The 72,089-nt window shown below is 40.9% G+C and overlaps 1 protein-coding gene across 1 annotated transcript; it reads right to left on the bottom strand.

Moving 5' to 3' along the window:
* Window positions 1–17,028: 17,028 nt before the first annotated feature.
* On the bottom strand, window positions 17,029–58,639 carry LOC140186826 (protein LKAAEAR1-like). Its single transcript, XM_072241440.1, has 5 exons — window positions 58,622–58,639; window positions 58,387–58,454; window positions 42,454–42,758; window positions 28,737–28,859; window positions 17,029–18,500 (listed from the first exon to the last, which is right to left on the bottom strand). Exons 3-5 carry the CDS (start codon window positions 42,730–42,732, stop codon window positions 18,438–18,440), a joined length of 465 nt encoding a protein of 154 aa, XP_072097541.1. The 5' UTR covers window positions 42,733–42,758; window positions 58,387–58,454; window positions 58,622–58,639; the 3' UTR covers window positions 17,029–18,437.
* Window positions 58,640–72,089: the final 13,450 nt, after the last annotated feature.

Below are 72,089 nucleotides of genomic sequence, written 5' to 3'. Positions count from 1 at the left end.
GATGCTGGAAATTCAAGCAACACACATAAAAGTTGCTGGTGAACGCAGCAGGCCAGGCAGCATCTCTAGGAAGATGTGCAGTTGATATTTCAGGCCGAGACCCTTCATCAGGACTAACGAAGGGACTCGGCCTGAAATGTTGACTGCACCTCTTCCTAGAGATGCTGCCTGGCCTGCTGCATTCACCAGCAACTTTTATGTGTGTTACTGTCTGTTTTCTGCCTTTTTTCAACTCAAGTCTCTTTCCCCCTTTGTACAAAAATGTACTGTGCTTCTTTTGAACTCAAATGTCTCTTTTTTTTCCCTTGAAAAAACTGTGCTGTGCTTCAACAGGTATGTAGTCATCTAGGGTTTGTAATAAAACTCCTTTGATGCTACTGTTATGTTTTTTTACTCCAGAAACTAATGGAAAGAAAAGCACAGGACCAGGGATAAGAGTCTACTTACTTTTCTTTTAGTGAGGTGCTCATTTATGACATGGTGGCCTAATGGCATATGCCATTCATGTACTTCTCACATATAACCCATAATGAAATATGTAAACAAACAAAGAATGCTTAATCAAGCAATACATTTACAATATTGTTCAAATATTACTTAAATATTAAATATACTAATCATAAATTAGATGCTAAATCATTCAGAACACAGACTTACAGGAGTTTTCAGTAAAATTACTGTAAATATTTTATAACAACGACCATATTTGTTAAGTTGAATCATTAGAAAGTTTATTTCACAGTTCCTTGTTCTTCAAAGTGAAAGCAATACTTCCAGCTTTAAGTTGATGCAATGACTCAAGAAACTGTGGCATGTATCACCATGAGTTTGCTAAAACAAACATCCATTTACAGACAGACACTGGGAGAGAAAACAAACTGCTAGAGAGCTCAAATTGTTGAACAGCATCTCTGGAGGTAGAAGCATTTTTGACAAGCCCTCTCCCTCACAGTTGCTGATTGTCCCACTGAGTTCCTCTAGAGTTGCTTTTCGTTCCAGCTTCTGCATTTTCTTCTATCTGCAGACAGATTTACCTATAACACCTTACAATTTCTGCTCTTTGAAGGAGTCGCTCCTGCACTTAGCAGCTGAAAAAATTGACATTAATAAAATCTTCTGGATGAATGACTTTTCCATACTTAGTAAAACTCTCCATACTTGACATTAGAGAATTTTATAGACGGTCTTCTTCTTACGTATGGATTGTAGAAGCTACTAATAATTAATTTCTAGGTTAAGTGACAAACGATTTGTCCTTTATTTTTTCAGCAAAACAGTGGAGGTGATATGATTGTTTTGTGTAGGGAACACCAACAATAACATTTCAGATTGATGAACTTTGATCTAAAGAAATTCAATTCTGACAATACTCTTCAAACAAAAATGCTAACCATTCTTCTCCTTCCACAGCTGCTGTCTGAGCTCATGAATGCTTCCAACATTTTGTTTTGTTTCAGATTTTCATATCTGTAGATTTTTTTTCTTATGCTCCATTATATGTGTGTTCATCCAACGTCAACGTCGATGAGGACCTTGACACCATTATGATGGTGTCGAGACTAGCGCATGATTTGGATTTAAGTGAGGGAGAGTTGTGCAGCGTCAGCCTCACTCTCTCTTCCCAATTCCCATCTGGATCCAGTGGCGAGACAGAGTCGAGATGGCTGGAGATGGGACTAGGTGCAGTGGATGACCAGGACGTCTTCTGTGTCTTGTCCTGCTGTACGCGTTCCACGACGCTTGCAGAGACCACCTTCTTGACAGTTGGCAGACATCCCACTCTGCAAAAACTCATTTCAGGGAGGTAATCCCACTCCCACAACCCCATATCCCACCTCCTCCCCCCCCCCCCCGCCGTCGACCTCCGAGGGTGTACGTAATACTTTGTTTAGTGATTTTGTCTAATCCGTAAACCAAGTTGGGTATATGCAGAAAACGTGACACTAAAATATGTACTTATATTATATTATATTATCATGTTTATCCTATCACAACTTGAAGCAAGGGAGTTTGGCCTCATCATGTAGGACATCAATATCGTGGCTCCTTAGCAGCCAGCCAGCTAGTTTAAATAACGTTAGCTATGCTAATGAATGAATGACACCTGTTAAACTCACCTCAACATGACTTTTACATTTTAACCCACCATGGGCAATAGAAAAGTCACTGTTGCAAACAGTGCAGCGAGCAACACTGTCATTATTGTTGAGGTCGACTGTAAAGCCCGTCCACAGAGAAAACTGATAGGTCTACTTAGCAGGGGTCCCCAACCTTTTTTGCACCACGGACCGGTTTAATATTGACAATATTCTTGCGGACCGGCCGACCGGGGGCGGGGGTGCTAATCACAACCGGAATATAGGTGATAAGTCAACTATAAGTCAATATCATCATAACATTTTAAGTAATGCTTGGATATTAAACACAGCACATATTTTCCTCGTATGAACATATAAAATCATTGCAACACACCAATATCGCTGTATCAGTGGGAGCCCTGGGCTTGTTTCCCTGCAACAAGACGGTCCCATCGAGGGGTGATGGGAGACAGTGATACTCGAAGGGGGTTCCTTATGTCCAGTCTATTCTGAAATTTGGTTTTCGTTGCATTCATTGCAGAGGTATGTTGGAAATGGAAGCAACGTTTTCAGTGCTTTCGTGGCTACCTCAGGATATTCAGCCTTGACTTTGATCCAGAATGCTGGCAGAGATGTTATAAACATACTTTTCAGCCCGCTGTCATTTGCAAGCTTGAGGAGTTGATTTTCCCTACTGACATGGGTGGTGTGTGTGTAATGACCTCCCGTGCGTTCAAGTTCAACAGTGCGTGACAGGGAATGAGGAAAGGTGCAGCTGTCTCATATAGTTTCATACCACAAAATCATTTCATTTCCTTGTGTCCCGGTGGTTGGGGACCACGCTTAGCAGGAAGAGAGACCAATCAGGATGCTCACTCTCCCTCTCCCTCTCCCTCTCAAAAAATCGATTTCCAGGATATCGTATATAATTTCTGGGCGTCAGGGAGCCACTATCAATATGTGGGAGACTCCCGGAACTTCCGGGAGAGGTGGGATGTCTGCGTTGGACCTTCCATTGGTCTCGTCCGCTCAATCTGTCGGAGTCTGTCTTCTCATGCTGGGATAGAGAACTCCCTATCTCACCGAGGGTTTGAGACCCGTCAGCTACCTTCACCTGGTTCAGCCGGCTTGTCGAAGCCGTTGCCTGAGGTGTGGCCGCTGTCGCATGCAAACAGCTACGGGGAGCCACATGTCTGAGCTGAGTACAAAGTGGGGACCAAAGGTGGACTAACTGCCTTGAAAAGGACGTGACATGTTCCCCCACCAGAGGTGCTACCCCTCTCTGACGGGTCAAAAACCTGGTGGTTTCTCAGTGGGATAAAAGATATATGCTTTTAGTGGTGAAGACAATCCTTAAGGTTTACCTTTTTGAATTGGGATGTGACGATTCTGATCTAACTCCATATATGGTTGATGGGCTTTAGCGTTGTCTTTGGAGGCTGGAATAGAGCCTCATGTCCTTACATAAGGGAATCTTCATGTTTGTTTAGATCTGGTTGAGGAAGTGCATTTAATTTGTATGCAAATACTGCAACCTCACACCATTCAGGCATGACTGTAATGAGCAGCAGCCAATATATTATTAGAATTAAATTAATGACTGAATAGCAATTCAATATCTTTTTATATTTGCATTAATTGCACATTTGTCCCTCACATGATATTCCAATTACTCATAAATAATACTGAGTAGAATTTGATTCACTGTTTTACAGGCAATGAAATCGAATCCTGGAACTTCTAACCCATTTATTATGCTGTAGTATAACTCATGCTGCTTGTGAAAATGACTCCTATGCAATTCAAGGTAAATACTTAATATTACTTGATCAATTATTTAGGTAGCAAATTATTTTAGTTGATTATATATATTGACAACAGACAAAATCTATTCTTGGATTCAAAGTTTAGTAATACTTTTTTTTAAAACAGTGACGACAAAGCAATTGAGATATTTAGGAGTCTGCAAAATAAGGCACATCCATTTAATGATCATTTGCATGAATGGAGTATGAATTCTCTCGCCAGAGGAAAGTATGCATGTTACTTAATCAATCTAAATTAAGGTTTATAAGGACAATATGTATAGGATATCATTTAGTATTTAACTAAAATAGTGTAGTGTACTGATACAGAAAACTCCACCTATTTGTTCACATACTTACCTTCTTATTAGGAATTTCTTTGTACAGTTACTGAAGGTGAGTTTAAGAATCTGTCTTGCATTGATAGACAATACCATTCCAGTTCTACCATTGTTTTAGAATTCCCATTAATCACAATCACAATCAGTGCCTAGTTCAGGTATCTGATTTGCAAGTTCAAATTTGAACGTCAACTTGGTTTCCACTCCATCTTCAAATTTCTGGGTGTCAACATCTCTCGCGATCATCCTTGGGCCCAACCTATTGTGGAATTACAAAGAAGCCATGACAGCAGGTATATTTCATCAGGGGTGGGAGGAAATTTAATATGCCACCAAAGACTCAGGTAAATTTATACAGATATACCGTGGAAAGCCTTCTAATTAGGTGCATCACTGTTTGGTATGGAGGTACCAATGCACAGGACTGGAAATAGCTGAAGAGGGTTATAAACCAATCACAAGAGAAAATATGCAAATGTTGGAAATCCAAGCAACACACACACACACACACACACACACACACACACACACACACACATAAAATGCTGCAGGAACTCAGCAGGCCAGGCAGCATCTATGGAAAAGAGTACAGACTGTTTCAGGTCAAGACCCTTTGGCAGGACTGTAAACTGAGCAGGCCCCATCATGGGAACTAACCTCCCCATCATTGTGAACATCTTCAAAAGGTGATGCCTTAAAAAGGCTGCATTCAACATTAAGGATCACCACCATCCAGTACATGCTCTCTTTTGATTACTACCATCAGGGAGGAGATACAGGAGTCTGAAGGCATACACTCAACATTTTAGAAACAGCTTCTTCCCTTCCATCCTCTGACTTCTGAATGGTCCATGAATGAACCCATGAATACAGCTTCACTTTTGCTCTCTTTTTGCACTTTTTTATATTTCTAATTGCAATTACAGTAATATTTTGTGTATTCCACTGATTTGCTGCTGCAAACCAACAAATTTGATGACGTATGTCAGCGATAATAAATCTGATTCTAATTCTGGTTCTGACTCCATTCGTTTCCCTTTACTCCTCTCACTCTTTCAGCAATAATCTGCTGCCTACTATTTTTTTTTACCTTGTTCCAAGTAAAAGCATTTTATTTGCATTGACTTGATTGAGGATACTGATGATGTTTATACAGTTTTTCAGGTGCTTTAACTGATCTCTCACTAAGGACATGCCACAAAACCAGACCTGCCATGGAAATTCAATACACACAAAATGCTGGAGGAACTCAGCAGGATAGGCAGCATCCATGGAAATGAACAAACAGTCGACATTTTGGGCTGACGCCCTTCTTCAGGATTGTAAAGCACGGGAAGAAACCACCATAAAAGGGATGGGGAGGGGAAGGAGGATAGCTAGAGGTGATAGGTGAAGCCAGGCGGGTGGAAGAGGTAAAGGACTTGAGAATAGAGAATTTGATAGGAGTGAAGAGTGGACTATAGGAGAAAGGAAAGGAGAAGGGGCACCAGGGGGAGGTGATAGGCAGGAAAGAAGAGGTAAGAGGCCAGATTTGAGAATAGAGGAAGGATGAAGGAGGAGGGAATTTTTTCTTAACAGAAAGAGAAATCGATATTTATGCCATCAGGATGGAGGCTACGCAGATGGAAAATAATGTGTTGCTCCTCCACCCTGAGGATGGTCTTGTATGGCACAAGAGGAGGATTTCCCCTCCCAGCAGAATTATTTTCCCACACCCTCCCCTTCTTCTGTTCCCCACTCTGGCAACTTACCTCTCCTCACCTGCCTATCACCTCACCCTGTTCCCCCTCCTCTTCGCCTTTCTCCTATAGTCCACTCTCCTCTCCTATCAAATTCCTTCCTCACCAGCCCTTTTCCTTACCCACTCGCCAGTCTTCATCATCCTTTCCTCCCACATTTTTATTCTGGCATCTTTCCCCTTCCTTTCCACTCCTGAAGTAGGTTGTCTGCCTGACATGTCAATTGTTTGTTCATTTCCATGGGGATGCTGCCTGACTTGCTGAGTTGCTCCAGCATTTTGTGTGTGTTGCTTTGGATTTTCAGCATCTGCAGAACTTTTTTGTGTTACAGAAATTCAAGTCCAAATTTCTGCAATTCCACACTTTCTGCAAATGTATTAAAGTGCAAATATACCACACAGAATATTTATTTCATGGGTTAACAGGTCTACAATTATTTTCAAGTTAGGTGGGATTGTAAGTACAGAAAAGGACATTAAAAGATTTCAAAGGGCTATGAATAAACTAAGTGAATGGATAAGAACATGGTGGATGAAGTGCATTTGGAAGAAATGTGAGGTAATCCACTTTGGTTTAAGAAATAGAGAAGTGGACTATTTATTATACAGGAACAGATTGGGTTTTGCTGATATTCCAAGGAAGTAGTGTGTGCTTGTCACAAGTCGCAGAAGACCAACAGAGACGTTCCAACTGGGATATTGGGCCATAACAAAAACATGGCTGAGAGAAAGGCTTAGGTAAGAATGGAGGGCTCTTTTGGATAAGGTAGGACAGAACAGTGGTACTGAGGGAGGATATTCTTGAGGGATCATCTAGTGAGGTCACTTGGATAGAATAGAATTAAATTGACCTTATTTCTTAATTTAGAAGTAAGAAGAGGATGGTCACCTTGGCATTGCTATAATATAAATCCACTAATTGTAAGTGGGAACACGGGAGGCAGACTGTAATGGACAACACTCAGTAGACGCACACCTTACGTGCACAAGCATTGCCTTGTCATTCTGCAGTCGTTGTGCTGAATGTTCGTACTTCAATATCCTCCCCTGTATGTTCTCATAACGGGTCCTAGTCCAAGCTGATGCACTCAGGTTGGCTTTATCATGCTTTCCCGCCATACATGGTAGAATATTCCACTTCTTCAGTGATGGGGACTTGTAAACGTGTATATGTTGTTTGTATACTGTGTTTAAGGTAGATACTCCTGTTTATGTTGTAATATGATTGTAACTACCTTGTGGGGTGCATCATGTCCTAATTCATGTGCAGTTAACTTTGTTGGTAATTAAAGATGGTATGTCCTAGTGCCAAATAAAAAGGAGCTCGTCACCCTCAGTGAGAGTTAGAGGGTGCTAGGAGTTCACACTGACAAGAGTACTATAGAGCGGGTGTTCACAACCTGAGGTACACGACCCCTCGGTTAATGGTATAAAAATGGGTGGGAACCCCTGGTATAGAGCTATTATTGTGTTTTCTGGTAGATGTCTTCTGTAAATTTTGGTGGTTTTCTTTTCACTATTTCAGGGGGGAAAAATATCCTTGCAGGTAGGTTTGCTAGTATGGTTCGGGAGGGTTTAAACTAATTTGCAAGGGGGATGGGACCCGGAGCGATAGAGCAGTGAAAAAAGTGCATGGAGTAAAGCCAGATCTAACATATAGAGAGGCTTTGAGGAAAGAGAAGCAGAATAAAGGGTGTAAAGGTAGTAAAGGTGGTAAGGTAGAAGGGCTAAAGTGCGTGTACTTCAAAGCAAGAAGCATCAGGAACAAAAGTGATGAACTGAGAGCTTGGATACATACATGGAATTATGATATAGTGGCCATTCCAGAGACTTGGCTGGCACCAGGGCAGGAATGGATTCTCAATATTCCTGGACTTCAGTGCTTTAAAAGGGATAGAGAGGGGGAAAAAGGGGAGGAGGGGTGGCATTACTGGTCAGGGATACTATTACAGCTACGGAAAGGGTGGGTAATGTAGCAGGATCCTCTTTTGAGTCAGTGTGGGTGGAAGTCAGGAAAAGGAAGGAAGCAGTTACTCTATTGGGAGTATTCTATAGGTCCCCTGGTAGCAGCAGAGATACTGAGGAGCAGATTGGGAGGCAGATTTTGGAAGGTTGCACAAATAACAGGTTGTTATCATGGGTGACTTTAACTTCCCTAATATTGATTGGCACCTGATTAGTTCCAATGGTTTGGACGGTGCAGAGTTTGTTAATTGTATGCTGACAGGCTGACTAGGGGGAATGCCATACTAGTATTAGATCTAGTATTAGGTAACGAACCAGGTCAGGTCACAGATCTCTCAGTGGGTGAGCATCTGGGGAAAAGAGACCACCGCTCTCTGGCCTTAACATTATCATGGAAAAGAATAGAATCAGAGAGGACAGGAAAATTTTTAATTGGGGAAGGGCAAATTATGAGGCTTTAAGACTAGAACTTGCGGTTGTGAGTTGGGACGATGTTTTTACAGGGAAATGTATTATGGACATGTGGACGATGTTTCGGGATTTCTTGCAGGATGTGAGGGATAAATTTGTCCCGGTGAGGAAGATGAAGAATGGTAGGTTGAAGGAACCATGGGTGACAAGTGAGGTGGAAAATCTAGTCAGGTGGAAGAAGGCAGCATACATGAGGTTTAGGAAGCAAGGATCAGATGTGTCTATTGAGGAATATAGGGTAGCAAGAAAGGAGCTTAAGAAAGGGCTGAGAAGAGCAAGAAAGGGGCATGAGAAGGCCTTGGGGAGTAGGGTAAAGAAAAACCCCAAGGCATTCTTCAGTTATGTGAAGAACAAAAGGATGACAGGAGTGAAGGTAGGACCGATTAGAGATAAAGGTGGGAAGATGTGTCTGGAGGCTGTGGAAGTGAGCGAGGTCCTCAATCAATACTTCCCTTCAGTATTCACCAATGAGAGGGGATATTATATATATAATATAATATATATATATATAATATCCAATGATATTATGATATTACACTGGAATTTAGAAGGATGAGAGGGGATCAGATTGAAACATATAAGATTTTTGAGGGATTGGACACACTAGGGGCAGGAAACATGTTCCCGATTTTTGGGGGGTCCAGAATCAGAGGCCACAGTTTAAGAATAAGGGGTAGACAATTTAGAACGGAGTTGAGGAAAAACTTTTTCACACAGAGGGTTGTGGTTCTGTGGAATGCTCTGCCTCAGAAGGCAGTGGAGGCCAATTCTCTGGATTCTTTCTAAAAAGAGTTAGATACTGCTCTTAAAGATAGCGGAGTGAAGGGATATGGGGAGAAGGCAGGAAAAGGGTACTGATTGTGGATGATCAGCCATGATCACAGTGAATGGTGGTGCTGGCTCGAAGGGCTGAATGGCCTACTCCTGCACCTATTGTCTATTGTCTATTGAGAGGGAACTTGATGACGGTGAGGACAATATGAGTGAGGTTGATGTTCTGGAGCATATTGATATTAAGGGAGAGGTGGTGTTGGAGTTGTTAAAATACATTAGGATGGATAAGTCCCCGGGGCCTGATGGAATATTCCCCAGGCTGCTCCTCGAGGTGAGGGAGGAGATCGCTGAGCCTCTGGCTAGGATCTTTATGTCCCCGTTGTCTACGAGAATGGTACCGGAGGATTGGAGGGAGGCGAATGTTGTCCCCTTGTTCAAAGAAGGTAGTAGGGATAGTCTGGGTAATTATAGGCTAGTGAGCCTTACATCTGTGGTGGGAAAGCTGTTGGAAAAGATTCTTAGAGCTAGGATCTATGGACATTTAGAGAATTATGGTCTGATCAGGGACAGTCAGCATGGCTTTGTGAAGGGCAGATCGTGTCTAACAAGACTGATAGAGTTCTTTGAGGAGGTGACCAGGCATATAGATGAGGGTAGTGCAGTGGATGTGATCTATATGGATTTTAGTAAGGCATTTGACAAGGTTCCACACGGTAGGCTTATTCAGAAAGTCAGAAGGCATGGGATCCAGGGAAGTTTGATAGATAGATAGATAGATTCAACTTTATTGTCATTGTGCTGAGTACAGATACAAAACCAATGAAATGCATTTAGCATCTGACCAGAAGTGCAAAGAATAGTGTTATTTACAAAATAACTGCGAATAAAAAAAGTGCTACAGCACACAAATATAAAAGTACTGAGACAGTACAATATGGATGCAATACTGCTTAGCGCTGTGATTATGAGGTTCAGCAGTGTCACAGCCTCAGGGAAGAAGCTCTTCCTGTGCCTGCTGGTGCAGGACCGGAGGCTCCTGTAGCGACTACTGGATGGGAGGAGAGTAAAAAGTCCATGGTTAGGGTGAGATGCATCCCTGCTAATGCTTTTCACGCTGCCCAGGCAGCGTTTATGGTAGATGTTCTCAATGGTGGGCAATTGGGTGCTGATAATCCACTGGGCAGTTTTTACCACACGCCGGAGTGCTTTGCGGTCTGATATGGGACAATTGCCATACCACACTGAGATGCAGTTGGTGAGTATGCTCTCAATGCTAGGCCCGGTAGATTCAGAATTGGCTTGCCTGCAGAAGGTAGAGGGTTGTGGTGGAGGGAGTACATTCGGATTTGAGGGCTGTCACTAGTGGTGTCCCACAAGGATCGGTTCTGGGACCTCTACTTTTCGTGATTTTTATTAACGACCTGGATGTGGGGGTAGAAGGGTGGGTTGGCAAGTTTGCAGACAACAAAAAGGTTGGTGGTGTTGTGGATAGTGTAGAGGATTGTCAAAGGTTGCAGAGAGACATTGATAGGATGCAGTTTGTTCTTCCAAAGTGTACCACCTCACACTTCACCTCACCCGGAGAAGTGTGAGGTGGTGCACTTTGGAAGGACAAACTCCAAGGCAGAGTACAAAGTAAATGACAGGATACTTGGTAGTGTGGAGGAGCAGAGGGATCTGGGGGTATATGTCCACAGATCCCTGAAAGTTGCCTCACAGGTAGACAGGGTAGTTAAGAAAACTTATGGGGTGTTAGCTTTCATAAGTCGAGGGATAGAGTTTAAGAGTCACGATGTAATGATGCAGCTCTATAAAACTCTGGTTAGGCCACACTTGGAGTACTGTGTCCAGTTCTGGTCACCTCACTATAGGAAGGATGTGGAAGCATTGGAAAGGGTACAGAGGAGATTTACCAGGATGCTCCCTGTTTTAGAGAGTATGCATTATGATCAGAGATTAAGGGAGTTTGGGCTTTACTCTCTGGAGAGAAGGAGGAAGAGAGGAGACGTGATAGAGGTATACAAGGTATTAAGAGGAATTGATAGAGTGGATAGCCAGCGCCCCTTCCCCAGTACACCACTGCTCAATACAAGAGCATATGGCTTTAAGGTAAGGGGTGGGAAGTTCAAGGGGGATAGTAGAGGAAGATTTTTTACTCAGAGAGTGATTGGTGCGTGGAATGCACTGCCTGAGTCAGTGGTGGAGGCAGATACACTAGTGAAATTTAAGAGACTACTAGACAGGTATATGGAGGAATTTAAGGTGGGGGGTTATATGGGAGGCAGGGTTTGAGGGTCAGCACAACATTGTGGGCCGAAGGGCCTGTACTGTGCTGTACTATTCTATGTTATATTTTTGCTAATATTTTTGAAGTTTGATTTTGATGCACCTAATAAGCACACTTGCACTAAAGTGCTCAATGATTCCAGCCATTTTTTCCTTTGGTCATAACCACATTTCTAACACAAACCAGTCAGGAAATTGCATGTAGTTGTGAGAATAGTAGGGTAGTGCTTGTGTGAGGTTTAAATTTTCCTGGTTATCGGCTGAGCCACCCAGATTACAACTGACCTGGAAGAGGTGGAAAATCTCCAAGGCCTCACCTCCAGGGAGGTAGGGAAAAAATTGCAGATGCATTTGTAGAGATATTTGCTTTGTTGGTAGCTACTGGGTGAAATTCCAGAAGTCTGGAGGTTGGCTAATCTTGTTGCTTTGTTCAAGAAGGGTAACAAGGACAAGTGGGGGAACTGCAGGAGAGTGAGCCTGACTTCAAATGGAGGGCATTCTGAGGAACAGGATCTACCACTACATGGATAAACAAGGTTTAATCAGGAATAGTCAGAATGATTTTGTGCATGGGCGCTGGGAGTGGACCCAAATGCAAGACACAGACACTGAAGAACAAGGAACAGGACTAGGACTAGAGTTAAGCAAGAGAAGTGGGGAAGAAAAGACGCTGGACATGACACAGGCCCTGGATGAGGCAAGGATACAGGGCCTGGGCTAGGACTTGACTAGGGTCGCGGAACCAGGACATGGAACTCGGAACTAGGAGCCTGGGCTTGGACTGTTCTGTCATAAGGGGGCGCTGGGAGCGGACCCAAATGCAAGACACAGACACTGAAGTACTAGGAACTGGACTAGAGTTAGGGACAGGACTGGATGCAGACTAGGAGCTGGGGCAAGGACTTGACTAGGAAAGCAGGACCTGAACGAGGAGCTAGGAACTTGGAACCTGGACAAGGACTCCAAGCCAGAGACTGGACAAGGACCCGAAACCTGGGTCTTGACTTGGGCTCAGACATGAAGGGGCTTGTGTTCCCCGAGGCGAGGACGTGACGGGGCTTGGGTTCCCCGAGGCGAAGACGTGACGGGGCTTGGGTTCCCCGAGGCGAGGACGTGACGGGGAACGGGTTCCCCGAGGCGAGGACGTGACGGGGAACGGGTTCCCCGAGGCGAGGACGTGACGGGGAACGGGTTCCCCGAGGCGAGGACGTGACGGGGAACGGGTTCCCCGAGGCCAGGACGTGACGGGGAACGGGTTCCCCGAGGCCAGGACGTGACGGGGAACGGGTTCCCCGAGGCCAGGACGTGACGGGGAACGGGTTCCCCGAGGCCAGGACGTGACGGGGAACGGGTTCCCCGAGGCCAGGACGTGACGGGGAACGGGTTCCCCGAGGCCAGGACGTGACGGGGAACGGGTTCCCCGAGGCGAGGACGTGATGGGGAACGGGTTCCCTGAGGCAAGGACAAGACGGGGCTTGGGTTCCCCGAGGTTTGGGTATGGACTCCGAGCCAGAGACTGGGCAAGGACCCAGAACCTGGGACTTGACTCGGGCTTGGACTCCAGAACTAGGCTTGGACAAGACATGGCTACAGGACGAGGAGTGGCAACAGGACTGGATGTGAGACTCCTGGACAGGACAAGGAAAGCCCAGCACAGGACAAGGGAACCCCAGCACTGGGCTGAGCAAGGTACTCCTGGGCTGGGTGATACATATGGACAAGAACACAAAGCCTTGGCTAGGACAGGACAAGGTTATTGGACGTGGGTGGTACTGGACAAGACTCCGAAGTCTTGACTTGGTCAAGGGACAGACAGGAGCACAGAGCCTTGGTCGAGGGAGAGAGAGGAAAATGGAACACAGAGCCAGGACCCCTCCTTGGGAACAGGATGTAGAGCCGGGACTCATTACACAGAATGCAGAATACGACAACATGGTTCCCAACACAAGGTAGCAGCAGACAGTCAGACCTACCTAACGAAGGCGTGGACACAGACTGTTCCCAGCACTAGGTAGCAACAAACAGCCAGACCTACCTAGCAAAGGCAAGGACACAAAGACAGATCCAAACACTAGGTAGCGGCAAACGGCCAGACCTACCTAGCGAAGGTGTGGACACAGAGACAGTTCAAAGCAATGATAGACAGTTCCTTATCTTGCTCCGGCAGTTGAACTTGACAGTGGTGCAGGCAAGAGTTACAGGTGAGGCAAGGCTTCAGGAGGAAGGGGCAGAGAAGGGATTCAGACAGGGGGTTTTGGACAGGAACAATCCAGCAGCCAGAGGCTGAATCCTGAAGCTATTTATGAGGCCAGCCATAATGAGAATCAGCTGCCTCAACAGAAACTGGGGGAAAACGGAAAACCTGGAATAAGGAGCATGGACCGGACCGCGAACCAGAATGCGGATTTCATGGACCAGACCATGACAATGGGAATTCATGCCTGATGAATGTATTGGAGTTTTTGAGGGAAGTAACTAAGAGGATAGATGAATATGGTGCAGTGGATGTTGTCCATATGGACAAAGTCCTGCATGACAGGCTGAACTGGAAGATTAGGTCATATGGGATTCAGGGCAAGCTAGCAAGGTGCATTCAGAATTGTTTGATGATAGGAAGCAGAGGGTAATGGCTGAAGGTTGATCTCCCATTTAGAGGCCTGCAACTGCCCCAGAGTCAATGTTGAGGCCTCTGTTATTCATTATTTATGCAAATGACTTGGATGTAAATGTACATGACACAACTATCAAGTGTGCTAATGATACTAAATGAGAGGGTCTTAAGCAGGTTACAATGAATTGCAAAGAGATCTTGATCAGGTCGGGAGATGGGCTAAGGAATGGCAAATTGATTTCAACTTAGATACAGTGGTTCTAGAAAGTTTGTGAACCATATAGAATTTTCTCTGTTTCTGCATAAGTATGACCTAAAATGTGATCAGATCTTCACGTCTCCTAAAACTAGATAAAGAGAACCCAATTAAATAAATAACAAAAATAAAACATTATACATGTTGAAGGAACAACATCGTCAAGCTAGAGGGGGTGCAAAGGAGATTTCCAAAAATTCTGCTGAACTAGGAAGTCCTGAATTATAGAGAGAGGTTGGCCATGCTGGATTTTCATTTCCTGGAGCACAAGGAATGAGACATGATCTCATATAAGATTATAAAATCATGAGGGGTTTGTAAATGATCATAGTCTTTTTCCCAGCCTGGAGAAGTCCAAAATTAGAGACACAGATGCAAGAGAGGAGAGATTTAAAAGAGGCATGGGAGGTATTCTCTTTACACAGATGGGAGTGAGTACTGGAATTAACTTCCAGAGGAAGTGGTCAAAGCATGGACAATTGCAACATTTAAGAGGCATTTGAATAGGTACATGGAGTGGAAGGGTTTAGGGGATTATGGGCCAAATTATGGCAACTAGGACCAGCAGAGAGGATGCTGTGGTCAGCATTGACCCATTGGACCGAAAGACCTGTGATTCTTATTCCAAGTAGGTAGAGTAAATAATTAAGAGGGTAAGTCATCTGGACATAGACATATTTTATTGATCCCGAGGGAAATTGAGTTTTGTTACAGCTGCACCACCCAAGAATAGAGCATAAATATAGAAATACAAAAACCACAAACAATCAAACAACAATATGCAAACTATGCCAGATGGAAATAAGTCCAGGACCAGCCTATTGGCTCAGGGTGTCTGACCCTCCACGGGAGGAGCTGCAAAGTTCAATGGCCACAGGCAAGAACAACCTCCGATGACGCCCAGTGTTGTATCTTAATGGAATATGGCCGGAATCCAACAGCAGAAAGTTCAATATCTGGGCTACAAACACTTTCATCGATTGTATTACGACCAGGATTGCACCATCCGTTGTTAACCAGAACAGCAAGCCCCCAACTCCTTTACGCTTACTGCTCTCAGTGCACTTCCGGTCAATCTGTTGGTTGTTTTGTTACCAGAGAACTTGAACTTAGGAGTAAGGAATTCTCATTACAATTAAACAAGGTCTTGATAAGATTGCACTTAGATTATTGTATGCCATTTTAGTGTCCTTTTGTACTTGATCTAGAGGGACTGTGGTGAAGATTCACTGGACCAATCCAAAGGATGTGGGCTTTATCATAAATAGAAAGATTGAGTAGCACGGTACTAAATTCTCTTAGTTTGAAAGAATAAGAGATCTTACCTCAACATACAAAAAGCTTCACCTTTTTGTTAGTTAATCAGACATATTCTCTGATCCTTTTCAAACTCACGCAAGAGACACCTCAGCCTGCTGTACAGAGATGCTGGAGAATATTGCTGTATCAGTAAGTACAGCAATAGCTAGTCTTACTGCAATCAGGACTTTGCATCACCAACAAGAAATATAATTTGCTGATTGCAGAAGCAGAAATTGACAAGTTTCTGCTAAATACCAAGGGAAGTACAATAACAAAAAAAGTCTGAGATATTATATTATAATCTATAGAGAAATGTGATAAACTGGGATTGAAGAATCTGTTATCGTCTAAGATATCTACATTTGTCCATCACTTCTGAGCAATACTTTACATAACACCAACCAACTAAAAATACTGTTTGAAAGTGACCCTATGACCCATTCAGGCAGTGAGTTCCGGACCTCATCATCCTCTGAGTGAGTTGCTTTCTTCTCATCTCTCCTTTAATCCCTCTATTTATTGGTTTAAGTCTATTCTCAGTTGCTTTAATACCTCATTATTTATTCTGAATAGCAATATTAATTTTCTATGCCTCATTAAAGTCTATTCTAAGTCTTACACCACAGTTCTCATTTGCACCTTGTAGATGATGCAAAGGCTATGGGTGTCAGATTACCTGTGATTTGCTACAATATACATAACCTCTGATCTATTTTTCTAGCCACAGGATTAATATAATTAGTCCATTAAATTGCTTGATCAATAATGATTTCCAAGTTGTTAATGTTCAGTTTATTGGAGCGCTGATCATCTCTGTCCAAAAAATGCAGTTGCCACTGGTAAAAATATAATATTGTTTTAGCTAGATAGGATTTGAAAGGTACTTCTAACCGTTCTTGCTCCCTACATTCTGTTCTGTTCTGTCATTGAAATTGTAATACCAGGGTTAAGAATACTCTAGGTGACAAGGTTATTGATGGTGGAAGAATTTAATTCTTTTTGCACTCATGGCTCATTGCAGTTCAAGGCTTTCTACTACTTTCATGCTAGATCTGTTCTGAGTCTTACCCATTTAATGTAGTTGTAATGGCACAGAACTCAATTGAGACCATTCCTAGCCATGCAAAGGTAGGTTTTATTCTACATAAGAAGAGTGCAGGACCAAAACAATACTTCCTTGGGTAGATGTTTCTATGATAAATGAATTGATAAACCTTCCTATGAATTGCCTGCCTGTATAAAAAATGGTCTTGATGTCAGAGCCAAGTGAGAATTTGAGGAAACCTGTATCATGATCTATGCTTGAAGTACAACATAATGGTAAAATCAAAAACACAATAATCTTGCAGTATTAACAATATGTTTAATATTGTTTTACTTCTTCATTACAGAAAAGTACAGAAATAAATTATAAAATTACAGTTGGGTAACAGATATATCCTGAATGAAAGATTTGAAATACTTTGCAGAAATCTCAAGTTAGTTTTGTAAAAAAAACAACTTACTATAATCTTCCATTTCATATTAGACTGAGTATTTGAAATGAATACCCAAGCAACACTGAGTTACCATCACTTGAATAATAAATGTATTAATTAAGGGGAGAAAAACTTTGGAAATGAGGTTTTGGATGCTGGTGGTGTTGGAGTAGGCAAGAGGGGAACAAGCATTATGAGATGCTACAGAATTTAACCATATAAGAGGTATGCTAATTCTTGTTGTTATTAGGAGGAAGCGAAAGATTCAGACTGCTTCCCTGCAATTGACTTTGCTGGAGACAAGTCAGGTCTGTTATTCTTTACTAATTCTATCATTGTGCATTAAGAAGTCCGATTAGTGACCTTGTAACTTGTTTAGTAAAGAGGCTAAAATAATGACATAGAGCACTGCATCACTGAGAAGGGAAGATTGCTGTGGTATTAAGCAAGTACTGCATTGACTTAGATGTGAGTCATTTCAATTATTTTCCCTTCCCCCCAAAAACATATTGTTACTTCTCTATGGCAACTGAGATTCAGTACTTGAAAGCAAACACCAGCAGCCAGGCAAATTATGAAATAACAGACAAGAGTTGGAGGACCTCTAACTCATTAAGTTCCACTAGCATCTTGTTTGTTGCTCCAAGTTCCCAGTCTCTTCAGTCTCCAAATTATGAAAGAAACCCTGATCTTTAAGCTTTACAATTAAACTGCATTATTACTAACAAATTTGTATGAAATGTCTGGTTCTTATTTTGTTAATGTTGCTAATCTCATTTACTGAAACAAACAGAAGAATTTCATATATACTGTAAGTACAGGATCAAGCTGTAGACATGCACCATTTCAATTATAAACTTCATTTTCTATTAAATTCATATTGATTCTGAAAGAAATAAAGTAGGAAGGATTCAAAGTCAGAACTAAAAGTTAAAACAAGTTTTCCATCCTCTGTATATCATTGAATTGGGACTAAAATGTGAGAATTTTAAATTACATTTTACGTAAACTTTTGAAGGAAAATAGAGTCAGTGTTGAAATGAAAACAAATTTACTGTCAGGTCATTGATCATTTCTCTAGTTCTTCCAAAGTTTAGTAAGATTTACTTGTGCTATGCAGATATTGGTCAACCTTAAAAGTGTGCAATTAAAAGATGTTAAATAAATTCAAATAAAATGACAAAATAATGAATTTCTACTGATTTTTGAACAGCTTTATTATCTATATCGAAATGAGTAAGTCACTGCTGAGCTTTGAAAGTTTAATTCCGAGCAAATATGTTACAAATGATGTTCTTAGATGTCCTGTTAACTGGAGCAAGTGTTTTGCCTTTATAGGTTTCGATTTATTGTTAGCCCTGCTTCATCACCTATGATTTCTTCCACTCTTTTTCTCTGTAAAACAATTGCAAAAGATAAATTGTCATAAGTATTACTAAAGTAAATTACTTGCATGCAAAGACAAGCTGATAAGATAAGCATAGACAGAATTAGACATGAAACCTACTTCCTCAAAATTGTGCACATTTCTTTTAATGTAAAATAATTGTTCCAGACCAGCTGTAACATGGACCTGGCAGAGTGAGGTTTTGCTGCAGATTTACTGAAGACTAGGTTCTCATATATATAATATATGTAAACACACAAACAAATGCCTGTTCTCTCACACAGTTTCTGGCATCTATAATCTTTCTCATTGCTATCACCTTCTCCATGAATTCTTTCACTCACACACCCTCTTCTTCTGCCTTCAACATTTCCCATTCCCAAATTCCCATGATTCCTCTATCACTCTCCAACTCTCTTTCTTGCACTTCATAATTCATCCACCTATTTCCTTCCCTTTGTTGTGTATTTAATATTTCAGTAATATTGTAAATATTGTGTTGTATTCAGCATTCTTTGTTGTTTACAAAATTCATTATGGTTTATATGTAAGAAGTAAGCGACTGGCATATTCGAGCATGTCATAAGACTGGGCATCACTAAAAATAAAAAAACAAAGAGCATACATGTTCTTCGGGCTCAGTAGTTTTCTTCTGAGCAGTTTCTTAAGTTACAAAGCATAATGGTGGCGATGAGTAACTTTTTAATGAACCTGAGCAGATTACCTACCTGTTAAAGCACAACAAGTCATTCTTTTCTCTTTGCAAGTGGAAAGAAAGAGTTTTTTAAAAAGCAGAACATGTAGATTCATTGGAAAAGGAGACATTCTAGTTAAAATATAGGCAGAAAACAGACAATAATCATGGGTTCATAAATTCACAGGTACCGGGTGATAATAAGAATAAGCAAAAGAAAGTAGAAATGGCTGGCTACATCAGAAAGACACATTAGATTGCACAAGAGGTAACTGGAATATGTATACTGAATGAATTGAGCAGTATTTAAAAGAAAATGGAATAGACAATAAGAAATGAGTGCCAATTTTGCTGAGTGCAATAGGGGGAATAGCACACAATTTGCTGAGAGGTTTAACTGTCCAACTAAACCAGAGAAAAATAAGCTTTGCTGATATTATGAAAGTTATGCAGGTACATTTAGAACCACAACTATTGCTGATTACAGAACACTTTAGGTTTCATCAGCAGAATCAAAAGGAAGGGTAGTCCATTTCAGTTTATGTGGCTGAATTGAAGAAATTGTCAGTTCATTGCCAGTTCAGTAATGGACTTAATGATGCACTGAGAGATAATTTAGTTTGTAGAATCTTACAAGAGAGCATTCAAAAATGGCTCCTAACTGAAGCATAATGTACATTTAGAAGAGAGGTTGAACAAGCTGTATCAATGGAAACAGCAGACAAGCGCAATTGAGTTACAGTCAGGAATGCAACAGAAACCTGCCTGGCTAAACCACTTGTGTTAGTGTTGAGGCAGGAGATCACATACATCATCTGGGTCTAAACAGAAACTGATCTGGCCGAACAAATTGTGTCTCCTACACCAGGTCAATGCAGGTTTAAAGGTGAAACTTGCAGAAAATGCAACAAAGTAGGACACATATAGAGAACTTGTTGGCAGACAAAAATAAATGGAACTGCACAGGGAAGTGAAAAAGGAAAAAAAGTCAAGCTGTAGTTTCAAAAAGAGCACTAATCTGCATGCCATTGATGAAAATTTTGATAATGATGAGAGTGACACAGGACTGAGCAGCCTTGAGATTTACTAACAGAGAAAACTAACAGGATCCAAGTAAGGCAGCTTACAGAGGTGAACAGCAAATTAATTAAAATAAAATTGGATATCGGCTTTGTTGCTTCATCATTTCAAAGAAGTGAAGCCTGTAGATGTCCAACTAAGAACTTATAGTAGAGAAAAGATAACCCCTATAGAAATTACCTTTATAACAATGAAATACCATAACCACCAAGCCACATTAGACCTGTATGTTTTACAAAGCCTGTCTAGTTTCTGATACCATCCATGATAAAGTAGCCAGTAATCTAGGTTGCATGGAGGCTGAAAGAGTTCTTTCCAAGGTTGAGTACAGCCCATGGGCAATGCCATGGTCTCAGTAGTCATGAAGAATGGGTCTGTCAGGATCTTGGGTGATTTTAAAGTTTGAAAGTTACCATTAACCAGTACTGAAAGTAGTTCTGCCCAGGATAGAGGATATTTTTCCAAAACTTTCCAGAGGAAAACACTTAAGCAAAATGGACAGATGAAGATGGAAGAAAACTCCAAAGTATTTCTCACCATAAACACTCAGAAAGGGTTTTATCACTATTTGGAGTAGCATTTGCTCCTGCACTCTGGTGGAAAGCTATTGAGCAGGTAATGCAAGGTTGCCCAGGCATTGAGTGGATAACATCTTTGTTACTGGTAAGGATGACAAGGAACATGTCCAAAATCTCAAGACAGTGTTTAAAAGATTTGAAGGTTATGGACTGAGAGCACAACGCAACAAGTGTGAATTTTTTAAAACCACCATCATTTTCTGTGGTCACACAATTGATGCACAAGAATTGCATAAATATTTTGAGAAAATTTAAACTGTGGTGGATGCCCCAAGGTCAAAGCATGTGTCATAGTTACAGTCCTTTTTAAGATTTGTCTATTACTATAACAGGCTCCTGCCAAATATTGCTACTGCACTCCACCCCTTGCACTCATTACTACAGATTGGGAAGAAATGGCAATGGACAAAGCAGTATGAGATGCTTTACAGAAGGCAAAGGAAATGGTAATGTCAGACACTGTACTCACACATTATAATCCACAATCCAGTAAAGCTTGCCCATGATGCTTCGCCTTATGGTACAGGTGCAGTCATGTCACATGTTATGTGTGATGGAAGTAAACACCCCATAGCATTTGCATCAGGTTCCCTTACTGCTACAGAGAAAAATTATGCACAGATTTACAGAGAGGCCTTCAGTCCGATATGAGGTGTAAAATGTTTCAACCAGGACTTGTATTTGAGAGAGTTACCTTTATTACTAATCATCAACCACTGGTGTCCATTTTCAGTCCACAGAAAGCAATTTCACTAACAGCATCAGCCCAAATGCAGAGAGGGCTCTGCTTCTTGGAGGATACAATACAATTACCAGATCAAATTCAAGAGGACAACTAATCGTGGAAATGCAGATGGATTGCCCTGTTTGCCCTTGGAAAATGAAATACCTGAAAAACTCACAAAAGAGGACACTCTTCTTGGTGTATTCTCCCTAATGCAAATGAAAAATCTCCATATTATGGCAGAGATAATCCAAAGTGAAACCAGAAAAGACTCCTCAGGTCTACACTGCAACCCAAAATGGCTGGGACGTGCAACAGGAACTCCAGTTCTCCCATTTTTACCAGTGCCAGGATGAAAGTTGCCCTTGACAGTAGTTACCTTATGTGGGGATTGAGAGTTGTACCATCTAAGCTAACAGCTAAAGTGTTGGAAGAGCTAATCTAGATACTGGTCATCTAGGTGTGGTCAAAATGAAAGTGTTGGCTTGAAGATTTGTCTGGTAGCCTGGGATAGATCAGCAGATCGAGCCACTTGCCATGCACTATTCAGTATGCCAATACGTCCAGAAGATGCCAACAGCAGCACTCCTCCCTCCCTGGGAATGGCCTGCATTGTCCTGGCCGGGGATTCATGTGGATTTTGCTGGATCATTCACGGACACAATTTTCTTCATAGTAATGGATGCAGCTACAAAGTGGCCAGAAATGCTCCCAATAACCTCCACCACAGACTTGCACAATTCAATATGTTGGGAAGCTTCTTCTCAAGGACTGGAGTACCAGAAAACTTAGTCAGTGACAATGGACCACAGTTTGTTGTGGAACAGTCTTGGGCATTCATGAAAATAAACGGAATAAGACACTACATCTGCATGAACCACTCAACTATGAATGGATTGCCAACAAGTTTTGTTCAACATGTAATGAACATACTGCTAACAAAGTCAGCAGAATACACTATCACCGAATCAGAAGCTCACCATTTTCTTCCTTGCATATCATAATGCAACACAATCCATAACCAACAGCTCTCTAATTATGCTGCTCCTGGGTTGGCCCTTGAACTCACACTTGGATCTCCTCCAACAAATCTCAGAAGGAGCATGCAGGACAAACAGCTGAGTCAAACTGAGGGCTTCTCAAACAAGGAGGTTCCATGTTTCACTCCTGGACAAGCAGTCCTGGTGAGGAACTGCATAGATGATCAAAAATGGTTTTTTTGGGGTCCAGAGCTTTCAAAACCACTTCCTGAGTCACAAAGTCAACCCCTACACCCGGCATGAAGGAAATCTCAGAACCTGAGATTGCTTCACAGCCACAAGGTCCTGCCAAAAAGAGTGACCCCCTTGTCGGGAATGATGTTATACTACAATAGTAAGAAATCTGATTAGGACAATTTAAAGTTCACTCTGTCGTGGATGTCTATATAATAATTGTATTATATAGTACACTGTATGTATCTTTAAGTTGAGATGCATTCTATATTGTGTTGGAGTTTTTCGCTAAGCAGGAAGGAGTATTGTATATTTAATAATTAAGTAATATTTGAGTACCATTATAAATATTGTACATTGTTAGATTAAACATGCTTTATTGTTTACATAATTCATCATGGGTTATATGTATGAAGTACTTGAAAGGCATATGTCGATACGCCACCATATCATAAGTGTGCACCTCACTAAAAGTTAAAAACGAAGTAGACACGCATATTTTTCTTTTGAGTTACAAAATATAACACCATTCTCTGGGCTCTGCTTTCTCTCTCTTCACCATCTGTGAACATACATTTCATCAGAACCATGCCTCAACCCCAGCACACAGCTTACAGTGATTACAATGTTCTATATCATTCAGAGACATGGACTCCCTACAGCTCCTTAAAGTATTATCGCCTCCAAAAGTCCTTCCAAATCCAGTGGTAGGATAAGCAAACAAAAGTCTGTGTGCTCTCCAGTTGTCAACATCCCCTGTATTGAAGCTATGATCATAGAACATAGCACAATACAGTTCCTTTGATGATGGCGATGGTGCATGTGTATCATGAGGCTCAGTGTCTTACCAGATTTCAAAATCTAATCCTTTGGCCCACAATATTGAACCAACCTTTGAACTGGTCGTGTTCAGTGGACTCTCTGATGGATAGGACATAGACCAAACTCCCATAACACACATTTTGTCTGAGCACCATCATGGCAAGAGTTTATCAAGAGATCAGAGGGAATGTTTAATCTTTTTGGGGAAAAACAAACTCAGCTATGACTGATGAGTGTGGTGGAGTATCCCAGACTGCATTGCAAATCTCTAGCATTCCTCTTGTGGAAGCCTGGTGAAACTGAAGTGGGGAATGCACAATTCCCATACAGTAACTATTACTACAGGACATGAAATCACTTATCAGTTTCTAGATTTCCATTACATCTATCTTGAATGCCAAATCTTTCTCACACAAGAAATGAAACTAAAGGTAAATGTATGGAAAGGATAATGAACACTTTCTTCTGAGGGAGTCCATCAGGATTGAGGATGATTTCCTTCAACTCTAGTTTTGCCAGATCTAAGGTGGCTGATGAGATCAATGTGGAAAATGGAAGATGGAAAAGTCATGCAAAAAGGGCAATGTTACAATGGTCATGGGGGATTTCCAATATGCAGATAGATTGCAAAAATTAGGTTTGTACTGCCTTCAAAAAGGCTTTTTAGAGCAGCTTCTGGCCAGGACCATCAAGGAAAAGACAATTTTGCATTGGTTGTACTGTAATGAACCAGATTTTATTATAGAATTTAAGGTAAAGGAACCTTTAGGAAACAGAGACCATAATGTGATAGAATCTACCCTGCAGTTTGAGAGGAGAAGCTAAAATCAGATGTATTGGTATCATATTTGAGTAAAGGTAGTTACAGAGATATGACCAGAGGAGCTGGCCAACATTAATTGGAAGGGGATATTAACAGGGATTATGGTAGAGCAGCACTGGCAGGCATTTCTGGGAGTAATTCGGAAGACACAGGTTCAGTTCATCCTAAAGAAGAAGCATTGTAAAGGGAGAATGAGGCAACTGTGGTTGACAAGGGAAGACAAAGAGAGCAGAAAGCAAAAGAGAGGACATACAATAGAGCAACAATTTAGTGGGAGGCTACAGGATTGGGAAGCTTGTAAAAACCAAGAGAAAACAAAGAAAAAAGTAGATTCAGTTGATGTTGTGTGCTTGGATTTTCAGAAGGCTTTTGACAAGGTCCCACTCTTGAGGCTGCTTAACAAGCTACAAGTCCATGGTATTACAGGAAAGATTCTAGCATGGATAAAACAATGACTGATTGGCAGGAGGTAAAGAGTGGGAATAAAGGGAGCCTTTTCTGGCTGGCTGCCAGTGACTAGTGGTGTTTCACAGGGGTTTGTGTTGGGACTGACACTTTTTACATTATATGTCAATGATTTAGATGATGGAATTGATGGCTTTGCTGCAAAATTTGCAGAGGTGGACGGACAGATTGTTTTGAGGCTACAGAAAGACTTAGATTAGGAGAATAGGCAAAGAAATGGCAGATGAAACACAGTGTCAGGAAGTGTATGGTCATGCACTTTGGTAGAAAAAATGAAAGGGTTAAGTACTTTCTAAATGGAGAGAAAATACAAAAACTGAGGTGCAAAGGGACTTGGTAGTCCTTGTGCAGGATTCCCTAAAGGTTAATTTGCAGGCTGAGTCTGTTGTAAGGAAGGCAAATGCAATGTTAGCATTAATTTCAAGAGGACTAGAACATAAAGGCAAGGATGTAATGTTGAGACCTTATAAAGCTCTGGTAAAACTTCACGGAGTATTGTGAGCAGTTTTGGCCTCCTTATTTTACAAATATGCTGAAACTGGAGAGGGTTCAAAGGAGGTTAATAAAAATGATTGCAGGATTGAATGGCTTGTCATATGAAGAGTGTTTGAAGGCTCTGTGTCTGTATCTGCTAGAATTCAGAGAGAATGAGGGTGACCTCTTTGAAACCTATCCAATGGTGAAAGGCCTTGATTGAGTGGATGTGGAGAAGATGTTTCCAATGGTGGGAGAGTCTAAGACCATTGGGCACAGCTTCAGAATAAAGTGTGTTCTTTTAGAATGGAGATAAGGAGAAATTTCTTTAGCCAGAGAGTATTGAATCTGTGGAATTCTTTGTCGTGGGCCGCTGTGGAGGCCAATTCTTTATGTATATTTAAGGCAGAGATTGATAGATTCTTGATTGGTCAGGGCACAAAGAGATATAGGGAGAAGGCAGGAGATTGGGGCTGAGAGGAAAATTGGATCAGCCATGATGAAATGGTGGAGCAGACTCGATGGGCCAAATGGCCTACTTGTGCTCCTATATCTTATGCTCTTCTGGTCGTAAGGCAAGTAGAAATGCAATGAAGTGTGATATGATGAAATATGAAGGTAAGCCTGCCAATAATATAAAAGAGGATTCCAAAGGTACAGTATCAGATATATAAAGAGTAAAAGACCCACAAGAATCGACATTGATCTATTGGAAAATGACCCTGGAGAGATAGTAATGGGGAACCAAGAGATGGCTGATGAATCTAGTAAGTATTTTGCATCAGTCTTCACTGTGAATGACACCAGCAACATGCTAGAAATTCAGAAGTGTCAGGGACAGATGTGAGTGTAGTCACTATTACTAAGGAGAGGTGCTTGGGAGCCTGAAAGGTCTGAAGGTGGATACATCACCTAGACCTGATGGACAGCTCACTTCCGAAAGAGTTAGCTGAAGAGATTAGTATAGTATTCGTAGTAATCTTTGAAGAATCACTAGATACTGGAATGGTTCCTGAGACTGGAAAATCACAAGTGTCAGTCTACTCTTTAAGTAGGGAGGGAGGAAAAAGATGGAAAATTATGGGCTAGTTAGCTTGACTTCAAAGATAATGAGTTGGTAGAGTCCATTATTAAGAATTAGGTTTCGGAGTACTTGGAAGCACATGATAAAATAGATCAATGTCAATATGGCTTCCTTAAGGAGAAATGTTTCCTGACAAGTCTGTTGGAATTTTTTGAGGAAATAACAGGTAGGATAGACCAATGAGTCAGTGGATGTTGTTTACTTCGGTTTTCAGAGATCCTTTGACAAGGTGCCGCATGTGAAGCTGCTCAACAATATTACAGCCATGGTATTACAGGAAAGATGGACAGGCGTTTAGCTGACTGGCAAAAGGCAAAGAGTGGAATAAAGTGGGACCTTTTCTGTTTGGCTGCAGGTGCGTAGCAGTGTTCCAGAGAGATTGGTGTTGGGTCTACTACTTTTCACATTGTATGTTAATAATCTGGATGACAGAATTGATAGCTTTGTGGTGAAGTTTATGGATGATATAGTACAAAGGTAGGTAGAGGGGCAGACATTAATGAGGAAGCAGGGTGTCTGCAGAAGAACTTGGACATATTAGGAGAATGGGCAAGGAAGTGGCAGATGGACTATCTTGTAGGGAAGTCTATGGTCATGCACTTTAGAAGGAAAAAGGCGTAGACTATTTTCTAAATGGGGAGAAAATTCAGAGATTAGAGGTACAAAGGGACTTGGGAATGCTAGTGCAGGATTTCCTGAAGACTGTGTTGGTCATAAGGAAGGCAAATGCTATGTTAGCATTCATTTTGAAAGGACTCGAATATAAAGCAAGGATGTAATTCTGAAGTTTACACGTTATCAGTCAGACCACACTTGAAGTACTGTGAACAGGTTTTGGCCCATTATAAGAAAGGATGTGTTGGTTTTGCAGATGGTCCAGATGAGGTTTATGAGAATGATCAGGAATGAATGGGTTAACAAATGAGAAGCATTTGATGTCGCTGGGCCAATACATGCTCGAGTTTAGAAGAATGAAGGAGATCTCAATGAAGCCTACTGAGTATTGAAAGGCCTAGACAGAGTGAACATAGACAGGATGTTTCCAATAGTGGGAGAATCTAGGAGCAAAATATCAGGACGTCCCTTCAGAACAGAGATGATGGGAAATTTCTTTAGCCAGAGGGTGATGAATCGATGGAATTCATTGCCACAGACAGTTTGGATTCAAGATTCAAAGATTTCAAGATTCAAAGATTCAAAAAACTTTATTGTCATTCTAACCATACATCAGCTCTGCAGGGCAGAATGAGACAGCGTTTCTCAGGAGCAGTGCAATCATAACATAACAAACGCAACACTAAATAATAAACATAACAATAAATAGTAAAACACAACAGCCACATGTCAGTTAAAATCAAGTTATAAGTGACCAGTGCAAGTTAAAAGTGTCCAAAGCAGAGTCAGGTAGAGCAGCTATTTAGCAGTCTGACTGCCTGTGGGAGGAAGCTGTTTAGTAGCCTTGTGGTCTTAGTTTTGATGCTCCTGTAATGTCTGCCTGATGGCAGAAGAACAAACAGTTCATGGAGAGGGTGTGAGGGGTCTTTAATGATGTACCGCGTCTTCTGGAGGCATCGACTCTGAAAGAGGTCTTGGACAGAAGGTAGGGAGACCCCAATAACCTTCTCTGCTCCCCTAACCACCTTCTGCAAGTCTGGTTGCCAAGCCATTGAGAATACTTAAAGGGAAGTTTGATAGATTCTCAATTAGTAAGGGTGTCAAAGGTTACAGGGAGAAGGCAGGAGAATAGGGTTGAGGGAGAAAGTAAATCAGCCTCAAATGCCAGTACAGATTTGATTAGCCAATTGGCCTAATTCTATCCCTATGTCTTATGCTCTTAATATAATTAAAATATTTAAAACATTTTAAAATTATTTCAAATCTGTGATAGAAGTATTAAGGCACGGGTTCCCAACCTTTTTTATGCCAGAGACTCCTACCATTTACTGAATTTAGGAACTCCTGCATTAATGTTAGTCTTTCTGATCCTAATTATTCTTGATCTTCTTAGATACATAGAAATAATGAACAAGGCTTTCTGACAGCAGGAAATGCTCTCTGGCAGCAAAGCCCATGTTCAGGTGTGACTCTGCATGATGCTTATGGGTTCCTTTTTTTCTGTGAGATCACCACAACATTTATACCAACAGGACACTGAGCCTGCTCAAGCTCATGTGATTCAGGCTAATGGTAATAGCTCTCCTACTGTCTCGTATCAATAGAACATTGTCTACTTACAATATCTTAAGGCCAATTTACAAAGACCTACGCTGCTTCACAAGAATTCACCTGCAGTTTATTCAAAGTATCCTTGAGGTTAATCTGTTCCTCATATGGTGGAAGAAGAGCCTCCAATCGAATAGCCTTTCTGGCTGTTGGCTGGGATGATATTAAAAGATTGATTTCTTCAGCCTAACATGAGAAAGTACAACCGTTAGTTTCTATGAAGCAAGATAATTATATTTTGGTCAAGACGCACAAATTGATTTCGTGCATGTAGAAACATTGACTAGAATGGAGTGTAATTTTGTCAAGTTAGCAGCGTAAACTGCAAATTATTTCAAGCACACTGGAAAATTTAATATGCAGTCTTTTGCTAAATTCAAGACATTGTATGTCATTTAATTAGCAACAGACTCCCAAAACAAGGCACTAGGCACTCTAAGTTTGCATACCTTTGAAACAGAAGGTAGGCCTTAAACATATGAAATAAATTATGATCATATTAAATGATACTATATCATACTATATCAATATCATAGCATATTATTATCCTTAAAACTGTATCATTTTCGAATATATCCCATTCATAGATTAAATAGATGATTTTTAAAGTTTATATTTTTTGTTGAAATTCTTTATCCGTCTTTGATAAAAATTGTTTGCAAATGAGAATTGAAAATACAGAACGAAAATAAATTTGGGTAAGTGTAAGAATTACTATCATCATCCATTTTGTGCTTCTGCTCAAGGTGAATTTTAACTCTACCATTAGCTGTCGGGATGAAAGGGAACAGGTATTTTAGCGCACAATGTTGAACAAAATTGTTCCTGCCATTTGAACAATCTATTGATAATTTCAAAAGTCTTTAATGACATCAATGTGGGCATTTTGTTTTATATGTTGGTACTTAAAGCCTATGAAATGTAATACTTATCTATTTTTCCCAAACATGAAGTTTTCAATTTCTCTGTTAACAGTTATCTGTTTCTCATACAGAGAATATTTGCTATGCTCAGAGGATTTCAGGCTTGGGAAAAAGATGACAATTTGCACAATTTGTTAAAGCAGAATCTGAATCCTAAAATAGTAAATAACTTAATCCTGAATTCTCAAAAGTTCAGGTAAACTTCATGGCATATCAGAGTCCAATATCAGGAATTTCCTTGAGACTTTTCCCACCTCATCTCTGTATATTTGGTAGATGTATGGTAACTTCAATAGAAAACTCACTGAAAGAAATGCAAGTCTTCCTTGTTCTGTGTCAGGGTGTATTAGATCATAATGCAACAGAACCTGTAGGCAAAATGAGTAGGAAGTGCAACTGATATAAACAATGAATGGAGAATTTTAACTTGGAGCAGATATCAGGAGGTGAATATTGAGTACACCCAAAATTAGCAATTTTATCTTCTGAGCCCTATTTGTATGTTGCCAATATGGTATCCACTAAGAGAGGAAGAATGGTAGTTATTGGAGTGTATTTACTATTTCAGTAATATTTGAGTAATATTGTAAATATATTGTTTGAATAAACTTTCTTTGTTTACATAATTCATTAAGGCATCCGTTAGTCTTGCGAGACCATGGATCTGTGCCTGGAAAGTCTTCACTCTCCAGGGCGCAGACCTGGGCAAGGTTGTATGGAAGACCAGCAGTTGCCCATGCTGCAAGTCTCCCCTCTCCACGACACAAATGTTGTCCAAGGGAAGGGCATTAGGACCCATACATCTTGGCACCAGTGTTGTTGCAGAGCAATGTGTGATTAAGTGCCTTGCTCAAGGACACAACGCATGTTGCCTCAGCTGGGGCTCGAACTCATGACCTTCAGGTCACTAGTCCAATGCCTTAACCACTTGGCCACATGCCCACACATAACTCATTATGGATTATATATACAGTAAGACTTACCTAAATGGCATACATCATTATGCCACCATGCCATATATAAGTGCCTTACTAAAGGGGGGGGGGGGCTACGTAAACAAGTGTCCTGGTTTCTTTGTCTTTTTTTGATTAGTTTCTGGAGCTAGGAAACATAAAAGTGGTGACAAGGAAGTTCTAAAACAAACTTGAGACAACTACCTATCTGTTGAAGCACAGTAGGTTTTTCTTGGGAAGGGGAAAGAGACCTTCAAGTTTAAAAAGGCAAGAAAATGGATGAAATTAACAAGCTTTGTGTATAGTCATGGGTTCATAAACAGTAAGTACCAGGTGATAATAATCCATTTTAAAGAAGCAGAAGTGGCTGACTACACTGGAAAGATAGATATATTCGATTGCATAACAGATAACTGGATGATGTATACTGAATGAATTGAACAGTAGTTTAAAGCAAATGAAATAGCTGATGAAAAACAAGTGCCAGTGTTGCTGAGTGCAATGAGAGGAAAAGCATACAATTTGGTTAGAAGTTTAGTTCCTCTAACCAATCCAGCCAAAATAAGCTTTGCTGATATCACTAAAGTAATGCAGGTACATTTAGAACCAAAGCTATTATTGACTAAGAATGCTTTAGGTTTCATAAGCAGAATTAAGAGGAAGGAGAGTCCATTTCAGATTATGTGACTGAATTAAAGAAAGCGTACGAGTATTGTTAGTTCAGTGATGGGCTTAATGATGCACTGAGAGATTGTTAGTTTGTGGAATATTAGAAGGAATCATTAAAAATGGCTCCTAACTGAAGCACAACTTACATTTAAAAGAGCAGTTGAGATTTGTGTATCAATGGAAACAGCAGTCAGAGATGCAATTGAGTTGCTGACAGGAATGAAAGTGAGTGGAAAAAAAAGTGTCTAAACAGAAACCAGTCTGGCCAAATAAATTGTGTACCGTTGTGGCAGGGGAACACATATACCAGACCAATGCAGATTTAGAGGTGAAATGTGCAGAAAATGTAACAAAGTAGGACACATACAAAGAGCATAGCGGAAAACAAGGGTAAAATACTATTAAATGAAAATGTCACACCAAAATTCCACAAAACCGTCTGATTCCTTATACTAGTTGTGATAAAGTAGCCAGTAAACTAGATTGCATGAAGGCTGAAGGAACCCTTTCCAAGGTTGAGAGGAGCCCATGGACAATGCCAGTGGTCTCAGTAGCCAAAAGGATGGGTTTGTCAGGATCTGAGGTAATCAACCCAGTACTAAAGTAAATCAATACCCACTGCCCAGGATGGAGAATATCTTTGCAAACTTTTTGGAGAGAAGCATTTCAACAATGCGGACTTAGCTGAAGCCTATCTACAGATGGAGATGGAAGAAGACTCCAAATTGTTTCTCACTATAAGCACTCACAAAGGGATTTATCACTATCATAGGCTTATATCTGAAGTATCATCTTCACCTGCACTCTGACAGAAAGCTATGGACCAAGTAGAGACCGAGAAGCTCACGGTCAAGCCAAAATATTCTTGCAGTGGTTTCACAGGGCTTTGGCAGTGTGAGGCAGTGGAAAGTCCATAATAGTGGCGATGTTTGATGGCAGATGTATTACATCTTCTGCAGAGATGCGATGGCCAAGAAAATCAATAGTAGAAAACCTGAACTGGCATATAGCGGGATTAATAATCAGCCCCTGTTGGCTTAAGCGCTTGAAAAGTGTGCAGAGATGTGAAAAGTGTTTGGTTTTGGATGTATGCTGTCCAGGTACACAAAGAGAAAATCTAAGTCTTTTAACACAATGCCCATTAGTCACTGGAAAGTCTATGTGGCATTTTTCAATCCAAATAGCATAAGTAGAAACTCAAATAGGCCAAATAGGGTTATAACAGCAGTTTTGGGAATGTCCTCAGTGCACACAGGCCCCTGACTAAATCCACTTCAGAAAAAAATATTATCTTTCAGGTTAAATGTGCTGAAAAGTCTTGAATATATGGGTCTGGATAACGAGAAGGGGTGGTGGTCTCATTAAGGTGGTAGTATTCACCATATGGACAGCAACCATCAACAGACTTAGGGAGCATGTGGAGGGATGAAGCCCAAAGGCTATTTGACCTGGGTACAATGGCAAGCATTTCCATGTTAGCAATTCAGCCTTCGCACTGGCTGGCTCTTCTGAGTCCAGTCTATGCATATGGGCATGGACCGGCAAGCCAGTTGCGGAAATGTGCTCGACCCATGCTTTGCAGAAAATGTGGGCTTGGTGAGGTTTGGGAACCCAGCAGGTGAGTGAATTCACATGTGGCGGTGCATGCACTAGAACGGAATCACTGTGGGGAACTCACTGGGGGTGGGGGTAAAGAGCCAAAGTCCTTTGCATCCAGAAGCCAACAATACTTAAGATCGACTAATGGTCCTTCGGTGCATAGAAAATCTGTGCTGAGCAGAGGTCCAGCAACTTCAGCTAAGGCAAAGTCCCATGTTTAGCATTGTCCACTGAAGCAGAGTGTCATGTGTCAAGTCCCATAAGTCTGGATCCTGCAGCCAACGGCGGCCTCCAACAAGGGTCTGTCACTCTCTACCTTATTTTTTTATTACTAATTTTTTATTGCAACGCCAACAAATTACATTCAGTACAACCAGTTGCCAATTACATTTTGACTGTTTATCCCAACCACCCCCAACCTTCATCACCATCCCCCTCCACCCCTCTCCCCCCCTCTCCCCTCCACCAACCAACTGAATAGTAGTGCATACACAGACAAAGCATTCCTATTTTATACAATAATAAGATTTTCTAATTTACCTGTGTTGCTCACCTTCCCCTGGATCTGTTGTAAGTTGATGGTGGAGCCCTGAGTTACCCCCTTCCCACCCCCCTCCCATCATCCCTCCCATTCAACCCTTTACATTGTAACATCTGTGGGTTTCACTTAGCAATGTCAGACACTGAACAATAACCACCCCCCTCTAGCACCAACAAATTAGAAAGGCAAAGCAGTTCTCATAGACAATCATATCAAAGAGACAAGAAAAAAAACCTGGACAAACCCACTAACCTATATAATTAAAACCATTTCCATCTCAAATATAATATACCACATAATCAAGACCCCAACAGCCTCTTGCGAGAAACGTTAATAGACCGTCGCTTAGCCAAGGCACCAGTGACGTCTTATTTGGCGTCCAGGAATGTAAATAAGTCTACTGGAGACATAACCTGAAATGAACATGTACAACTAAAGTTATTCAGAATCAGAACAAACTGCTGTTTTTCAGCTTCATTCTTGATGAAGTATGACATTTGGGTATATTGAATATCACCTTAGAAAGTAAAAGATGAAAAGTATAAATCTAGGCAGACTTATATCACCTTACTATGTTATCCTTGTAGTAACAAGTTAACTGAGCCATTACCTTAAAACTCTGACCTGCAATACTCAGAGAGAATTTGGCCCCTTAATTAACTAAATACAAAAGTGCAAGGAATGACTTTCCAGTAAAAGAATAACCAGAAAACTTCACACCTAGGATGTTAACTTGCCCGTGTCTGTTAGATTGCGCATACAGGCTGGTCCGAGCTCTTAATGCATCTCCTCCATCTCCTCCCGAGGGACGTGTGGACTTTGCCCAGGGTCTTCTTCCATATCTCCCAGCACCGATGAATTCAGAGTTTCTTTTGCTTCCTCTGCCAAATTAAATGACATCTTCATGCCCTTGATATTCACTCTCAAAATTGCCGGGTATATGAGGAACGAGTCGATCCCCTTCTCTCGAAGCTTAGCACGGATCTCCTTGTATCCCTGCCGTTCCTGCATCGTGCCGGGGCTATAGTCAGCAAAGAACTGCAGCTGGGTGCCATCAGGGAGAGTAGGTTTGGCTTTCCTCGCACCCTCCAGGATAGCCTGCCGGTCGGTGTACCGTAGAAGCCTAAAAACCATGGTCCGCAGTCTTGAAGTGTTGTTGGAAAAGATCCTATGTGCTCTATCGATCTCCAAAGGAGTGCTGTAGGAATTCCTGAGCGCTGGAATCCAATTAGGCAGCATCTCCTGGAGGCAGCCTCTTGGATCGTCGCCCTCAACACCCAGCGGTAAGTTGATCAGCCGCACATTGTTTCTCCTGAATCTGTCCTCCAAGTTGTTTCGCTTCATCCATACCTTAGTCACTTCTGCGAGACAGGAGTTAGTAACTTTCTCATTCTTAAGTAAATAAACCTGAATGTTGTCTATATTGTTGAAGACCGTGCTAAATATTTTAGCATGAATGTCTGCTTGCTCCTTTAACGACCAGAGAATGTTGCCATTCTCTGCCAAATGCTTCTGTATGGGGTCAAGAGCCTTTTCCAGTGACTCCTTTAGCATGTGGGCTACCGTTTCTTGCAGTGATTCCATCTCCGTTGCCATTGTTTGCTTAATTAGCATAGCTATTTCCTCAGATGAATCGCTAGCTTGGTGTCGTCTGCTGGTATCTTGTTTCCTGGTTGAATTTTGATCTTTTTTTGAGGTCATGTCTTTAGTTAGATCTTTCTCCAACTCAATCTTGTATTAAGACTGTCTATTAGCCTTAAAGAACTTGAAAAAGGAGGGTTATATGTCAGCACTCAGTGCTGTGCTGCCATCTTGTCTTGTGCCTCACCAGAAGTCCCTCACTCTCTACTTTATAATCAATGGGTGATGCTGGCAGCACACCCACTTAAGCATCAATATCACACAGGAAGAGTCACCTTGAAAGGGTGTCCATAATGAACAATAGATGATTTTGGCAGCTGGAACCCACAGTTCTCACAGAGTTCCAATGTCACAATGCTCTGGCATTGTCGAAGCTGCATGGTGGTTGGCACTTCTTGGCATTCATGCTGAAGCCTGTATGGTAAAAACATTGTCTGGTTGAGAACCATGGGCATGAGACTGCTGTAGATTCTGCTAACAGGAGTTACTGAGACGGAAAAGGAGGAGGAATGATGCATCTCTGCTTGTCTGAGTGTAGACTATCAGTCATTTTAATAAGCTCCCCATAGTACATCTTAGGTGTATTACAGATGGCTGTGTGATCTTGATTAGGCATTTATTTCATAAAGAGCTCTTCAAAAATTAAACAAGGATGGTGATTACCCAGGAGAGATAGAATGTGGTCTATTAATTCTGAACCCCTAGCGTCACCCAGGCCAGGCAAAGAGAGCAACTGTTTGACACACTCAGACGTAGAAAGTCCAAAAATCAGAAATAGGTGAATTTTCAGAGTGACATATTTATCATGTGCAGTTGGGTCTTCTAATAGACTCACCACTCTAGCTGCAGTGGAACTACTTAGCGATGCTATGACATAGTAAAATTTGGTATTGTCCATGATGATTTCTCGCAGCCTGAACTGGGCTACTGCCTGTGCAAACCATGCAGTGATGTGTTGCTTCCAAAACTCCAGCAGCATCAAAGTGACTGCATTGGTCGATATGTCATTGGGTAACGCTGGAATTGTCTGACAGCAGCGGGGTCACCAATGTAAGATTTTGTGAATAACATATGAGAGAGTCATTTTATGTGGTTAGCAAAGGCCACAGCCCTTTACTTCCATTACCAACAAACCAAAAATAACCATTGGCTCATACTGACATCACTATGTCATACACCATCTCTTAAAGTGAACACAACAACTCAATGATGGTGTTTGTGAATTATGAAGAACAGTTTCTATTATGAACAATATGTGTCATTTGTCACCCATCACATTACCCTACAATCTCAACACCTTTACAAAAAGCTGTGAACTAAATATTCCTGCATATTCATATTTAGAAACAAAAGGCTAAAAGGATTGGTACAGGGCCATAAATAAGGGAAGAACTAATAATAAACTGAGGAACCAACCAAGGTACAGTATTTTGGATCCATCACTGTACAACAAGAAAGAGTTAATTTTGATATCAAGGGGCTATTGGGGAAAATCTTAAAGATAAAATTTGACATTATACAATGCCACTTTCAAACTTAGAGTAGAACTGGAGTCTTAGTCTGAACCAAGGTGGAAAATGTGATTCCACTATTTTAGAAAGGAGGAAGAGAGAAAACAGGAAATTACAATTATTGGTAGAGAAAATGCTTGAATATATAATGGAAGATGTAATAACCCAGAACAACTTGAAAGCTGAATAGCCAAAGGGTAGATAAATCTCCTGGACCAGATGGAATGCACCTGTGTGTTCTGAAGGAAGTAGCTGTGGAGATGGCGGAGGCATTAGCGATGATCCTTCAAAAGTCAATAGATTCTGGCATGGTTCTGGAGGACTGGAAGATTGCAAATGTCACTCCGCTATTTAAGAAGGGGGCAAGGAAACAAAAAGGGAATTATAGACCTGTTAGCTTGACATCGGTGGTTGGGAAGTTGTTGGAGTCGATTCTCAAGGATGAGGTTACTGAGTACCTGGAGGCATATGACAAGATAGGCAGAACTCAGCATGGTTTCCTTAAAGGAAAATCCTGCCTGACAAACCTATTACAATTTTTCGAGGAAATTACAAGTAGGCTAGACAAGGGAGATGCAGTGAATGTTGTATATTTGGATTTCCAGAAGGCCTTTGACAAGGTGCCATACATGAGGCTGCCTAACAAGATGAGAGCCAATGGAATTACAGGAAAGTTACATACGTGGATAGGGCATTGGCTGATTGGCAGGAAACAGAGAGTGGGAATAAAGGGATCCTATTCTGGTTGGCTGCCGGTTACCAGTGGTGTTCCACAGGGGTCCGTGTTGGGGCCACTTCTTTTTACGTTGTACATCAACGATTTGGATTATGGAATAGATGGCTTTGTGTCTAAGTTTGCTGATGATACAAAGATAGGTGGAGGGGCTGGTAGTGCTGAGGAAACGGAGAGTCTGCAGAGAGACTTGGTTAGATTGGAAGAATGGGCAAAGAAGTGGCAAATGAAATACAATGTTGGAAAGTGTATGGTTATGCACTTTGGCAGAAGAAATAAAACAGGCAGACTATTATTTAAATGGGGAGAGAATTCAAAGTTCTGAGATGCAACGGGACTTGGGAGTCCTCGTGCAGGATACCCTTAAGGTTAACCTCCAGGTTGAGTCAGTGGTGAAGAAGGCGAATGCAATGTTGGCATTCATTTCGAGAGGAATAGAGTATAGGAGCAGGGATGTCATGTTGAGGCTCTATAAGGCGCTGGTAAGACCTCACTTGGAGTACTGTGGGCAGTTTTGGTCTACTCATTTAAGAAAGGATGTGCTGACGTTGGAGAGGGTACAGAGAAGATTCACTAGAATGATTCTGGGAATGAGAGGGTTAACTTATGAGGAACGTTTGTCCGCTCTTGAACTGTATTCCTTGGAGTTTAGAAGAATGAGGGGGGGATCTCATAGGAACATTTCGAATGTTGAAAGGCATGGACAGAGTGTGTGTGGCAAAGTTGTTTATCATGATTGGGGAGTCTAGTACGAGAGGGCATGACTTAAGGATTGAAGGGTGCCCATTCGGAACAGAGATGCGAAGAAATTTTTTTAGTCAGAGGGTGGTGAATCTATGGAATTTGTTGCCACGGGCAGCAGTGGAGGCCAAGTCATTGGGTGTATTTAAGGCAGAGATTGATAGGTATCTGAGTAGCCAGGGCATCAAAGGTTATGGTGAGAAGGCAGGGGAGTGGGACTAAATGGAAGAATGGATCAGCTCATGATAAAATGGCAGAGCAGACACGATGGGCCGAATGGCTGACTTCTGCTCCTTTGTCCTATAGTCTTATGGAATAAGAGGACTGAGCCAACATCGATATATAACACACTTGGTGGAACTGAAGGTTATCAATAAAATTGTGGAATTGATGTGTTTGGATTTTCAGAAGGTGTTTGATGAGGTCCTACACAGGAGGCTTCTCAACAAGGTTTAAAAACATTAGAACTGGGTGTAATATATTGACGTGGGTTGAGAATCGGTCATTGGACAGAAAGTAGAGAGTGCTACTACATATGCACATACATGTACCATCTCACCATTAAAGGAGTGGACGTTGTCATCAGATTTCGATAGACAACCGAATAAGAAGAAGTGAGAGTGAGAATAAACAAAGATTCATAGTTGTCAGGTTGCTACTACTGGGGTATTACATAGCTTAGCGCTTAGGACCCAGAATTTAGAATTTTGGTAGAAGGGACCAAATGGCAAATTCTCATGTTTACTGATGGTACTAAACTTCGTGGGATTGGGAGTGCAGAGGAAGATGTAAAGAGGTTTCAAGAAATATTGTTAAGATGATTAAATGGACAAGAACATAGCAGGTGAAATACAACGCTGAAAAATGTTAGATTACACTGGACAGATTTTTTTTTTAGAAGTGTTGCTTTCTCAGAATTTTTATTTGCTTATGATAGGCTGCTTGAAGCTGAACACAAATATAATTTCAGACTACATGTAGGAATATGGAGAAACAAGAAATTAACTTTTATTGAATATAATGCATTTAATTGCATAACGGTGCTGATGCTTTGCAATAGTTCGACTAAGCTAGAAATGTTTTGTTGATGATTTTCATTTGTACTCAGTGTCTGAGGTTTCTTGCTTAAGTGTCCCCCAATGATCAGTCAGCATTGATGGATTTCAGTTGCCCTGATACTGTTTCTCCATGACTGCAATGTCCTGATGAAACCTTTCACTATGGTTGTCACGACAGTGCCAGGATTTACAAGGAAGAAGTCTAAATGGGAATGCAGGAAATGAATCTTTAGTGACGTTTTTCACTTAATGGTTTTCTATGCTGGAAACATGATGTCAATTAGCTGCACGTAGTTTGGTGCTCTATACTTGCCAAGAAAAATTTCAACAACATCCTTGAATGCCTTCCATGCGATTTTTTTAGAAGTTCTTTGAATTGCCTGTCACTGATGATCTGTTTGATTTGTGGACTGACAAAAATGCCTTCCTTAATCTTGGCATCAGTTATTCTGGGGAACATGTCTCAAATATCAAAATCTGTCATGGAAATTCTTAGCCTTTCTAAAACCTGTCCTGCCATGCAGCATCTGCCCTGCCTAAGCATGCATAGGCATGCCTAGACAAGATAGAAAACATTTCAGCTTACATTGTGGGCAACACTTTAATTGACTTGAATAATGAATTAAATAACGAATAAAGGTATTTTTTTAAAAAGGGTGCGTGATAGGGAAATTTCAGTTTCATTTTCATGAACAGCAGCCTAAAATCCATAAGATATACCCAAAATTGTTCAAGAAGCAAAATCATTGTTGTCTAGTGTTACCAACTTTGAGTTTAATTTCAGTTTTTGTTAGCCAGCAGAAACTGTGGTATTGTTGTTCAAAGGAACTTGGGTACATTGCATAAAACTTTTTGAAGGCCAATATACATGTGTAGCAGTGATTAAGAGGGCAAATATTAGCATTTATTAGGATAGGGCTTGAATACAAGAAAAAGCCAAGCTGATTGCAATTGTATTGGACCATGGCAAAATTCTACTAGGAACACAGTCTACAGGTTTGGTCTTCTTGCCATAGAAAAGATGTATGAATACAGTCTCACGAGAAAATCTGCAGATGCTGGAAATTCAAGCGACACACACAAAATGCTGGTGGGACGCAGCAGGCCAGGCAGCACCTATAGGACGAAGTACAGTCTACGTTTTGGGTCGAGACCCTTTGTCAGGGCTAACTGAAAGAAGAGATGATTCCGACAGATTTTTATATGAAGTGTTGCCTCACCTGGAAGGACTGTTTGAGGACGTAGATGGTGGTGAGGGAGGAGGTAAAGGGGCATGTCCCTCTTGCACGGATATGTGCCTGGAGGGAGGCCAGTGGAGTGGGACAAGTGGACAAAGGAGTAAGAAGAGAGCGATCCCAGCAGAAATTAGAGAGTGGGGAGGGCTGGGGGAAGAGTTCTTTTGAAGATGATGGAAGAATGATATACTGGATCTGGAGGCTCATGGGTGGTAGGTAAGGACAAGAGGAGCTCTATCCCTTTTATGGTAGCAGGAAGATGGGGTGAGGGTGGATGTCCGGGAAATGAGGGAGATGCAGGTGAGGACTATATCAATAGTATTGGAAGTATAACCCTATTTTTTTGAAGAAGGAGGACTTCACAGAAGTTCTAGAAAGGAAACCCACCTTAGGATCAGATGTGACAGAGAGAGGGGAACTGAAAAGAAGGCAGTAGAGGGTACAGAGAAGAGCATTTTTAAAAGTGATAGGGTGGGAAGAGGTATAGCCAAGAAAGTTGTGAGAGTCAATAGGATTATAAAAGATATAAGTAAAGGTATTCCGAGATGGGGAGAGAGATATCAGAGATGGACCAATTAAATTTGAGGGCAGCGAGGAAGCTGATGAAATTGTCAAGCTCATTATGGGTACAGGAAGCAGCACCAGTGTAGCTGTTGATCCAAGATTGTTTAATGTTTTTTCCTGTACACAAGTGTGAAGGAGATTAAAATATTTCCAAATCTAATGCAGCACAAAGAACACAATAATAAGCATAATGTGACTGACAGTATATGATAAAGTAGTGGAAGTGGGGGTTATGGGGGGTTGGGTTGGTGCCAGATGTTGATCAGCTTCACTGCTGGGGAAGGTAACTGTTTTTGAGTCTGGTGGTCCTGGCATGGATGCTATGTAGTCTCCTCCCTGATGGGAGTGGGACAAACAGTCCATGAGCAGTGTGCGTGGGATCCTTCATGATGTTACTGAACCTTTTCCAGCACCTTTCTGTATATACCTGTATGTCCTTCATGGTTGGTAGGCTGGTGCCAGTGATATATTGGGCAGTTTTGATAACCCAGTGTGGAGCCTTCCTGTCTGCCTCAGTTCAGTTTCCATACCAAGCAGTTATGCAGCATGCTAGGATGCTCTCTACTGCACGTCAACTCTAAACAGCCTCCTCAGAAGTAAAGGCGTTGGTGAGCTTTCCTGATTGTGTAGAATGTGCTTTAGAACCATGAGAGGTTGTGTGAAATGTGTACTCCCAGGAGTTTGAAACTGCTCACAGTTTCCAGTGCTATGCCACCTATTATTTCATTCTCCTTTACACTTGTATGCTGGAACAGACATTAAACAATCTTGAAGAGAAATTGTTGACCATGAGGACCAATTCTGCCAGACAGAGGGGGGTAATGGTGGAGCGACTGTTGTCAAAAACGAAGCAGAGAACTTTAAGGCATTATAGATGCCAGATAGAAGTGTATAGGGAGTGGACATCCATTATGAAAATGAGGCATTCAGAGCCAAGGAACTGAAAGTGATTGAAGAGATTGAGAGCATGTGAAGTGTCATGGATGTAGATGGGAAGGTACTGCACCGAGGGGGAGAAATTGAATCGAGGCAGCAGACACAAGTGCAGTGGGGCAGGAGCAGGAAGAAATAAGTTTCACAACATATAGGACATGTTAGGATGTAAATAAGGAGGTTTCTTTATTCAGATGTTGGTGAACCTATCGAGGGCTGTTGTAGATCAATTTTTTGTTTATTCAATATAGAGATCAATAGATTTTGGGAAATCACAAGATATTGGAGATAGTGCTGGTAAATAGCTCTAAGATAGATCATCCATCATCGAAATGAATGATGGAACAAGTTCAAAGGATGGAAGTGCTTCTTCTGCTGCTTGTGTTCATTTGTTCTCATGAGAAAATTACAGGATAAATAATCTGGGCCATTCTCTGTGCAAAAGGCACTCATAATTTAGAGTCTATTTTTCAGTTGGAGATCTTAACATTAAATGTAATCCTTCATCAGTTAAATTATGATACCCTTGACATCTCTGCAATTGGTTGAACACTACTGGCATTCAACACTTAACAATTTTCATAAAAGCAAAAGACAATCCTTGTAATGGAATTACAAGATCACAAAATGATTCAATTACATGGATTTTAATTGTTTTTTTTTATGATGACAAACTTACTCTCATTGTTTGGTAACGGAATCTCATGTCTTGTAGCTTGTTATGTGATTCAGCAGCTTTTAGCTGCCCAATAAGAATTTGCTGCTTTTTCTTTTCCAATTCTTGATGGCAATCAAGAGGTACATCTGATCTCAGTAAAACAGAATTTGCAATCTTTGGATGTTTTTGTGATTTCGATGTCTCTTTCGTACTGGGCTGCTTTGGAGCTGTTTTCTCTTTACTTGTAATGGATTTATTTTCAGTATTAGAATCATTGGAATCTTTTGCTTCCTGAGACATTTTATTTGATCTTTTTTGCCTATATTCTGAAATGCAATGAAAATTGAAATGTTAACTATTCATGAATTTAAGAAAAAACATAAGATACCTTGAGGGTAACCAACATTTAAATTTTCCAACATCCACAATACTTTCCAATGATAATTTCATATAAGCTTCACCTATTTACAGCCTAAAGTAAACTGCTGGAGGAACTCAGCAAGTTGAACAGCAGCTGTGAGGGAAAAGAAACTGTTAACCCATTAGAAATTACTAAAATTTCTTCCAAACAGACCTTTTGTATCTACAGTATTGTGTAAAAGTCTTGGGCACATACTGTATATATAGCTAGGGTGCCTAAGACTTTTGCACAGCAGTGTAGTAATTTTATGTACTGCACTGATGTGTTGTTGCAAAAAAAAAAACAAATTTCATGATACTTCAATAAATAGAGGAAGGTTTATCATCACTCACATATATCACTGGAGATTAGAAGAACGAGAAGGGATCTCATTGAAACCAATCGATTAAGGCTATAATAACACCACTAGTCACCAGAAGCCAACCAGAAATGGCTCCCTTTATTCCCACACTTTCCCTTCTGCCAGTTAGCCAATCTCCTATCTTATTTAGCAGCCTCATGTGTGGTGCCTTGTCAAAGGCCTTCTGAAAATCTAAATAGGCAACATCCACTGACTCTCCTTTATCGATCCTGCCTGTTATTTCCTTAACCATGCTGACTTCAGCCTATTTTATTATGTACATTTTTCATTTGCCTCTTAACTATTCACAATGTTGATTGAAGATCACACAACTGAAACATAATCTGTTTCTCATAAGATTACCATGAGTTCTACTTACAATTGCCATCCAACAAAACATAGAGAAGTACAACACAGACAGGCCCTTTGGCCCATGATGTTGTGCCAACCCTTTTAATGTACTCAAAGATCAATCTAACACTCCCACATAGCGTTCTGTTTTTCTTTTGTCACTATGCCTATCTAAGTTTCTTAAATATCTCTGATGTATCTACCACCATCTCTGGTAGCACATTCCACACACCTACCACTCTCTCTGTAAAAAATTTACCTCTGACATCCTCCTATACTTTCTCCAATCACCCTAATATATGCCCCTTCATATTGGCCACTTCTGCCCCTGAAAAAAAGTCTCTGGCTGTTCACTCAATGTATGCCTGTTATCATGTTGTGCACCTCTATCATGTCACCTATCATCCTCTTTCGCTCCCAATGGAAAAGCCCAAGCTTGCTCTACCTATCTTCATAAGACATGCTCTTCAATCTGGGCAGCACCCTGGCAAATCTCCTCTGCACCCTCTCCAAAATTTCCACATCTTTCCTATAATGAGACAACCAGAGCTGAACACAATATTCTGAGTGTGGTCTAACCAGAGGCTTACAGAGACGCAGCATTAACTCACAGCCTTTGGACTCAATACCCTGACTAACAAATGTCAACACATTATACTGCTTCTTATTCACCCTATCCTCGGCATTCAAGATAAGGTAGCAATAGTTCAGTAGTTCAATAGTTCCATTTCATATCAGAGAAATGTATGAAATATATATCCTGAAATTCTTTTTCTTCACAAATATCCACAAAAAGAGAAGTGTCCCAAAAAATGAATGCCAATTAAAACATTAGAACCCCAAAGCCACCCTAACTCCCCTTCTGATGCACCAGCAGCAGCAAAGCAACGACCCTCCCCCATCCCCACCTACTTCTGCAAAATTGCATCAGTATCCTCAACCCACCAAGCATGCAACAGCAAAGCCCCCAATAAAGACCATGACCTGCAGTACCACAAAAAAAAACTATCACCTGACAATTCAACGTGTCACAGGCTTTCTCTCTTCCTAATAAAGGGAAAAAGAGGTGTCCCCTCTTAGACGATGGATTTGTGGGAGAAGCCAGAGAGTAGTAGTCGATGGTTGCCTCTCTGACTGGAAGCCTATGACTAGTGGAGTGCCATAGAGATCTGTGCTGGGTCCGTTGTTGTTTGTCATCTACATCAACGATCTGCATGATAATGTTGTTAAGTGGATTAGCAAATTCGCAGATGACAACAAGATTGAGGAAGTAGTGGACAGCGAGTAAGACTATCATGGCTTGCAGCAGGATCTGGACCAGCAGGCAAAATGGGTTGAAGAATGGCAAATGGAATTTAATGCAGACAATGGCGAGGTGTTGCATTATGGTAGGATCAAACAGGGTAGGTCTTACACAGTGAACTGCAGGGCACTGAGGAGTGTTGTAGAACAAAGTGATATAGGGATACAGATCTGTAATTCAGTGAAAGTGGCATTACAGGTGGATAGGCTTGTAAAGAAAGCTTTTGGCACATTGGCCTTCGTAAATCAAAGTATTGAGTACAGGAGATGGGATGTTATTTTGTAGTTTATAAGATGATGGTGAGGCCTAACTTGGAGTATTGCATGAAATTTGGGTCAGCTATCTACAGGAAAGATATAAATAAAGTTGAAAGAGTACAGAGAAAATTTACAAGAATGTTGATGGGACTGGAGGATCAGAGTTATAAGGACAAATTTAATAGGTTAGGTCTTTATTCCCTAGAATGTAGGAGATTGATAGAGGTATACAAAATTATGAGGGGGTATAGACAGAGTAAATGGAAGCAGGCTTTTTTCACTGAGGATGGGTGTGACTACAACTGGCGGTCATGGATTAAGGGTGAAAGGTGAAATATTGACAGGTTATGAGGGAAAACTTCTTCCCTCAGAGGGTCATGAGAATGTTGAATGAGTTACCAGCGCAAGCTTGATTTCAACATTAAGGACAGTTTGGTTAGGTACATGGATAGTAGGGAAATGGAGGGCTATGGTCCCAGTGCAGGTCAATGGCAGTAGGCAGCTTAAATGGTTTGGCATGGACTAGATGGGCTGAAAGACCTGGTTCTGTACTGTACTTTTCTATGACTCTTTGATTCTATCCACTTGTGTTGCATCTTAAGGGATCTATAGATGTGGACGCCAAGAAACCTGTGTTCCTCCACACATCTAAGAATCCTGCCATTAACCTTGTATTCTGCCTTCAGGTTTAACCTTCCAAAGTGTATCACTTCACACTTTTATGTAAAATCTGAGTACCTCCAGGATTTTCTATTGATATTTGATGATAATCCCTTTAGGAAACTCACAATTAATTTTATCATAAATTCTGACGACAAGTTATCAACTAGAATTGTTAATACACATCATCTAGATCGGGGTTCCCAAGCCTTTTTATGCTATGAGCCCTTACCATTAAGCGAGGGATGCATGGTTTCAGGTTGGGAACCCCTGATCTAGATAGGTGTTTCGTGACTTTCCTGATGTTTTCAGAATATTCTGTTTTATGTGCAGTTTTCATAAGGAATAAACTCCAAAGACAATATTCTTAAATAAGTGTGAAAGAAAATTGATGCATAGCAAGTGTTGATATTAATTAGCATCTTACTTTTCTCTTTAACTTTTATTTCTCTTTTGTGCCAAGAAGCAACTAACTGAAAGGTCTGACAAGAACCCAGATTCTAAATGAAGAATTGCAAGTAAGTAACATTTGTTCTTTTAATCAGAGCTAGGCAACTTGTATTGAGATATTGCTCCAATCATTCTGACATGATAATTCCCAGGAATAAATGTTATACATGCATAAATATTCATAAAATATGTACAAATCGGAGAGGTTCTCTGGATGCTTGAAGAACTAATGAAGGGACCGCCTGTTTTTGGTTATTGCTTAATGAGTAAGTGTTAATTAAAAACAGGTTGTCACTATTATTTAGCAAAGAGGACCCTAATTTGACAGAATTTTATGCAAAATTTACATGTGATTTTATTCAACCTGAAACCAGGGTCTTAATCTAAATGAAGCAAACTATAAATATATAGTATGAACTGGCTAAGATAGACTGTGAAAATACATTAAAAAAATGACAAACATCTAAAGAATTAATACAAAGTTTATAACAACCATACATCCTGGCAAGACATAAAAGAAAATAGTTCAACTATTGCAAATAACAGTTCAAAGTACATTTATTATCAAAGTATGTATGCAGTATATAACCCTGACAGTCATCCTTCTGTAGGCAACCACAAAACAAAGAGAGGTTAAGAATAGCATTCTACCAAAGGAACAGACTGGGAACATTAAATCCATCCTCACAGTTGATGTAAAGAACTCAAGAATATCAGAATTCGGCAAAGGAGGGCTATGACAGGTGTAAGTTAAAATCTATCATAAGTAAAATGTTAAAAGCTATTATTAAACATACTGTAGAAGAGTACTTGAAAAATTCTGCGTAACTAAGCTAAGTCAACAAGGTTTTCTGAAAAGAAAATCATGGGACTAATTTATAGAAATGAAATACAAAGTCAGGAAGTGATTTTGGCAGAAAAAAATTTAAAAAGTTATCTATTTGGTAAGAGATTGCAGAGCACAGAGATGCCAAAGGATGTTGGGTATCCTAGAGGATAAATTACAAAAGGAGGATATGCAAGCCAAACAAGTAAATAGGAAAGCATACATATTTTAATAATTTATTCCGATGGGAACTGAGTACAAAAGTTGGAGGTTTTGCTTAAGTGAAATTGGGAATGATGAAATCTCATCTAGAGTACAGTGTACAGTATTGTTCTCTTTAATTAAGGATATTAATTTATTAGAAGTAGTTCAGAGAAGGCTTACTAGACCAATATATTTGGAATGCACTAGTTATCCTCTTCAGGTGGATGGCAGGGTGAAGATACTTCTCTACCAAAGGAGGTATAATGCGCCTCTTCCCTCCACTAGCTTGCAGGTCACCCTTGGGCAAGGTGTAGCATCTGCTTAGCCCCCCGATCAGGGTCATGTGAAGCCAAGGGAGCTGGTTGTGGATGATCACATGAGCAGCTGGTACATAACACAAGTCCTGGTTCTGCAACCACTGATGCCAGGCAGACAAACTCTGAAGAGTATTGGTAATGGCTGGTGTCACCCATCTTGTAAAGACACTGCCCAGAAGAAGGCAGTGGCAAACCACTTATGTAGAAAAATTTACCAAGAACAATCATGGTCATCATGACCTCCGAAGAGCTTGGTAAAGCTGAGCAGAGTGGGTGCAAGGAGCAGGAGATGAATTAAATCTAAAACACCAAAAAAGAGAAAATTTTAAAATATAAGATGTAAGACTGGAATAAATGATTATCTAAATCTGTTGATAATGCTGAGTTCTAAAAGTTTTTAGAGCCAGTAATTGTAGATAATACAGTCCCAATTGCTTCCCTCTGCCCCCAATCTTCTCTTATTTGATCCCAGATTCTATAATCTATATCACCTTCCAGCCTCTGTTGCTGTTACACTTCCCTCTCCATTCTAGCTCATCTGCCAATCAACCCTCCTTGCCAGCTCTTACCCATGTCACATCTGCACCTATCTATAAGCTCACTATTCCAGATGCAGGGTCAAGACCTGAAACGTCCATTGTTCATTATCTTTCTCAGATGATACCTGACGTCTGAGTTTTTCCAGCAGCTCATTTTTGCTCCAAGGTTCAAGCATCTGCAGTCTCTTGTCAAAGTTGGAAGTCCAACGTAAATATCGAAGTATGTATATATTACCATATACTACCTTGAGATTAATTTTCTTGCGGGCACTTACAGGAAAAAATACAATAAAATTTCATGAAAACTATAAACAAAGATGAACAACCAACCAATCTGCAAAAGAAGTAGAACTGCAAATAAAAAAAATAGTACTGAGAGCAACCTTTTGGTTTTAATAATACTGAGAACTGCTATGCTTGGTTGCAGTGACCACTCCAGATTCAAACAAAGGTGTAATTGTTCGTCATTTGTGTCTTTTGTGCGATTGCCAGATATTGGATATCGAGAACTTCAGGTACTGCAGGTCTGTTGCCTGGTGAATTGCTCGATGGCAGTGGAGCTGGACCTGTTGTGCACAATGTTGCCGATGGAAGGAGGAAGGCATCGGGAGGCGGTTCACAGAGGCACGGGTGATCCAACAAATAGTGCAAACAACTGCCCTGGACATTTTTACTTGTGATCACAAGACCCTGTTGGATATTGGTACTGTAGGATGTTGCAAGTCTGGTTCACCGGCTCATTAGTGAGACTGACGATGGGAGAGTTGCATGGCCTTGGTTGGTGCATGGAATAGGCTCCCGTGCTGTAGGGTTGCCTATTGCAGCTGCCCAGGGAATGAGACACTGGAGTCCTCATGGGAAAGAGCCTCCTCTCAGTCCAGGGCAGATACTCAGCATGGACTAGGTCCAATTTTACTGTTAATAAAATTGATGCACTATCAATTACTCCAAAAGCCTTTCAGTATTTACTCTACTTCCAGTCTTTTGGAGTAATTGATAGTGCATCAGGCTGCACCATCAATATACATGCCGTGACACTCAGGGACCCCGGGCTCTCTTTTTTCTCCCCCTCCCTCTCCCCCTCTCTCTCTGTCTCGTTATGTTTTTCTGCTATTTTAACTATATGTGCTGTGTGCTTTGTGTGACTGTTGGTACTGTGTTTTGCAAGCTGGCCCCAGAGCTACACTGTTTCTTTAGGCTGTATTCATGTGTATGGTTGAATGACAATTAACCTTGAACTTGAATTTGATTAAAAGTCCTTGAAAGTGAGTCTATGGATCACATAATCAGTTCAGAATAGTAGTGACTGAAGTAATCCACTCTGGTTCAGGAGCCAGATGGTTTTAGGTAATAATTGTCCCTGAACCTGTTGGTGTGGGACTTAAGGTTTCTGTACCTCCTGCCTGATGATAGTAGCAAGAACAGGACATTGTCTTGATTGTGGAAATATTTAATGATGGCTGCTGTTTTCTTGTGGCAGCACCCCATGCAAATATACCTAATGGTGGGGAGGGCTTTGCCTCTGTTTTTAATCTATGTTGAAACATTTTTTTTGTCTTTTTTCTCTTTTATTCTAAAATCCATTTTATTTTGCCTCTTTTTATTAGTATTTTTATCATTTGCCAATAAATTGTGTGGAGTAAAAACTAACATCTCAAATTCTGCATGCCTCAGCAGGGATTTGTCAGCTTGCTTGATTAACGATTTTATCAAAATTATTTCTGTTGTTTATTCAATTTGCAGATCCCCTATAAGAGATGCTGTGCTGAAATTACCTCCTAATCTTTAAAAATCCATAATACTGTAAGTTAAGTGTTACGAAAAGTTGGTGTTTTTGTTTGCCGCCAACCGCAAAATCCAGTTTTGTGAACAAGGCCACATCAGATGTATTTTAAAACATGAGAAGCCCTGTGACTATAAGTACTTCCTGTTTTCACATTCACTTGGTACTTCATGGCTTCATCTGCTTGGTGTCAGATCGGGGTATTGATTTTTAATGCAGAATAAGTTCAAAATATCTGATAATGTTTGTTATTCGTAATCATCAATACTTATGGAGGACTGAATGTGACCAGACAACTTTGAAATTTATAATATGGTAATAGGAGCGCACGTTTCATTTCTCTGTGCCTGTTATGCCATTTGAACAGATCACAGCAGACCTGTTACCTCAGAGTCATTTTCCTGCACTGGTTCCACATCCCTCAATTTCCTTAATATCTAAAAAAGTATAGATCTCTGCCTTGAATGTGGTCAGAGAATGAGCCTCCACAGCAGCTTTGGGTAGCGAATTCCAAAGATTTTCTACACCCTAAGAACCAATTTCTTCTCATCTCTGTCCTAAATGGCCAACTATTTTATTGATACTGTACTGCCTGGTTCTAGCATCCCAGTAGGAAATATCTAGCCTGTATAAAATTCTTTCAAAACTAGTAATCTATCTCAAAAATTGGAAAGCACCAATTGATTGCATAATTCGGAGCTTAATGGTCCAATCCATTGCAAATGTGGTACAGTATCAGCATAGTTAGGAGCATATTGTCCATTTGTTGTTGTTCACATTATTTTAAGGAATATTCTGCTGTTATCAAAAATGGATAGCTACAAAATTATCCCTAAGAGCTTAAACTAACAGGATTTTTTTCCACATATAGTTGATACTCAATCATGGATGCTATAGTGACACTATTACTGGAAGTACTGTTATGCTATGTGTGGTCATTCAAGGACTTTGGACAGGAAGAAAAGACCTGCCTTCTCTCAGAGTCATCAGAAGAACCAGTGACTGCTTGACCTTTCTGATGAACGAAGCTTTCCCAGGCGTAGGTTTTCCGGGTCATCACCAATTTGGGTGACATCAAGCAGATGACTTCCAGAACCACTTGTGTGCATAGAGTATTCTCCCTCTGGAGGTTAAGGTCACACTGACTCTCATCTTTCCTACCTCATAACCTTTTCAAAAGCTGCAAATCAAATTGATTATTTCTCCTAAGTTTTTGCTTACAGCTGCATCAGAGAGATCACATACAAGAAAATAAATTAACTCATCTGCTTTGATTTGAGTTAGGAGCTGGCAACTTCTCAGGCACTGGGATATGCTGGCAATACCAACCTTCCATTGTGCAACCAACCATTGTCTAATCCAATGGTTCCCAAATTGGGTGATATCACCCTGCTGTTTGGGAGTTTCTAAGGAGGTAATAAAGATAAAGGGGGCAGTGGAGGGGGCACTCGAAAGAAAGGAGTCAGTTGAAGGATTACGAGCTAATTTTAATAAATGAATTACTTTTTATTAGCATTTGCTCCTTAGTGTTTCATAATTGATTACAATGATCATGTAATCACCTCATCACTTACTAACCTACCATTTTCTTGGACATTGCTCTGAGTGTGCTATAGTTATTGAAAGGTAACGTGACACTTGTGTATTTGGCACACCATAAGAAATTAATGAGACCAAAGAATTGATTGTGGACTTCAGGAAGGGAAAATTGAGGGAACACACAGTACTCCTCATTGAAGGGCCAGTGGTGAAAAAAATGTGAACTTTCAGATTCCTGGGTGTCAACAGCTCTGAAGATCTATCTTGGGCCTGCCATATCAATGCAATTACAAAGAAGGTACACCAGTGCTATATTTCATCAGGAGTTTGAGGAGAGCCGGCATGTCATCAAAGGCTCTTGCAAATTTCTACAGATGTAGCATGGAGAGCATTATAACTGGTTGCATCACCATCCGATATGGAGGGCCTACTGCACAGTATCAAAAAAAGCTGCAGAACATTGTAAACTCAGCTAGCTCCATCATGAGCACTAGCCTCCCAGGCATTAAGGATACCTTCCAAAGGCGATACCTCAAAAAGGTGACATTCATTAGTAAGGACCCCCATCACCCAGTACATGCACTTTTCTCATTGCTACCATCAAGAAGGATATACAGGAGCCTGAAGACATAAACTCAGCATTTCAGGAACAGCTTCTTTCTCTTGGCCATCTGCTTTCTGAATGGACAATGAATCCACGAACACAACCTTAGTATTTTTTCCTCTCTTTCTGCACTCTTATTTAATTTAATCTAGTTTTATATATATATTTTATATTCTGTATTGCAATGTACTGCTGCCGCAAAACAACCAATTTCACAACATACTGTATGCCAATGATATTAAGCTTGATTCAGATTCTGATTCTAACAAGGCACCAAGTACTAGCTGAGGTAATCAAGATTTGAATTTTAGTATTGATTAGTGCTTGAGTAATAGTTTTCACCTAGATCCCATATATAACATCCTGCTCCAACAGAAAACTCCCCTAGAAGAATTAACAAAGTAACAGAGGCAGTGATGAAAATTATATAATAGACAATAGACAATAGGTGCAGGAGTAGGCCATTCAGCCCTTCGAGCCAGCACCGCCATTCATTGTGATCATGGCTGATCATCCACAATCAGTATCCAGTTCCTGCCTTATCCCCATAACCTTTGATTCCGCTATCTTTAAGAGCTCTATCCATCTCTTTTTTGAAAGCACCCAGAGACTTGGCCTCCACAGCCTTCTGGGGCAGAGCATTCCATATATCCACCACTCTCTGGGTGAAAAAGTTTTTCCTCAACTCCGTTCTAAATGGCCTACCCCTAATTCTTAAACTGTGGCCTCTGGTTCTGGACTCACCCATTAGTGGGAACATGCTTCCTGCCTCCAGCGTGTCCAATCCCTTAATAATCTTATATGTTTCAATAAGATCCCCCTCAGCCTTCTAAATTCCAGAGTATACAAGCCCAGTCCCTCTAATCTTCCAACATATGACAGTCCCGCCATCCCGAGCATTAACCTTGTGAACCTATGCAGCACTCCCTCAATAGCAAGAATGTCCTTCCTCAAATTTGGAGACCAAAACTGCACACCTTCACATCTTCATAGTTCTCCATGAAGTTAAGATGAAGGTTATAACATACACAAAACATGGCCTATTACATAGGCTTTATCTGATGACAAAATACATTGTTGATATACGTTAGTATAAAGAACAGCTATTTAAAAAAAATCCAAATGCTGTGCCTCTCCTACCTGCATATGCTAAAGAGCAAGGCTATATTTCATCAGGACAACAGAGATTAGGACGACAAGTCATCACAGGAAGCAGAGAAACAGCTACAGGATTGCTTCGAGTCAGTGTACTCGGCCATAGTCATGGACTCACCCTGGTGAGTTCCTCTAGCGTTTTTTGTGTGTTGCATTGATTTCCAGCATCTGCAGATTTACTCATGTTTACTAAATCCTGTGCTGAACAACTGGCTGGAGGGTTCACTGAGATCTCTAACCTTTCACTTTGGCAGTATGAGGTACCCACCTACTTCACACAGGCTTCAATTATAATGGTGCCTAAAAGGAATGTGCTAACCTACTTCAGTGACTGTCATCCAGTAGCACTTATATCCACAGTGACGAAGTACTTTGAGAGGTTGGGGATGAAACATATCAACTCCTGTCTGAGAAGCAACTTGGATCCACTCCAATTTGCCTACCAGCACCACAGGTCCACAGCAGATGCCACTTCATTGTCTGTACACTCACAAGACCACATGGGCATCAAAGATGCATAATCAGGATGCTCTTTATTGAGCATCAGCATTCAATATTATCGTTCCCTCAAGACTAATCAATTAGCTTCAAGTCCTTAGCCTCCTCATTGTACAATTGGATTCTTGATTTCCTCACTTGCTGACCCCAGTCAGTTCAGCTTGGCAACAAATTCTCCTCCATAATCACCATAAGCATAGGTACACCACAAGGCTATGTGCTTAGCTCCTGCTGTATTCGCTTTACAATTGTGACTGTGTGGCTAAACACAGCTCTGATACCATATTTAAGGTTGCTGCTCACACCATTGTCATAGGCCAACTCAAAGGTGGTGATGAATCAGCATATAGGAAAGAGACTGGAAATCTGGCAGAGTGGTGCCACTACAACAACATCTCGCTCAATGTCAGCAAGATTAGGGAGCTGATTATTGACTTCAGGAGGAGGAAACCAGTGGTCCATGAGCCAGTGCTCATCGGAGCTTCAGAAGTAGAGAGGATCAGCAAAGTTAAAATCCTTGGTGTTATTATTTCGGAGAACCAGTCCTGGGCCCAGCATGTAAGTGCAGTTATGAAAAAAGCATGGCAGTGCCTCTGCTTCCTTAGGAATTTGTGAAGATTCAGCATGAAAACTATGACAAACTTCCACAAATGTGTGATGGGGAGCATACTGACTGGCTGTATCACAGCCTGGTATGGAAAAACCAACCTTGCACAGAAAATCCTCCAAAAAGTAGTGGATACAGCCCAGCCCATCACGGGTAAATACCTCTCTACCATTGAGCACATCTACATGGAGCGTTGTTGCATGAAAGCAGCATCCATCATCTGGGACCCCCACCATCCAGATCATGCTCCCTTCTTGCTACTGCCTCAGGACTCATACCACCAAGTTCAGGAACAATTATTACCCGGCAAATATCAGGCTCTTGAACCAGAGGGGATAACTTCACTCAGCGGGGGGAAGGCAGACGTCTAGGCTGAGAGGAAAAATGGAACAATTATGAAGAAATGACAGAGCAGACTCAATGGACCTAATGGCTTAATTCTGCTCCTATATCTTATGGTCTTACGGTCTAACTTCACTTGTCTCATCACTGAACTGTTCCCACAATCTATGGACTCACTGTTAAGGTCTCTTCATCTCAAGTTCTCAATATTAGAGGCTAATGACCAAGGATAAGAATGACCTCATATAGCACTCTTTGGAGCAGCGCAGTTGTCTTAGTCTATTACTAAAATTACTCCTTTGTTCAACCAAGGTGGCATGCAGAGGGTGAGAAACATTGTCCAGAATTGCCACGATTTTCCATAGGGTTTTTGTTCTACCACAGCCTCCAGTGTGCCCAGTTTGACTCCTATACCAGAGCTACCCTTTCTAATCAGTTTATTGAGTCTGTTGGCATCACCTATGTTGATGACATTGCCCCAGCACACCACCGCATAGAAGATTGCACTGGTGACGTCAGACTGGTAGAACATGTGAAGGAGAGGTCTACATACTCCAAAGGACCTCAGTCTCTTCAGGAAGTAGAGGCAACTCTGGCCCTTCTTGTACACAGCCTCTGTGTTGGTGCTCCACTCAAGTCTGCAATCCAGGTGCACCCTGAGGTACTTGTAGGTCCTCATCATCAATAGTAACAGGGAGAAGTGCAGGCTTGGTCTTCTTAAAGTCCATCACCATCTCCTTTGTCTTACTGATGTTGAGGTGCAGATGATTCAGCTTGCACCATTTAATAAAGTCCTCCACCAGGGCCTTGTATTCGTCCTCCTTTCCTCTCTTTATATATTGCTGAGTCATCAGAGAATTTCTGCAGATGACATGACAGGGATTGTATCTAAATTTCGAGGTATACAGGGTAAACAGGAAGGAAAGGACCAATACAGTCCCTTTGGGGCCCCAGTGCTGCTCATAGCCATGTCTGACACACAGCTCTGAAGTTGCACAAACTGTGGTCTGCCAGTCAGGTAGTCCACTATTGAGGATACAATGGAAGTGCCATCTTGCATTGCATGGAGCTTTTCCCCCAGCGATGAGGGCTGTATGGTATTGAAGGCTCTTGAGAAATCAAAAAACATGATCTTTACAGTGCTGCCCTGCTTATGCAATTGGAAGAAGGCTCTGTCCAGAAGGTAGATGACAGCATCATCGACTCCAATGTGCTCCTGATAGGCAAACTGCAGGGGATCGAAGGCTGATCTGACCAAGAGTCGGAGGTGTGCCAGGACCACCCTCTCTAGGGTCTTCATGATGTTGTGAGGTCAGGGCCACTGGACAGTAGTCATCCAAGACTTTTGGTTGGCCCTTCTTGAGTACTGGGACCACACACATGATGTTTTCCACACAGTTGGGACCCTTTCCAGGCTGAGACTCAGATTGAAAATGCATTGGAGAACCCCACACAGTTGCTCAGCACACTCCTTCAGGACCTTGGGGTTCACAACATCTTGGGGTCCCAATGCTTTGCTGTGCCTGTGTTTCCCCAGAGCCCTTTTCAGTTGCTCAGTAGTGAAGACGAGTCCATGATGACTGGAGAGGTGAAGATTGGGACGATAGCAGTTGGTCTGTGGAGGTGTGGCTGGTAGGCACAGGGCAAGGAGGGGATGTAGACAAAGGTAGACTGTGTTCCACATGTTGAATTGGAGTAGGGAGGAGGGAGGAGGGGGAAATTTGGTTGCCTTGGCACCTGGGCTGGTGTGCTGAGAGTGGTGTGAACAGGAGGGCAATTGTCAAACCTATTGAAGAATTGGTTTAACTCAGTAGCCTATTCATGGCTGCTTTCTGAGTGAGGCTCCACAGTTAGGCTGATGACACCACCCTGTTAGACTGCTGCAGGTAACTTATTTTTAAAAAATTCTTTCTTACTTCTCTTCTAATATTTGTGTATTTGTATATCTGTGCACTGGTAATACTACTGTGACACTATAATTTCCCTTGGCATCAATAAAATATCTATTTATTGTTTATTTATTCATTTATTTATTTATTTATTTATTATGTATTTATTTGCTTTCTTTTTGTATTTGCACAGTTTGTTTTCTTTTGCACACTGGCTGTCTGCCCTGTTGGTGCAGACTTCCATTGATTCTATCATGATTATTGAGAATGTCCGCAAGAAAATAAATCTCAGGGTTGTATATGGTGCATTATGTGTACTTTGATAATAAACTTTCTTTGAACTTTGATTTAAGTTTGTAACAAAGCAGGTGTAGCGACTGCTGGAATGTTAAACCTGTTGTGGGAAGTAACATATCAGCATTTCTGTAGATGTTTCAAAGCAAACTGATAAGACATTTACTATTGACAACATTCCACATTAAACCTAAATACACTAGTTTTGATCTGCATGTGGACACATCTTTCTGAAAAAACTTCATTCCGTCTAAAATAATCATGTCATCTGAATAATTGCATTGCAATAAAATAGAAGGAATCAAACTATAAAATAATGCCTATCCACTGAAATGCTGATCAAATATTTTATTTAAGATGGAGCCATCATGCATGTTTTCAATTGGTAACTGAAGGATGCACATCTTGAAGTTTCATACCCTATGAGTTTTCAATCTCCCATCAATCTCGTCATACAAACATGGCTAACGATATATATTAGGTACTGCATTCCCTGTTTACAGAAGCAGAGTGAGAAAGTAACCAACTCTACTTCAAATGCTCGTTTGGTTCTACCTAAACTACAGGAAAGTTTAAAAATCACATTGTACATTCTTCTTCAATTTGATATTAATCTTCTCTTGACCTTAAACTATGAGTGCTTTAAGTGAGCTCAGTACAGAAGAGCTTAAGGTCCAGTATTGTAAAAGCAACTTAACGAAAAACAAGAGCTTTAAGAAGGCACAGAATCATAATTCCACAGGAAGTGGATTTTCTGAATTGATTTTAATATGTTCATTTGCATTATTTATTATTAAACTGCTGATGAAATGAAATAGGTTGTATATGGTGACAAAAGTGAGGAAACAAGAAGTGGATGATGGCGAAAATCAATAATAGTTTAGGTGAGACAGAAGAGGCCGCAACAGGAGAAAGAGCTAGGGTCCATAGAAGTGAGAGGTGGGGAAGGAAGAAGGAGAGGCATATCAGAATTTGTTAATAGTTTTACATAGAGAATATAAAAATATTTTTGGGGTGGGAGGGCTCAGTTTCTGGAAGTTTCAAAAGTGCAGGATTGGTTGGTATCAGGTGAGAATCTAATTTAGTAGATCATACACTATGGACCAGCAAAAATACTTAGAGTGAACTACTGTGGAAGAGATCAATAGGGCAGGGGAGGAGGAGAGGGGCTGGTGACAGAGCAAAATCTTAAAAATAAATGGAAAAATGACAAGCAATGATGATTAGGGTTATACAAAAAGTGGGTGGCATGCAGGCAGGGTAAAAGCTCAAAAACAGCCTGTGGCACTCCATACACATATGTACACAAGCAAAAAAGATTTGGCACATACAACTAGAGGAACATTTTTCGTCTTAATGTTGTACCATGCCATAATAAGAAGAATAAATATGACTGGGGGACCTGTACTAAAAGTAGCAAAAGTATGACATCATCCTCCTACAAATAAACAACATTGGAATGTTTCCGCAGATCTCTCATTTTCCTGTGGATTCCAGCTGGATATGAAGAAATGCTCAGCACATGACTTCGTGTTACTGTACGTGATCTGTCAAACGTGTAAAATATATACTCACTGCACAAAATGCCGGGGGTTGAACTTGATAAACATGATACGTTCGCTCCTGAAAGCAAGAACAATCTGCTGTGAGAGAGCAGAAAGAGTTTACAGTACATAACGCCTTCCTGACATATGGAGCTCTGCTCCTGGCAGATCACACTAACGGCATCACGTATAAAAACCGATGTGACTCTCCGTGTAGCAACATATTACTCGCTAAAATATAAAAACAGCAGTAGAAATAAACCCACCGGGCCACACGCAGAAGCAGCAAGCGTTCTCAGCGACCGGAAACCAAACAACAGTTACCATGGTAACTTTGGCAGCTGTTTTCCGGGTTAGCTTCGCTGGGTACCTGTTGAGCACGGAATGACCGTCAAGGACAATTGTCCGTGAGTGCCCTGAGCCAATGGTGCTGAATAATAGAGTACAATGAAGGCAGTCTGCCACTCAGACAGATTCAGGATCTGTGAAATTACTTCGTACTCTCTTCTGGCACATTTCCAATGGAAAACTGACTTTTTAAAAATCTGTTTAGGTCATGTTTAGAATTTGGAAGTGCCTTAAAGTGGGTTAGATTTCCTTTTCCCTTCCAGGTCCTGTAATTCAAATATAGTGAAATGCACTTAAGGATCAACTTTTGAACTTTACTGGTCAAGAAGCTTATTCAATAAATTTAATTTTCGTCAGAAATCAGATGTGCTGCATAGGACGATGTAAACCAGATATCAGACCTCGTCCCAAATGGAGATAGTACGTTGCACTTGTGTAAGATTAGGGGCCTAACATCACAGTCTGGTTGCTTCCACGTAGTTATTGCAACAGCTTTTATGTTAAGTAGATGGTTTAAATGGTATAAATCAGGCCACTAATTGGTGCTAATTTGTTATCATTTTTAACGCGACTGAGACTACCTGACTGATTGATTATCACAGCAGTGCCAATCCTGTGTTTTTGACCAAGTGCAAAGTCTTTTGGCTGCAGGCTACAGGATCCAAAGAACGGACCCTATTAACGTGTGCTTGCAGGCTTGAGTTCAAATGAATCAGGATGTTCCCTAAACTTGGTCATATTTTTGCAAACCATGGGAGATTAAGTGAAACCCAGAGAGTTCCCACCTATGGCACAAGTGCACATCACTTATTTGTGGGTGATTTGTGATGCATTTGCTACCAAACTGAATCATAATGATCGAGTTTACACCATGTCAGGAATTTAAGGACTGCTCAGAGTTCAGTAGCAGAATGAATTCCTGTCACTACTTATCCCATTCCCAATCCATATTAATTTAAGGGATTTTCAATGACCTGCAAGTTTGTCTATCTGCAAGCATAGCTATAAGTTAAAGATGATTACACAACATGCAATTTAGATCTTCTGAATAAATGAAGCAGTTCGTGCCAACGTGGAGTAAACCTGGAAAATATTACAGTGTGGGACAATGAGATGTAAGTTGCATGAGCAACAGAGAAGTGCTGCCAATAATTATCTCCATTCTAGAGAAAGGATCTAACTCCCTGATAATCATCCTGGGGGTTAACATTGATCAAAAGCATCAGCTGAACATAGATAAAGTGATCCAAAACCACAACTGAACATAGATACAGTGACTGCATGAGTAGATCATAGATATGGCATCATGTGGTGCCCACTTCTCACACCCCAACTCTCTACAGACTAACAAACAAGGTCAAAGCATGACGACCTTCTTCTCACTTGCATAGATAAATGCAATTCCAGACACACTCAAGAAGCAGCACACTTGATTTGCATCCCATCCGCCAACCTAACTGTTAATTTCTTCTGCTGACTGTGCTCTATTACAGCAATGGGTACCATCTGCTGAATTCACTGCATTTCTTGGCTATGGCCACTCCAAAAACAACTCCATAATCCACGACCTCAACCAGCAAGAAAGACAAGGAAGGAAAATTGGTACCTAGGAACACTACCACTTTAGGTTCACCTGCAAGTCACATAATACTCCAGGATCAGAAATATGTCATCATTCCATTATAATGCATTTTACAAGACAAATTGCAGTGGTTCAAAAAGGGCTTCTCAAGAGCAGTCACAAATGATCAATAAGTGATATCCCCATCCCATGAATGTAACAAATACCTCCTTCCTCAGTCCATCATGCTTGTTTTTTCTTCGGCTGCCAGACCAGTGTATAGGGCATCTATTTGAACGTTGAACAGCATGGTACAGGACCTTTGGCCTAGTGCTGACATTTTAACCTACTCTAAGATCAATCTTATGCTTCTCTCCCACATAGTCACACACAGGAGCGCAAATAATAGTTGGGAATATAAAGGCAATCCACTGGAATTCCAGAGGGGGATGGTTACTTTCACCTTGTTGGAGATGACCACTTTCTTAAACATGTGTGGTATACCTGTTCTTTGTCACTTCCCAGTTAAATGTTGTACATGGTCACTGCCTGCTTCATTCATTTGGAGAATTACAGAATCATACAACATGAAAACAGACATCTCTGCTCAGCATGCCTGTGACAGCCATCAAGGACCATCCAGTTCCAGCCCCGTCCATTACCTTCCATGCCATGATATTTGACGTGCTCATCTAAATACTTAAATATCATTACACTAATATATGTAACATTACAGATTTGAATCACACTCTGGGTAAACAATTTTTCCCTCTCAAATCCCCTCTAAATTGTGTCCCTTTTAAACCTATATTATTTATTTATGTATTGAGATACACCACGGGGCAGGCCCTTCTGGCCCTATGTGCCATGTTGCCCTAGCAACCTCTGATCTAACCCGGGCCTAATAATGGGACAATTTACACTACCAATTAACCTACCAACCGGTACATCTTTGGACTGTGGGAGGAAACCAGAGCACCCAGAGGAAACTCATGTGGTCACAGGGAGAATGTACAAACTTCTTACAGACAGTTGTAGGTTTCTGGTTAGTTACTGACACCTCCTCTAAGAAGATAAGTTTCTTACTATTTATTGTATCTACCTCCTTTATAATTTGGTAGGCATTATTCTAATTCCTTTAGCCTTCTCCACTGCAGAGTAGATAACTCAGCTGTATAGTCTCTCCTCATAGCTGAAACACTTCCTGACAAACCTCTGCTGCAACCATATCCTTTCTATAGTGAGGAAACCAGACCTAGAGCTGCACGCAGTCCTCCAGTTGTAGCTTAACTAATGTTTTATGCCATTGTACCACAACCCTAAGACCACTTTGACAATATTGCAAGACAATGGATCTTATTTTCCTTGTTCTAGTCATGTTCTTTCTTGTAAAAGTTGTGTATAGTTTATGTCTGTGCTTATTTGCAAATGCTGTTTATCTGATGCCATGATCCTGTGATGCTGCAAGTACTTTTTCATTACATCTATGATTGCATGTACTCCAATGACAAGTTTGGCTTTTTCGACTGTGACCTGGCTAATGAAGGCAGTACGTTCTTATCCAACTTACCAACTTGTGCTGCAGTCTTCAAGGGATCTTTGGATCCCCTGAAGTACTCATGAAGTTCCTCAGTACCTCCTAGGGTTTGTTTGATCATTTCTTCAATCAAAAGAGCACTATAGCAACTGTGTGTACCATTCTCCACAGATTCTTCATCTCACATCTTTTAGATTAAATTTCAGCTGCCATTGCACAGGTTGACTGTGTCTCTTTGGCATATGATGTATTGGCCTTCATCAACCGTAGGATTGAGTTCAAGTGCTGAGAGGTAATGTTGCAGCTATATAGGACCCTGGTCAGACCCCATTTGGAGTACTGTGCTCAGTTCTGGTCACCTCACTACAGGAAGGATATGGAAAATATAGAAAGGGTGCAGAGGAGATTTACAAGGATGTTGCCTGGATTAGGGAGCAAGCCTTATGAGAATAGGTTGAGTGAACTTGGCCTTTTCTCTTTGGAGTGATGGAGGATAAGAGGTGACCTGATAGAGGTGTATAAGATGATGAGAGGCATTGACTATGTGGATAGTCAGAGGCTTTTTCCCAGGGCTGAAATGGCTAGCACGAGAGGGCACAGTTTTAAGGTGCTTGAAAGTAGGTACAGAGGAGATGTCAGGGGTAATTTTTTTATGCAGAGAGTGGTGAGTGTGTGGAATGGGCTGCCAGTGACGGTGGTGGAGTGTCTTTTAAGAGACTCTTGAATAGGTACATGGAGCTTTGAAAAATAGAGGGCTATGCGTAACCCTAGATAATTTCCAAAGTGAGTACATGTTCAGCACAGCATTGTGGGCCAAAGGGCCTGTATTGTGCTGTAGGGTTTCTATGTTTCTATTTCTCTGTCCATTCTACCAAATGATCAATATTGTTCTGCAATTCAAGAAAACACTCCTCACTATCAACAAAAGCAACAACCTTCCTGCTATCTATAAACTTATTAATCATTCCACTTCCATTTACACTCAGTGACCACTTATTAGGAACTTCCTGTAGCTAATAAAGTGGTCACTAAGTGCATGTTTGTGGTCTTCTGCTGCTGTAACCCATCCACTTCAATGTTCAATATGTTGTGTGTTTAGAGGTGCTCATCTGCACACCATTATTGCAATGTGTGGTTATTTGAGTTACTGTCACCTTCCTGTCAGCCTAAACCAGTCTGGCCATTGTCCTCTGAACTTTCTCTCATTAACAAGGCATTTTTGCCCACAGAACTTCCACACATTGGATATATATGTATTTTATTTTTGCACTATTCCTTGTAAACTCTGAAGACTGTTGTGTGAAAGACATCCCATAGAGCAGCAGTTTCTGAGAGACTCAAGCCATCCCGTCTGGTACCAACAATCATTCCACGGTCAAAGTCATTTAGATCACATTTCTTCCTCATTCTGATGTTTGGTCTGAACAACTGAACCTCTTGACCATGTCTGCATTGTTTTATGCATTGACATAATGCTACATGATTGGTTGATTTGATTTTTGCGCTAATGCACAAGAGTACAGGTGTACTTTATCAAGTGGCTACTTAAGTATATAACAGCAAGTGTCCTGGCATCAAACTCTGTGATACAGCAATTGTGGAAACACCCTTTCACCTTCCCAGACAGCCTCCCATCACTAGGCCAATTCTGGATAAATTGCCAAGTTGTACTGAATCTTTTGGTCCCTGGTCCAAAAAGCATCTTTTATGTGGGATCCTATGAAAGGCCTTTCTGAGGACCATGTAGACTACTTACAACTATTGTCTATCACTGCATCTCCAAATGCAGATTAATCCTGTCTCTCTGAATATTTTTCAATAATCTTTCTTCCATTTATGTAGAAACATAGAAACCCTACAGCAAAATACAGGCCCTTCAGCCCACAAAGCTGTGCCGAACAAGCCCTTACCTTAGAAATTACCTAGGGTTACACATAGCCCTCTATTTTTCTGAGCTCCATGTACCTGTTCAGGAGTCTCTTAAGAGACCCTATCATATCCACCTCCACCACCGTCGCTGGCAGCCCATTGACGCACTTACCACTCTCTGTGTAAAAAACTTATCTCTGACATCTCCTCTGTGCCTGCTTCCAAGCACCTTAAAAATGTGCCCTCTAATGTTAGCCATTTCAGCCCTGGGAAAAAGCCTCTGACTATCCACATGATCAACGCCTCCCATCTTATACCCCTCTATCAGTTCACCTCTCATCCTCTGTCGCTCCAAGAAAAAAAGGCCGAGTTCACTCAACTTATTCTCATAAGGCATGCTCCCCAATCCGGCAACATCCTTGTAAGTCTCCTCTGCACCCTTTCTATGGTTTCCACATCCTTCCTGTAGTGAGGCGATCAGAACTGAGCACAGTACTCCAAGTGGGGTCTGACCAGGGCCCTATATAGCTGCAACATTACCTCTCGGCTCCTAAACTCAATCCCATGATTGATGAAGGCCAATGCATTGTATGCTTTCTTAATCACGGAGTCAATCTGTGCAGCAGCTTTGAGTGTCCTATGGACTCGGACCCCAAGATCCCTCTGATCCTCCACACTGCCAAGAGTCTTACCATTAATACTATATCCTGCCATTATATTTGACCTACCAAAATGAACCTCCTCACACTTACCTGGGTTGAACTCCATCTGCCACTTCTCAGCCCAGTTTTGCATCCTATCAATGTCCCACTGTAACCCCTGACAGTCCTCCACACTATCCACAACACCTCCGACCTTTGTGCCATCAGCAAATTTACAAACCCATCCCTCCACTTCCTCATCCAGGTCATTTAGAAAAGTCATGAAGAGTAGGGGTCCCAGAACAGATCCCTGAGGCACACCACTGGTGACTGACCTCCATGCAGAATATGACTCTTATGTAAGATACACTAGTCTGTAATTACCTGGCTTACCCCTGCAGTCCTTCATGAAAAAATGGGCAACATTTCTGTCCTCTGGTCATCTTATGGGTAATGAATGAATTCAAACTTCTCTTTATTGGAAGAGCAAAGTGGAACTCAGTGTCTGCAGGGGTATGACTGGAAGATGCTTTCAGAGTCATCTTCTCTTTGTTCACTGACACTCTTCCAAACTCTTCCTCTGTCCTCTTCTCCATTTGCTGATATTAGATGAGTGTGTGCCGTTGCCAGATTGTAGAGAATGTGCCAGCTTACTTGAAATCTCATTCCGTATCGTCAAAAAACAAACTGCTGGAGGAACACATGGATATGCCTATCTAAATTAAAGGCATCCGTTAGTCTTGCGAGACCGTGGATCTGCGCCTGGAAAGTCTTCACTCTCCAGGGCGCAGGCCTGGGCAAGGTTGTATGGAAGACCAGCAGTTGCCCATGCTGCAAGTCTCCCCTCTCCATGACACCGATATTGTCCAAGGGAAAGGCATTAGGACCCATACAGCTTGGCACCAGTGTCGTCGCAGAGCAATGTGTGATTAAGTGCCTTGGCTGGAACTCATGACCTTCAGATCACTAGTCCAATGCCTTAACCACTTGGCCACGTGCCCACACATATGCCTATCACACACACACTTAAACTGTCCCAATCCTCTGGTTTCATCCGCCCTTTATTTTTCTCTTTTCTGGTTTCATCCATCGGACTCCAACAGCTGCAGCCTCTTTTGTCCACTTATCACCCAGTCACGTCTCGGGGTTCACCCCCATCTGTCTCCAGCTGGCTTCATTGCCCTAACCCCTTTTCCTGTTTCTCTGCTTGTCCCTTTCTACTCTTAACCCACAATCACTGTCTTCCTACCTCACCCCTTCCCTTTCAACCAACTGGCTCCATCGGCCCCTCATCCCACCCTCCATCTGATTCCACCAATCACCTGCCAGCCCCTGCCTCATCCCTCCCTCTTAGCTTTTTATTCTAGCTATCTCCCCTTTACACTCCAGATCTTGATATGAGGACTCAGCCTGAAACACCGATTGCTTTCCTGCCTCCATTGATGCTACCTGACCCCCTGAGTTCTTCTAGCCGTTTGTATGTTTCTGCATCAGATTACAGCATGTGCAGTCTCTGGAGAGCCATCAATCTGTATTGTATTGGTAGATGCCACTGAGGTACCCTAGGTACCAGACGTTTTCTATGAGAAATACTGTTACTTTGTAGTTGGTGATGTGTCTGTTCTACACTCCACTTGCTTAGATTCCTTTCATCTGCATTGATCTGATGTGTTCGAGCGTGTTCTACGTTATGACAGAAGGCTGTGTATACTATGGTTGAATAGCTAAGTGTGGGAAATATGAATGCAAGGCCTAGAATTACATTGTCTGCTTGATCGTTAGGATCCAGCCTTGATTGTTGGAGACTGATGTTTAGTGAGTAATAGGATTGTCTTGCATGGAGAGGTGTGTTAGGCTGGTGCTACCTTTATGAGACTGAATCTGATTTGTTTCATTGGCTTTAGCTATTTGTGTGAGGTCACTAAACCCCTTGCAACCTGCATCCATCTACTTGGGCCTTTGTTCTTGGCATTGATTACCTCCTGCTACTGTCTCTCTGTGGAGCCTTGTTACCCTCCGTAGAAGGGGAGCTTTCTATTCTTCTCAGTGACTGCAGCTCAAAACCATATTTTCACTGATTACCTGTGGAAGAATAAATTTTATTATCAGTTACAAACACAAGGAATTTCCCCTTTAAGAAGAGCAAACATGGCTTTGATCTGCTAGCTCTAGCTGATATTAACTTCTTGCAAAACTAGGGCTTTATGTATGCACAAGGGCCAGAAACTGCATGAATGCTGAACTCGTGTTAAGGAAGTGGAAGCAAAAATTATTTTTGCATCCTGTGCTGAGTCATAAAGACGTGGTTAATTGCATGTTACAAGCCATATATGACTTCCATCATCAGCCTTTAGTCCCCAATGAATTTTATCTCTTGACCAATCAGCTATGGTGTATCAAAACAGCTTAATTTTTCATTTTAGTATTTCTGATCAAGGGACAGGGTACTAGATGCTTCTTGGAAAATACAAAAAGTAGGAGAATATTAGCAAGGTTTTCTGGAAATATAACTGCAGAAGTTCTGATGAAATTTCATTGATCTTAAAGGTAAGATCTATTCCTTTATCACAAACACTGACTGCATTGCTGAACATTTCCTGCAGTTACTCTTTGGTTTCCTTTTCTTCTTTTAATAAATAGGAATTTCAAAGAAAGGACTGAGAATTATCTATTTTCAATATAGAATAAAGTGAAAAATTAAACCATTCCTAAACAGTGTTTCAAATATGTGTTGCAATTCTATTGTTAACAATTTAAAGAGAATTGCAAATTTCAATATTTCTCATTTCTAACTTATTGAATGTTACTTTAAACCTTCCTTCTTAACTTTTGCTTTTCCCTTCACTATTTACTTTTACCAGAGACATGTGATGAGCTGTCTATTACCAGTGTTCCTTCAAGTGCTAAATTTGATATATTTAAATAGCACAGTACTAACTTGCAATCCAAATTTTAGAAAGCCTTTGAATAAATAACCTATTTATACCAAATATATAAGATTTATTGTTCAATGTATCATTTACTTATAGTTATCTATCATTTCAGGATACAAGAGATTCTGCAGATGCTGGAAATCCAGAGCAACACACACAAAGTGCTGGAGGAACTCAGCAGGTCAGGCAGTATCTAGAGAAATGAATAAACAGTCAATGTTTTCGACCAAGACCCTTCTTCAGAACTGGAAAGGAAGGAGGAAGATGTCAGGATCAGAAGATGGAGAAGGGGAAGGAGGACAAACTAGAGGTGTTAGGTGAAGCCAGGTGGGTCGGACAGGGGGTGACGAAGTAAGAAGCTGAAAGATAATAGGTGAAAAAAACAGAACAATGTATTCTGTAGCAATGTTATTTGGTAGGCAACCTTAAGAGAACAATAGTATTGTTTGAGGTTTTATTAAGCCAATTATAGTATTAGAAAACTTTTCTAAAGTTAACTAAAATGCAATTCAAAGAAATCAACTGTTAATTCTACCATATAGCAAATATTGCCTTCAAAGGATTTTAAATGGTATTAAAAATGACAAAAGATTGCCCCCTTCTGCCAGAAAACTACAACTGCAGCTCAGTAATTGGTGCAAGTATACCAGTAACTTGAAACTGCTAATGCAATCGGAATATCATAAAAAGAGGAAATAAGTAATTTCTCAACGGCTGTTGTCATATGAATCTGATGACTTTTTATTGCATTTATCAGTCATAAAACAGTTTTGTATTAATTAGTTCAAAAACAAACAATATGAAAGTTTTCATATTTTGTATTACGATATTAAAATATGTTTGACAATATGATAACATAACAAAATTGTCATGCACTTGTTCATAAATACATGTAAGTAGCCATTCAAATGTGAAGTATTTCTTCAAGTAACTAAATTAATAAGTAGAGAATTGGTTGGAATGCAAACCTCAGGATTTTATCAGAGTTGTTTAGTCAAAACATCCTTCCAATATTACAAATATTTGTGGATTTAATAATTCACTTCTAAATATATGACCATGCAAATGTAGGTTTTTGTGCATCTAGAAATTACTTTTATCTTCTGTTGCAAACGTTTTTAAATGTAATTCTATTTTATTTTATTTAGAGATACAGTGCAGAACAGAACCTTCCATCCCAATGAACTTGAAATAAATTTTAATTTTCTATGCTAAGCAAATCTATTGTAGCTTTAGTTCCTCCTTTGGGATGTGACTTAAATTTGCATCATTTAGCTTCAGTTTCTAAGATGAAAGGATAGCATTCTAATTTTGTTACTCAGTTTGCAATTTTCTAGTTTAAATTTATTACTCAAAATTGCTGATGATCTTCACATACTGTACACTTTTTAGAAGATACTAGTTGCCTGTTTGGTAGCTGTATGCTATTCAGCCATCTTATCATCATATTCCTGTATCCTTTCTCTCCCTTGAAACACATTTAATTGCTTCTTAAATTGATTTCTGACATTTGCTCCAATAAGATGTCTCTGGTAATTGATCTCACAAGTCACTTTATACACTGGACTCATATGGCTCCTAAAGCTTCAACTTTCTTTAACATCGCTCAAACCACTTAAAGCCTAGCATTAGTTCTCTCTGGTAGCACAGTGGGGGAGCCTCAATATTGTAGCAGTTAGTGCAATGCTATTACAGCTCATGCCATTGGAGTCTAGAACTCCGTTGCCAGCTCATTTCACACTCACTCCATCCTCCGAGTGAAGAAGTTTTCCCTCAGTTTCCTTTTAAATATTTCATCTTTCACCTAGACCTCTAGTTCTAGGGTCACCCAATCTCAGTGGAAAAAAACCTGCTTGCATTTCCCCTTTCCATACCCCTCATAATTTTTATACACCTCTATCAAAACTCCCCTCATTCTCCTTTGCTCCAGGAATAAAGTCCTTTCAATTTTAACCTTTCCCTATAACTCAGGTCAAGTTCCAGCAACATCCTTGTAAATGTTCTCTGTAGTTTTTCAGTCTTCTCAGTACCTTTCCTGTAGGTGGGTGACCAGAACTGCTCCACATTAGGCTTCACCAACGCTTTATACCACTCCATCATAACATCCCAAGTACTGTACATCGTACTTTGATTTATGAAGGCCAATGTGCCAAAAGCTCCCTTTATGACCCTATCTATCTGTGCCTCCTCTTTCAAAAAAATATACATATGAATTTTCAAATCACCTTGATCTATCACACTTCTCATTGCCGTGCCATTCACTGTGTATGTCCTACCCCGGTTTGTCCTCCCGAGGTATAACACCTCACATTGGTCTGCATTAAGTTCCATCTGCCATTTTCCCAGCTGGTCCAGATCCCATAGCATGCTCTGATAGCCTTCTTCACTGTCCCCTATGCTTCCAATCTTGTGTCATCTGCAAATTTGCTGATCCAGTTTACCACATTATCATCCTAATCATTAATATAGATGACAAAGGACAACGCAGCCAGCACTGATCCCTCAGGCACACAACTACTCAGAGTATTCCAGTCAGAGAGGCAACCATCTACTACCACTCTCTGACTTCTTCCACTAAGCCAATGTTGAATCCAATTTACTACTTCATCCTGAATGCCAAGTGGCAGAATCTTCTGGACCAACCTCCCATGAGGGATTTTGTCAAAAGGCATGAAATTATTACTATGCTTAGGAGATTGTTTGGAGGTAAAGAATAGGAATAAAGAGGGCCTTTTCTGGTTGGCCGTCAGTGACTTGTAGTGTTCCAGAGGAGTGAGTCAGTGTTGGGACTGCTTCTTATCTCGTTATATGTCAATGATCTGAATAACGGTATTGATGGATTTGTGGCCAAGTTTACAGACATGACAAAAATAGGTGGAGAGGCAGCCAGTGTTAAGGAAGCAAGGAAACTCCAGGACTTAGACAGAATTGGGGAATGGGCAAAGATGTGACAGTGTAAGGAACAGTATGGTCATGCACTTTGGTAGAAGGAATAAAGGTATAGACTATTTTCTAAATAGGGAACAAATTCAGAAATCAGAGGGATTTGAGAGTCCTACAGTAAGTAGTAGGAAAGGCAAATACAATGTTAGAGTTCATTTCAAGATGAATAGAGCATAAAGGCAAGGACATAACACTGAATCTTTTCAAGGCATTGGTCAGACTGCATTTTGGAGTAACCTGAACAATTTTGGGTCCCTTATCTAAGAAATTGTGTGCTAGCTTTGGAGAGTATTCAGAAAAGGTTTATAACAATTATCTTGGGAATTAAAGGGTTAATCTATAGGCATATTTGATAGCTCTGGGCCTGTACTCACTGGAGTTCAGAAGAATGAGGGGGGAATCTCATTAAAATCTATCAAACATTGAAAGGCCTAGATTGAATGGATATGGAGAGAATATTCCAATAAAGGGAGAGTCTAGGACAGGAAGGCACAGCCTCAGAATACAAGGACACTCCTTTTGATCAGTGATTCCCAAATGGGGGCATTAGGGAAAATAGAAGTCATCAGGGGTGCATTCAAGATTCCTGGGGGCAGTAAATGGCACCCTAACTTGAAACACGAGACCGGACCAACTGTAGGTAGAGTAGGCATTTCCAAACAAAATAATGAGGCACTGGAACACAGGAAGAACTATAGCTCTGCAGGTGGTGAGCACTTCTTGTAACAATGTATCTGAAGTCAGCAATCTCATCCGACCGTACCAACCAAACAGACACTATTGGGGATGCCTAAATTGACAAGCATGGTGCCCAACAGTTCCTTTTGACTCATAGCATCGAACGAGTGCATGCAATTTAACAGTCGATAAGTCAAGTACACCCTCTCAGCTTTCTCCACAGATCTATGGAAAACAGGTCGCACAATGATACAGTGCTGGCTGGAACCAAACGGTGAAATAGAGTCAATCAGTGAACTTGCCGGCCCCAAGGATTCCTCTTGAGGTGTTCAAAGCGATCTCGACTTCATATGTATGGTCAGGAACCATCTTTGGGATTATGAGACCTTATCAGTCAATTGTGCTAACTGGAATAGTATAATGGTAGCTTGCCGAACACCAGCTCTATCCCGACTACCAGATTCCAACCTGAATCTTGGCAACATGATTTTTGCTGTTGTGATTGTCTTCATCATTGCCTTGCCTCTCCTTTACCATCATTCCACTCGTGTCAACTTGCTGCCATCATTCGATAGGCTTTCCCAGTTTGTGTTAATTTTTTTTTGTAATTTATCTATTATTGAAGTTCATCATCAAACAAACATTTCCATAAGATATATTTCAGATACTGTATATATATATATATATCATATAATATTTGTTACAAATCTCCACCACTTTTAATTTAGTCCCATTAATGAAGGATAAATATGTACAGCACAATCTCTATGAGCCTGAAGGTTGTGAAGCCTTTAATTCTAATACTGTACTGCTAAGAAACAGAAACTACATAAAATGTGTCAATACAATGTTACACACCTGGAGTATGGTTTTATTCTGTTTCCATCAGATCAGAGACTCACCATGTGTCTTATCTGTAATACTGTACTGTCTAATGAAGCCATGAATCCATTAAGATTGCAGACACACTTGCATAAAAGATGCCCTGAAACGGCTACTTATGGTATTACTCAGTTCCAGAAGATGGAAGAAGCATTTGAAAAGCATTGCACACTTGAGTAATTTGCCAAGAAAGCTAAAAATAACCTTGATAGTGGTTTCATTGCTTCTTATAACAATCCCAAAATGATAGCGAAGTGTGAAAAACCTCATACAGTTAGTGAAAGATTAATAATACCTGCTGTATCAGAAGTGCTCACCACTGTTCTCAAAATGGATACCAGT

The sequence above is a fragment of the Mobula birostris genome, chromosome 2 (genome assembly GCF_030028105.1).
Source record: "Mobula birostris isolate sMobBir1 chromosome 2, sMobBir1.hap1, whole genome shotgun sequence".
Lineage (NCBI taxonomy): Eukaryota > Metazoa > Chordata > Chondrichthyes > Myliobatiformes > Myliobatidae > Mobula > Mobula birostris.
This window is presented reverse-complemented; position numbering and strand designations above follow the sequence as displayed.

What these genes read in the sequence shown, in the direction of transcription:
- LOC140186826 (XM_072241440.1), bottom strand. Translation starts at nt 42,732, where the DNA reads ATGTCTCAGGAAGCAAAAGATTCCAATGATTCTAATACTGAAAATAAA. An exon ending in TCCGTTACCAAACAATGAGA is followed by an intron (nt 28,860 to 42,453) that starts GTAAGTTTGTCA and finishes TTCTCATGTTAG; the next exon opens with GCTGAAGAAATCAATCTTTT. An exon ending in ATACTTTGAATAAACTGCAG is followed by an intron (nt 18,501 to 28,736) that starts GTGAATTCTTGT and finishes ATTGTTTTACAG; the next exon opens with AGAAAAAGAGTGGAAGAAAT.